This window comes from Coregonus lavaretus, assembly GCF_964263955.1.
Source record: "Coregonus lavaretus genome assembly, contig: HAP1_SCAFFOLD_1339, whole genome shotgun sequence".
NCBI lineage: Eukaryota > Metazoa > Chordata > Actinopteri > Salmoniformes > Salmonidae > Coregonus > Coregonus lavaretus.
Window position 1 is genome coordinate 64911 of NW_028156499.1, and position 68726 is coordinate 133636.

Consider the following 68726-nt stretch of genomic DNA (forward strand, 5'->3'; position numbering starts at 1 on the left):
AAGAATGGTCTCAGGATGCTTTACTGTTGGCATGACACAGGACTGATGGTAGCGCTCACCTTGTCTTCTCCGGACAAGGTGTTTTCCGGATGCCCCAAACAATCGGAAAGGGGATTCATCAGAGAAAATGACTTTACCCCAGTCCTCAGCAGCCCAATCCCTGTACCTTTTGCAGAATATCAGTCTGTCCCTGATGTTTTTCCTGGAGAGAAGTGGCTTCTTTGCTGCCATTCTTGACACCAGGCCATCCTCCAAAAGTCTTCACCTCACTGTGCGTGCAGATGCACTCACACCTGCCTGCAGCCATTCCTGAGCAAGCTCTATACTGGTGGTGCCCCGATCCCGCAGCTGAATCAACTTTAGGAGACGGTCCTGGCGCTTGCTGGACTTTCTTGGGCGCCCTGACGCCTTCTTCACAACAATTGAACCTCTCTCCTTGAAGTTCTTGATGATCCGATAAATGGTTGATTTAGGTGCAATCTTACTAGCAGCAATATCCTTGCCTGTGAAGCCCTTTTGTGCAAAGCAATGATGACGGCACGTGTTTCCTTGCAGGCAACCATGGTTAACAGAGGAAGAACAATGATTTCAAGCACCACCCTCCTTTTAAAGCTTCCAGTCTGTTATTCTAACTCAATCAGCATGACAGAGTGATCTCCAGCCTTGTCCTTGTCAACACTCTCACCTGTGTTAACGAGAGAATCACTGACATGATGGCTGCTGGTCCTTTTGTGGCTGTTAGGCCTACTGCTGCTAGGTAGCTCTCTCTCTGCTCTCTCCCTCCCCTCTGTCTGTCCTTGATTGCAGGAGTGAAGTCTGGTGTGCGGGAGTCAGGGTTCCAGCTGCAGCTCATTCACCATAATCACCTCAGCCTTTAAGACCCGGTCAAACTTACCACTCATCGTCAGATCATAGTCAAGACGACCATGTTAGTCTCGCTGCCGACTCAACCTGTTTGTTTTCGCTCTTTGTGTTTTTGGCCTGTTCTATTTACTTTTCTCCTGTGCCACAGATTATTGGAACCTGACTCCTGCCTCCGCTTCACTCCTGCCACCACCATCCTGCTCTCCACTACCGGACCTCCCTTTTGAACTCACCACGGACACTAGGACATTACGGTACCACACCTGCCCTGACCTGGATCTGTTACCCTCCCTGTAACCTGGACTTGCTCTTCCCCTATTATTGGAAACCTGGACTATTGAACATTGTAAATAAACCTGTTAAACCTTCTCTGGCTTGGTGTACTTGTCTGCATTTGGGTTCTAATCCAGTTAAATCATGACAGTGGCAGGGCTGAAATGCAGTGGAAATGTTTTTGGAGGGATTAAGTTCATTTTCATGGCAAAGAGGGACTTTGCAATTAATTGCAATTCATCTGATCACTCTTCATGACATTCTGGAGTATATGCAAATTGCCATCATCAAAACTGAGGCAGCAGACTTCGTGAAAATTAGTATTTGTGTCATTCTCAAAACGTTTGACCATGACTGTACAAGCCCTTAACCAACAATGCAGTTCAAGAAAGAGTTAAGAAAATATTTACCAAATAAACTAATGTAAAAAATAATCAAAAGTAACACAATAAAATAATCCGGGTGGCCATTTGATTAATTGTTCAGCAGTCTTATGGCTTGGGGTTGGAAGCTGTTAAGGAGCCTTTTGGTCCTAGACTTGGTGCTCCGGTACCGCTTGCCATACGGTAGCAGAGAGAACAGTCTATGACTTGGGTGACTGGAGTCTTTGACAATTTTTTGGGCTTTCCTCTGACACCGCCTAGTATATAGGTCATGGATGGCAGGAAGCTTGGCCCCAGTGATGTACTGGGCCGTACTCACTACCCTCTGTAGCGCCTTACGGTCAGATGCCGAGCAGTTGCCATACCAGGCGGTGATGCAACCGGTCAGGATGCTCTCGATGGTGCAGTGTATAACTTTTTGAGGATCTGGGGACCCATGCCAAATCTTTTCAGTCTCCTGAGGGGGAAAAGGTGTTGTCGTGCCCTCTTCATGACTGTCTTTGTGTGTTTGGACCATGATAGTTGGTGTGGACACCAAGGAACTTGAAACTCTCGACCTGCTCCACTACAGCCCCATCGATGTTAATGGGGCCTGTTCGGCCCGCCTTTTCCTGTAGTCCATGATCAACTCCTTTGTCTTGCTCACACTGAGGGAGAGGCTGTTGTCCTGGCACCACACTGCCAGGTCTCTGACCTCCTCCCTATAGGCTGTCTCATCGTTGTCGGTGATCAGGCCTACCACTGTTGGTCGTCAGCAAACTTCATGATGGTGTTGGAGTCGTGTCCTGCTGGTAGGTGAACAGGGAGTACAGGAGGGGACTAAGTACGCACCCCTGAGGGGCCCCAGTGTTGAGGATCCGAAAATATCCTAAACTTTGAACATCCCACGGAGCACCATGAAATCCATTATTACAAAATTTTAAGAATATGGCACCACAATAAACCTGCCAAGAGAGGGCCGCCCACCAAAACTCAAGGACCAGGCGGAGATTGGAGTATCTGTCCATAGGACCACTTTAAGCCGTACACTCCACAGAGCTGGGCTTTACGGAAGAGTGGCCAGAAAAAAGACATTGCTTAAAGAAAAAAATAAGCAAACATGTTTGGTGTTCGCCAAAAGGCATGTGGGTGACTCCCCAAACATATGGAAGAAGGTACTCTGGTCAGATGAGACTAAAATTGAGCTTTTTGGCCATCAAGGAAAAAGCTATGTCTGGTGCAAACCCAACACCTCTCATCCCCCGAGAACACAATTCCCACAGTGAAGCATAGTGGTGGCAGCATCATGCTGTGGGGATGTTTTTCATCGGCATGGACTGGGAAACTGGTCAGCATTGAAGGAATGATGGATGGCGCTAAATATAGGGAAATTCTTGAGGGAAACCTGTTTCAGTCTTCCAGAGATTTGAGACTGGGACAGAGGTTCACCTTCCAGCAGGACAATGACCTTAAGCATACTGCTAAAGCAACACTTGAGTGGTTTAAGGGGAAACATTTAAATGTCTTGGAATGGCCTAGTCAAAGCCCAGACCTCAATCCAATTGAGAATCTGTGGTATGACTTAAAGATTGCTGTACACCAGCGGTGAATAGTTATGCAAGCTCAAGTTTTCTGTTTCTTTGTCTTATTTCTTGTTTGTTTCACACACAAAAATATTTTGCATCTTCAAAGTGGTAGGCATGTTGTGTAAATCAAATAATACAAACTCCAAATGCCATTGGGGGTGAATACTTTCGCAAGCCACTGTACGTACGGTCACTGTGGGGACGACGTTGTCTATGCACTTATTGATGAAGCTGATGACTGAGATGGTGTACTCCTCAATGCCATTGGATGAATCCCGGAACATATTCCAGTCTGTGCTAGCAAAACAGTCCTGTAGCGTAGCATCTGCGTCATCTGACCACTTCCGTATTGAGCGAGTCACTGATGCTTCCTGCTTTAGTTTTTGCTTGTAAGCAGGAATCAGAAGAATATAATTATGGTCATATTTGCCAAATGGAGGGTTAGAAAGAGCTTTCTATAGGTCTTCATTCATAGGCTAGGTTGTAGCAACCTTATGATGGGTATAGGGAACATTTGAGTATCATATAGTAGCCTAAACCTATCGCTGTTACGTTGAACTTGATAAATGGAATATGAATTACAGTCATCCAATATGCTGTAATAGAAAGAAGGCCATGCCCATTAAAAAAAAAGTGGCCTCCCTCATTTTAAACGGCACGACCGCCACTGGATAAAATGCAATTGTGTTTGTTGTCAGTAGCTTATGCCTGCCCATACCATAACCCCACCGCCACCATGGGGTGCTCTGTTCACAACATTGACATCAGCAAACCGCTCACTAACAGGGAAGCAAACATATTTGTGCTGAGAATTTTAGCAAAATAAGCTTTTTGTGCGCATGGAACAATTCTGGGATATTTTATTTCAGCTCATGAAACATGAGACCAACACTTTATATTTTTCGTTCATATTTTTGTTCAATGTAAAATAGCTATTTTCTTTCCAGTGTGATATTGAGCATAAAGTGATGGCTGGCCACCCGAACACACAGCATACAGTGCATTCGGAAAGTATTCAGACCCCTTGACTTTTTCCACATTTTGTTAGGTTACAGCCTTATTCTAAAATTCATTAAATTGTTTTTTTCCCTCATCAAGCTGTACGGAATACCCCACAATGACAAAGCAAAAACAGGTTTTTAGAAATGTTTGCTAATTTATAAAAAATGTAAAATAAAATGAAATATTACATTTACATAAGTATTCAGACCCTTTACTCAGTGCTATGTTGAAGCACCTTTGGCAGCGATTACAGCCTCGATCTTCTTGGGTATGACGCTACAAGCTTGGCACACCTTTATTTGGGGAGTTTCTCCCATTCTTCTCTGCAGATCCTCTCAAGCTCTGTCAGGTTGAATGGGGAGCTGCACAGCTATTTTCAAGTCTCTCCAGAGATGTTCGATCGGGCTCAAGCCTGGGCTCTGGCTGGGCCGCTCAAGGACATTCAGAAACTTGTCCCGAAGCTACTCCTGCGTTGTCTTGGCTGTGTGCTTAGGGTCATTGTCCTGTTAGAAGGTAAACCTTCGCCCCAGTCTGAGGTCCTGAGCACCCTGGAGCAGGTTTTCATCAAGTATCTCTCTGTACTTTGTTCCGAGTGACCATTGAGTTCTTGGTCACCTCCCTGACCAAGGCCCTTCTCCCCCGATTGCTCAGTTTGGACGGGATGCCAGCTCTAGGAAGAGGGTTGTTGGTTCCAAACTTCTTCCATTTAAGAATGATGGAGGCCACTGTGTTCTTGGGGACCTTCAATGCTGCATAAATGTTTTGGTACCCTTCGCCCAGATCTGTGCCCCGACACAATCCTGTCTCGGAGCTCTACGGACAATTCCTTCGACCTCATGTCTTGGTTTTTGCTCTGACATGCACTGTCAACTGTGGGACCTTATATAGACAGGTGTGTGCCTTTCCAAATCATGTCCAATCAATTGAATTTACCACAGGTGGACTCAAATCAAGTTGTAGAAACATCTCAAGGATGATCAATGGAAACAGGATGCACCTGAGCTCAATTTCGAGTCTCATAGCAAAGGGTCTGAATACTTACGTAAATAAGGTGTTTCTGTTTTTTGTTTTTTTATCAATTTGCAAACATTTCTATAAACCTGTTTTTGCTTTGTCATTATGGGGTATTGTGTGTAGATTGATGAGGATTATATTTTATTTTAATCATTTTTAGAATTGGCTTAACTTAACAAAATGTGGAAAAAGGGAAGGTGTCTGAATACTTTCCGAATGCACTGTATACATGCACTGACCTCACTTTATAACAGAAGCTTTCTTCCTTTACAATAAATCAAGGTTAGTTACAGTGCCTTCAGAAAGTATTCATACCCCTTGACTTATTCCACATTTTGTGTTACAGCCTGAATTCAAAATAGATTAAACCGATTTTTTTTCTCTCACCCATCTACACACAATACCTCATAATGCCAAACTGAAAACATGTTTTTAGAAATGTTCACAAATTCATTGAAATGTAAATACAGAAATATATAATTTACATAAGTATTCACACCCCTGAATCAACACTTTGTAGAAGCACCTTTGACAGCCATTACAGCTGTGAGTCTTTCTGGGTAAATCACTAAGAGCTTTCCACACCTGGGCTGTGCAACATTTACCCATTATTCTTTTCAAAATTCTTCAAGCTCTGTCAAATTGGTTGTTGATCATTGCTTGACAACCATTTTCAGGTCTTGCCATAGATTTTCAAGTAGATTTAAGTAAAAACTGTAACTCGGCCACTCAGGAACATTCACTGTCTTCTTGGTAATCAACTCCAGTGTAGATTAAGGACAAAAAGTGAATTGTTTAACCAATTTTTTTGCAGACTACTTTAGTGCCTAGTTGCAAACATGATGCAAGTTTTCTCCAATCACAGCCATTAAACTCTCTAACTGTTCACTTTGTGAGTTCATGCAACTTATTATGTGACTTGTTAAGCACATTTTTACTCCTGAATTTATTTAGGTTTTCCATAACAAAGGGGTTGAATACAGCTTTCAATTTCAAAAAACATAATCCCACTTTGACATTATGGGGTATTGTGTGTAGGCCAGTGAAAAAAAATCTAAATTTAATCAATTTTAATTTCAGGCTGTAACACAACAGACTTTTGAGAAAGTCAAGGGGTGTGAATACTTTCTGGGCAAATTAATCATAATCTTGTTGTTTTTCCAGGCAGACTAAGAATAGCCCCACTGTCAAAGTACAATAGTGGAGGTTAAACCATGCCAGGGGCAAGGAGAGGCTTCCTAAAGAGAGTCTGTAGGCCAACTCACTGCTGCCACTAACCTCTGGCTGTATAAGGCTGGACTTTGGCTGTTTACATCTTTATAAAGGCAGAACAACCAAGACTGAATATTTATTTGGTTTTGGTTGATTGATTACTTTGTCCACCCGTTGGTTTGCAGATTGATTGATCGATCAACTGAAGGTCGAGAAAACCAGAGGATTTTGAGAGAATCACTCTAGCGAAACAAAAATAATAAATTGTCTTTCTTTGGATGAATAACACAATGTGGAAATGGAAAGGTAACCTTATAGAAGATGATCATTTATATACGGTTCACAATGCTGTTGATAGCTTATTTGTCTTTAGTGTATATGTCAGGCTTGCTTTATAGGACTCATGTGAGGCAGGATGTCCAGACAGAATATCCAGCTGTGAGACACACAACACAGTAACATGCATCTATACCTCCACCAATGGACTGTATGTATGGTATTATTTTAAAGCCTTGAGCTCCCTCTTCTGGTTCAAATCACAGCAGCATCTTGCTCCTAGACCTGTGTTTACATTTACATTTACATTTTAGTCATTTAGCAGACGCTCTTATCCAGAGCGACTTACAGTTAGTGAGTGCATACATTATTATTTTTCATACCCCCCGTGGGAATCGAACCCACAACCCTGGCGTTGCAAACGCCATGCTCTACCAACTGAGCTACATCCCTGCCGGTCATTCCCTTCCCTACCCGGGACGACGCTGGGCCAATTGTGCGCCGCCCCATGGGTCTCCCGGTCGCGGCCGGCTACGACAGAGCCTGGATATGAACCAGGATCTCTAGTGGCACAGCTAGCACTGCGATTCAGTCCCTTAGACCACTGCGCCACTCGGGAAACTCATCCTCCAGTCTATGGACCCGTGCCAGTTTGTGGGATGTTGCTGACAGTTCCCTGAAATGTTTTACTGATACTAAGGGATGGATCGAAATTTACAGAATGGTTACCTGGAGGAAAATGGGGGAGGGTCATACTTTTTCAATTTCAGTCAAGGGGAGGGTTTAGTATTTTTTAAATCTAGTCCAATGGAGGGTCATGTAATTTGTTATTGATGAAATTGCAATATTTTTGTTTTAGAATTTAAAATATGTTTTAGAATTAGTTGCTTATTAGGCTATATATGGATGTGTGCCCTGATGCCGCCCCTCATCTCTGATTCTCCGCTGGGTGCTCAATATCAAGTGAGCCTATAGGCTGTTTAGTGTGGTCTCAATCAAATGATCCATAGCCTATAGGCTATAGGCTACGAAGTGCATGCTCAGAGAAAAACAGAGCAAAGTTATATTTCTAAGATAGCTGCTGGGATGGTGTAGATAAAACTAGGCTTCACTACACACTGCAATGGATATTCCAACCCTGAGCCCCGGCCTGCTCTGCTCTTGCTGATCAAAAACGTGTTAGTGTCCTGCCTGCCAAACCAATGGCTGTGCAGTGCAGGCCTACGGTGGCAGTTCAGGAGGAGAGTCAAAGGCTTCTTCCGAAAATTATTTTTGGTTAGGCCTAGTCTTGTGCGCGGACTAGACTATAGCCTATGTTCTGTTCAGTTTGAGAAGGAGAGCGCGAAGATTAGAAGGAGGACTGGAGGTCAAATTTGTTAGCTTGCTACTACTATAATTGATGTTATTAAAAACAATATGTTTCTTGCCCATGATGTATTTATCAGAGTTATTGACCTCACAATAAGCCACATTTGAGTAACTTACATTGTGGTGCTGAAACTTGAAGCAGCAGCTGCCGCACAATCAATCGAAAATGGACAGCTCATGGTGCTGAAAGAAGGCAAATTCGAGTAGGCATTATTCATTTCAACGTCTTCATTTTAATTAGACTTTACTAACAAGTGGGCTTTGTGTTGGAGCCTATTTCTTCCTATTTAAGAAATAAGAGGTAGGCCTACCTGTTTGACAGACAAAATTAGGTTATAGGCTGCTATATCCATAGATTTGGAGGTCAATTCCTCCACCCACCATGCACTCTTTAAATAGCCTACCTCCGTGTCAGTGAAGGGCTGTTAATTTAAAACCAAGACTCAAGTTTAGGGGGTATAAGAGGGTATGCCTCAGGCCTACCTTTCATGAAAGAAAATGGCAAAAAAAACACAGGCCTATGCTTTGTTAGCTTAAGATTTTTTTTTTTACAATTATATAAAGTGATATATAACAGTGCTTTGGTCAGCGATGCTTTATGCTAGAAACAAGCTGTACAATACCTGGGAAAGACGGGACTCCAATGAATATGGGGATATCATTGTTCTGTTTCTTTGACATTCAGAGGCGAAGCTGCAACCTTCTATAGCCAAGGAGACAAAACATTGTCTTTGCTTGGGAAGTAATCAATTCTGTCACTACCAATTGATTAAGGTATTTACTTTCTGTACAATAGAATATGTTTAAACCCAGACAGCTTTTGGGGAAACCCTTGTGACCTTCTCTCGTTGGGTTAAGCAAAGGAGGAAAAGTAGCCAGCAGTTAGTTAAAGCTTACATTTTTCAGTGTTGGTACGCCTACTCTGTCTGGGGTGGAAAGGTAGGCCTAATTTTTTTTACCATGCTCAGATTCCTAATGCAGTCTGTCTCAGATTTAATTATTTTGCAAACAGGGACAGTTTCATTGCAAACAAGACACATTGATTTGGCATTAGATATATATGATAAGATGAATGCATAGGCCTATCTCTCTGTCCATTCTTATTAGCCTGTAATTTCAGTAATTTGTGTGGTATTAAAAAAGATTCTGATAATATGTACAATTACGTAGAATTGCATGAAATGATTATAAAAGGGAATTTTTTTCTCTGACCTGCAAACACGAATATAGATTCATGCAATGCTTTTACTATAAAGGACATATTTCCACCTGTACTCTTGTCCACAGTGGTCTGCGAATCCACAAACTTTTGACCCGAGCCCTGTGCGCTATAAAATATTCTGCGTTGCCATGTAATGCTTTCAGGACGAATAACAGTTTCTAAGGCTCTGGTCTGTCCAAGAAGTGAGGGTAAATGGTAGGCATGTTCTCTGCTATCTGCTTTATGTTTCAATTACATTACATGAATTACAGTACATGACCAAAAGTATGTGGACACCTGCTCGTCGAACATCTCATTCCAAAGTCAGCTGCATTAATATGGAGTTGGTCCCCCCTTTGCTGCTAAAACAGCCTCCACTCTTCTGGGAAGGCTTTCCAGTAGATGTTGGAACATTGTAGTCGGGCACTGATGTTGGGCGATTAGGCCTGGTCGGCGTTCCAATTCATCCCAAAGATGTTCGATGGGGTTAAGGTCAGTGCTCTGTGCAGGCCAATCAAGTTCTTCCACACTGATCTCGACAAACCATTTCTGTATGGACCTCACTTTGTGCACAGGGGCATTGTCATGCTGAAACAGGAAAGGGCCTTCCCCAAACTGTTGCCACAAAGTTGGAAGCACAGAATCGTCTAGAATGTATGCTCTAGCGCAGCGTTTCCCAAACTCGGTCCTCGGGACCACAAGGGGTGCACGTTTTGGTTGTTGCCTAACGCTACACAGCTGATTCAAATTATCAAAGCTTGATGATTAGTTGATTATTTGAAATCAGCTGTGTAGTGCTAGGGCAAAGCCCAAAATGTGCACCCCTTGGGGTCCCAAGGATAGAGATTGGGAAACGCTGCTCTAGCGTTAAGATTTCCCTTCACTGGAAGTAACCCGAACCATGAAAAACAGCCCCAGACCAATATACCTCCTCCACCAAACTTTACAGTTGCCACTATGCATTGGGGCAGGTAGCGTTCTCCTGGCATCCGCCAAACCCAGATTCGTCCGTCAGACTGCCAGATGGTGAAGTGTGATTCATCACTCCAGAGAACGCGTTTCCACTGCTCCAGAGTCCAATGGCGGCGAGGTTTACACCACTCCAGCCGACGCTTGGCATTGCACATGGTGATCTTAGGCTTGTGTGCGGCTCCTCGGCCATGGATACCCATTTCATGAAGCTCCTGACGAACAGTTATTGTACTGACATTGCTTCCAGTTTGGAACTCGGTAGTGAGTGTTGCAACCGAGGACAGACAATTTTTACATGCTATGTGCTTCAGCACTCTGCGGTCCCATTCTGTGAGCTTGTGTGGCCTACCACTTTCTCCTAGACCTTTCCACTTCACAATAACAGCACTTACAGTTGACCGGGGGAGCTCTAGAAGGGCAGAAATTTGACGAACTGACTTGTTGGAAAAGTGGCATCCTATGACGGTGCCACGTTGAAAGTCACTGAGCTCTTCAGTACGGGCCATTCTACTGCCAATGTTTGTCTATGGAGATTGCATGGCTCTGTGCTCGATTTTATACACCTGTCAGCAATGGGTGTGGCAGGAGGAGCTAGCATGTTGGAGTGAACGGCTGTGTTTGAGAGAGGCTCCCGCAACTTTTTATGAAATTAACTTAACCTACTTTACCGCATTTTTTTACACCATAAGTCTCTTTTTAATACAATATTGTAACTTTTTATGTGAACATGTCGAGTAATAGGCGCCAAAAGGACAATAAATCCTCATCGGAGGCCTCCTCCCCACCAAACTACTGAGGGATACAATGGGATCGGAAGTTTTGGCTTCGGTTCCGCAGCTGGACCGTGCACATCGCGCTCTTGTCCCCCTGTCTGGACCGGGCCAATGTCCTCGCCCAGTAATAATCTGTTGTCACAGGTTCAAGACCAAGGATCTTACATAAAGGACATCCCTTCCGTGTCTATGATGATTACGCGCCCGATGTGGCAAAGCATCGCGCCGGCTCCAGAGATGTCATTACCAAACTCTACAAACTCCATCTCCGCCCAGCCTTGCTCTTCCCTGCCAGACTCAGAATTTCCGCTCCTTCAGGTGAGAAGATTTGGCTCTCATCGGTTTTGGATGCAGATAAGTTTATCTGGGAATATACACCAGTCCCCCGTACGGGTTAGAGCGCCTTGTCATTGTGTATTAGGGTCTGCTCATGGACTCGAATCCATACTGTGCCATAGCGGGTGAAATCTAATTAAACATTTTCAGCAAGGGCTGCCGACTGAAGTTTTATTGTTGCTCCCGGACATGTAAGACGCTGATCCGTCCACTGAAGGGCGATCGGAGCTTTCATTTCACTTTCATTCTGGCTGGAAGACTGACCTGTTGTTGGAGTTAAGAGCAATGCCTGTTTGAGTGGCTTGCCAGGTTTGATCATTGACACTTCCGGATGGATATCCTTATATTCCCCCATTTTTGTTTCGTTATTTATTTCTCAATTATTACTTATAATTATTATTATTATCATACCTTTTATTTATTGTTTGCACGGGACCGGTGGTAATGGTTGGGGCGGGGCAGACGGGGTGGCATCAGACACCTAGAAATCATGTTGGTGTTTTGTGCCGTTCCGCTGGTTCTGCTTCAGTCATTGCCGCGGGCCCGTTCTCCCCATTAGGTTCCCACCAGCCTCCTGTGGTGTTTGTGTATGTATGTATATATGTGTGTGTACATATAATTATTATTTGTACTTTATTTTTTTCTTATTATTTTCTTATTATTATGTATGTGTATATTTTAATTTAGTTTAGATTGTTATTTTTTGGTATAAATGTTTATGTGTGTATATACGTATGTGTATGTGTGTATATGTATGTACAGTTGAAGTCGGAAGTTTACATACACTTAGGTTGGAGTCATTAAAACTCGTTTTTCAACCACTCCACAATTTTCTTGTTAACAAACTATAGTTTTGGCAAGTCGGTTAGGACATCTACTTTGTGCATGACACAAGTAATTTTTCCAACAACTGTTTGCAGACAGATTATTTCACTTATAATTCACTGTATCACAATTCCAGTGGGTCAGAAGTTTACATACACTAAATTGACTGTGCCTTTAAACAGCTTGGAAAATTCCAGAAAATGATGTCATGGCTTTAGAAGCTTCTGATAGGCTAATTGACACCATTTGAGTCAATTGGAGGTGTCCCTGTGGATGTATTTCAAGGCCTACCTTCAAACTCAGTGCCTCTTTGCTTGACATTATGGGAAAATTAAAAGAAATCAGCCAAGATTTCCAAACGCCTGAATGTACCACGTTCATCTGTACAAACAATAGTCGCAAGTATAAACACCATGGGTGCGAAAAGTGCAAATCAATCCCATAACAACAGCAAAGGACCTTGTGAAGATGCTAGAGGAAACAGGTACAAAAGTATCTATATCTACAGTAAAACGAGTCCTATACCGATATAACCTGAAAGGCCGCTCAGCAAGGAAGAAGCCACTGCTCCAAAACCGCCATCAAAAAGCCAGACTATGGTTTGCAACTGCACATGGGGACAAAGATTGTACTTTTTGGAGAAATGTCCTCTGGTCTGATGAAACAAAAATAGAACTGTTTGGCCATAATGACCATCGTTATGTTTGGAGGAAAAAGGGGGTTGCTTGCAAGCCGAAGAACACCATCCCAACCGTGAAGCACAGGGGTGGCAGCATCATGCTGTGGGGGTGCTTTGCTGCAGGAGGGACTGGTGCACTTCACAAAATAGATGGCATCATGAGGAAGGAAAATTATGTGGAAATATTGAAGCAACATCTCAAGACATCAGTCAGGAAGTTAAAGCTTGGTCGCAAATGGGTCTTCCAAATGAACAATGAGCCCAAGCATACTTCCAAAGTTGTGGCAAAATGGCTTAAGGACAACAAAGTCAAGGTATTGGAGTGGCCATCACAAAGCCCTGACCTCAATCCTATAGAAACTTTGTGGGCAGAACTGAAAAAGCGTGTGCGAGCAAGGAGGCCTACAAACCTGACTCAGTTACACCAGCTCTGTCAGGAGGAATGGGCCAAAATTCACCCAACTTATTGTGGGAAGCTTGTGGAAGGCTACCAAAAACGTTTGACCCAAGTTAAACAATTTAAAAGCAATGCTACCAAATACTAATTGAGTGTATGTAAACTTCTGAACCCCTCGGAATGTGATGAAAGAAATAAAAGCTGAAATGAATCATTCTCTCTACTATTATTCTGACATTTCACATTCTTAAAATAAAGTGGTGAACCTAACTGACCTAAGGCAGGGCATTTTTAATAGGATTAAATGTCAGGAATTGTGAAAAACTGAGTTTAAATGTATTTGGCTAATGTGTATCTAAACTTCCGACTTCAACTGTATGTATATGTGTGTATATGTATGTATGTATGTATATATATGTATGTGTGTGTGTATGTATAAATAATTGTAGTTTATATTTATTATTATAATTTGTAACGTGTTTTTTTTTGTTGATTGGGGGTACGTTTAATTTAGCAAGATCCTTGTTCCGATCTCCCAACCTACAATATGTAAACGTATGCTGTCTATATCGGTTGCTGATGGTTTATGTTTAGACCGGCATTGCTCAGCAATATAACCTTGAGCTGTTATATCTTGCTTATCTCATGAGTCGATCCAGGATGGCACTTAAGTGCGTAATATGTTCACTTTGCAACTTATTCTGTTTTGGTTTATTAGATGCTAAATGAACACTTGATTTGCGGGAGCCTCCTCAGTTCATATGTTAGTAGACGTTCTAGGATAGTGAGAGGTGAACGTATATTTGGGATTTTATTTTTGTTTTACCTCTCGTTCGAGGTTGCGCCGTGCATTTTTGGCATCGGCCAGACAGTGTTTTTTATTTTTATTTTGTATAATTTTTTTCTATTTGTATATACACTGCTCATAAAAATAAAGGGAACACTAAAATAACACATCCTAGATCTGAATGAATGAAATAATCTTATTAAATACTTTTTTCTTTACATAGTTGAATGTGCTGACAACAAAATCACACAAAAATTATCAATGGAAATCAAATGTATCAACCCATGGAGGTCTGGATTTGGAGTCACCCTCAAAATTAAAGTGGAAAACCACACTACAGGCTGATCCAACTTTGATGTAATGTCCTTAAAACAAGTCAAAATGAGGCTCAGTAGTGTGTGTGGGCTCCACGTGCCTGTATGACCTCCCTACAATGCCTGGGCATGCTCCTGATGAGGTGGCGGATGGTCTCCTGAGGGATCTCCTCCCAGACCTGGACTAAAGCATCCGCCAACTCCTGGACAGTCTGTGGTGCAACGTGGCGTTGGTGGATGGAGCGAGACATGATGTCCCAGATGTGCTCAATTGGATTCAGGTCTGGGGAATGGGCGGTCCATAGCATCAATGCCTTCCTCTTGCAGGAACTGCTGACACACTCCAGCCACATGAGGTCTAGCATTGTCTTGCATTAGGAGGAACCCAGGGCCAACCGCACCAGCATATGGTCTCACAAGGGGTCTGAGGATCTCATCTCGGTACCTAATGGCAGTCAGGCTACCTCTGGCGAGCACATGGAGGGCTGTGCGGCCCCCCAAAGAAATGCCACCCCACACCATGACTGACCCACCACCAAACCGGTCATGCTGGAGGATGTTGCAGGCAGCAGAACGTTCTCCACGGCGTCTCCAGACTCTGTCACGTCTGTCACGTGTGCTCAGTGTGAACCTGCTTTCATCTGTGAAGAGCACAGGGCGCCAGTGGCGAATTTGCCAATCTTGGTGTTCTCTGGCAAATGCCAAACGTCCTGCACGGTGTTGGGCTGTAAGCACAACCCCCACCTGTGGACGTCGGGCCCTCATACCACCCTCATGGAGTCTGTTTCTGACCGTTTGAGCAGACACATGCACATTTGTGGCCTGCTGGAGGTCATTTTGCAGGGGTCTGGCAGTGCTCCTCCTGCTCCTCCTTGCACAAAGGTGGAGGTAGCAGTCCTGCTGCTGGGTTGTTGCCCTCCTATGGCCTCCTCCACGTCTCCTGATGTACTGGCCTGTCTCCTGGTAGCGCCTCCATGCTCTGGACACTACGCTGACAGACACAGCAAACCTTCTTGCCACAGCTTGCATTGATGTGCCATCCTGGATGAGCTGCACTACCTGAGTCACTTGTGTGGGTTGTAGACTCCGTCTCATGCTACCACTGGAGTGAAAGCACCGCCAGCATTCAAAAGTGACCAAAACATCAGCCAGGAAGCATAGGAACTGAGAAGTGGTCTGTGGTCACCACCTGCAAAACCAGTCCTTTATTGGGGGGTGTCTTGCTAATTGCCTATAATTTCCACCTGTTGTCTATTCCATTTGCACAACAGCATGTGACATTTATTGTCAATCAGTGTTGCTTCCTAAGTGGACAGTTTGATTTCACAGAAGTGTGATTGACTTGGAGTTCCATTGTGTTGTTTAAGTGTTCCCTTAATTTTTTTGAGCAGTGTACTTGTTAAAGGTTGGTTGAGGGGGGAGGTTGGTGGACAGGGTGGAGAGTAAGGGTGCTTGCTGGGGGGGAGGGATCGGTTGGATACTGCTCGAGTCTAGATGCTACATATGCTGCTCTTGATAGTTTGGTGCACTTTCATACCTTTTTATTGAGTTACACGTTATGCAGGCCACCATAGGAACTACAAACGAGAGGAGGGCGGGGTTTACATTTACTTCCTGGAATGTCAAGGGATTAAACGAACCAATTAAGAGAGGCAAGGTCCTAGCCCACTTGAAATCACTCTCGTCTGATATTATATTTTTGCAAGAAATCCATCTGAAAAATAATTCTCATAGCACACTTAAATGTAGGTGGGTAGGTCAAGTGCATCATTCTAACTTCTCCGCCAAAACGAGAGGCACAGCGATTCTGGTACGGAAAGGAATTCCCTTTCTACATAAAAACACTATTCCGGATAAAGAGGGTCGCTATGTGATCATAATAGGAGAGATCCATTCTACTTCTGTAACTCTACTGAATATCTATGGGCAAACATTGATAACCCCACATTTTTCAAAAGAGTAATTGCCCTGATTCCAGATATCTCCCATACTAACCTGGTCATTGGAGGGGACCTTACTTATTTGATATTTGGAGGATCTCCAACCCAACGGGTAGGGAATACCTTTTACTCTCATGTTCAATGTTTATACCCGAATTGACTACTTTTTGGTTGATGCAAAATTACTCTCTTATACCTGTAATGTGAGGTATCATGATATTATAATCTCTGACCACAGTCCACTGACCTTTTCCCTGAGATTGGATGACATCGTATCAAACGAGAGGGTCTGGAGGTTGAATCCTCAGCTCCTCACAGAACCAACATTTTGTGAACATCTTCAAGACCAAATTACATGTTTCTTTGATACCAACGACAACACAGAGACTTGTGGGAAACACTGAAGACTTATTTTAGAGGCTGTCTCATCTCCTTTGAGTAGGCAAAGCAGAGAAAAATTAATAGAATTGGAGGGACACATTCACTTGGAGTAGGCAAAGCAGAGAAAAATTAGTAGAATTGGAGGGACAAATTCACTTACTGGATAGGGAGAATGCTAGTCATCCATCTATGGAGAAACATGAAAAAATAACCGCTTTAACATTTGAATATAATCAGATTCTCCCAGCTAAAATTGCCAAATCTTTTCTCTATGCCAAGCAAAAATATTTTGAGTTTAGTGACAAACCACACAAATTACTTGCCAGACAACTTCGAAAAACTGAGATTGACCGAATGATTCACAAAGTTAAATCTGCAACTGGGGAATTACTCTCTTCCCCCAAGGACATCAATGACAGATTCCGTCAGTTATACAAGACTCTATATGCATCTAAAGCAGATCCTAACCACTTAATTATGCAAAACTTTTTGGAGGACAATAATCTCCATGCCCTGAACCAGGACGATTCTAACTTCCTGAATAAGGAAATATCTCTTGGAGAAATTCGAGAAACCATTAAATCTCTAAAGAGTGGCAAGACCCTGGGCCCAGATCGGTTCCCTGGTGAATTCTATAAAACATTCAGCAACATGCTCTCTCCCTACCTGCACAAAATGTTGGTTCAGGCCAATGAGGATGGAGCTCTCCCACCTACTTTGGATGAGGCGTTTATTACAGTTATACATAAAAAGAGTAAAGATCCGGAAGAGGTAGGGTCATACAGACCAATATCTCTCCTCAATACAGACCAAAAGATTTTAGCAAAAACTCTGGCTAACAGGCTTAGCACCTTAGTGGGCAAAGTGGACCAGCCCAGCTTTATCCCTAACAGAAACTAATTCTTCAATCTCAGGCGCCTCTTCAACATTATGTACTGTATTCTCAGAGGTTACCCAACGTGGACCTTGCCATTATATCTCTTGATGCCAAAAAGGCCTTTGAACAAGTTGAGTGGTCCTATCTACTTAAGGTCCCACAGAAATGTCATATTGGAGATGGGTTCATAAAATGGATCCAGCTTTTATATAGGAACCCTCACCCTTTATACAGAGAATACTCACTAACCAATCATTATCGCCCCGATTTAACCTTTATAGAGGGACAAGGCAGGGTTGTGCGCTGTCACCTCTGCTTTTTGCTCTAGCCATTGAACCTCTCGCTCAGGCGATCAGATCTCATGCAGCAATACACTGCTATAATACTAAAGATTCTCTAAATAAGATTTCTCTATACGGGATACAGAATAAATTGGAACAAGAGCGAATTAATGCCCATACAGTTGCAAAACCCCTCTTGGTTAGAACTTCTTCCATTTAAGTTATCTTCACATACATTTTCCTATCTAGGAATTGTAGTTACCAAACAATACTCCTCTCTATTTAAAGAGAATTTCCCCCCTCTGATGCAAAAACTCAAGGCAAACATATAATTTTGGAGAACTCTCCCAATTTCCCTGCTCTGAAGAATGAATGCCATTAAAATGGTCTTCCTCCCACAACTGCTTTACCTATTTCAGAACATCCCAGTATTCATACCTAAGTCCTTCCATAAACAACTGGACTCAATTATCAATCCATTCATCTGGGATTATAAAACACACAGGATAGGTTAAAAAAAACACCTCTGTAAATCCAAGATGGAAGGAGGATTGTCTCTCCCAAATGTTATATTTTACTATTGGGCCGTTAACCTCCGTGATGTTACGTTTTGGCTGGATGACGTACTTCCGTCACCCAGCTGGCTTAGTATGGAGCATGAGGATTGCCACCCCTTCTCTATTGGTGCCGTGATTTTGTCCACTTTATAGTAACAATCCTATTATACATAGCACAGTCCGAATCTGGAAGCAAATTAAGGTCCACTTTGACCTTAGACCAATATCATTCCTGCTCCCTATTGCGAGGAATCCCTCCTTTGCCCCCTCTAACCATGATAACACCTTTGAGCGATGGGGAGAGCTAGGGATAAATACCATAGGGGATCTATATATAGAAGGGACCTTTTGCCTCCTTTGATTTGCTGAGGGAAACCTATAATCTTCCCAGAAGTAACTTTTTCAGATACCTATAGATTAGAGACTATTTTAGAAAACATCTTCTGGCATTTGGAAAAGCTAAACCTTTCATGTTTGACGGATGCATAAAAATATGTCCCACCTCAGGCAAACTGATATCTCGTCTAAATGAGGCTTTTCAATCTGTTAGCACACCTTCTACAGATGCCATTAAGGCAAAATGGGAGGAAGAGCTAGGGACTGACATTTCTGTGGCAGACTGGGAAGATAGCTTGGAGTATATCCACACCTGCTCCATTAACTCCAGACATTGTCTCATACAATTCAAGGTATTACACAGATTACACTACTCCAAAACTAAGCTGCGTAGGATATTTCCTGATAACTCCCTTATGTGTGATACATGTCATGCTGCGGAGGGTACACTACTCCACTGCTTTGCCCTATGCTCTAAATTGTCTGGTTATTGGTGTGGAATTTTTTGGATCCTCTCTGAAGTTCTCAAGACTTCAATTGACCCAGACCCGCTTATGATCATCCTGGGAGTGTCAGAAACCCTGAACAGATTAACCAACCCCCCAAAACAACTCATCTCTTAGTCTCATTGCGGCTAAAAAATTAATCTTGTTGTTTTAGATAAGAAGGAAGCTCCCTCTACCAAATTATGGCTCAGCGATTTGGCAAACAATTATATATATTCTGAGCAATAAATTATCAACATTTGATCAGATCTGGCAGCCTCTCTTACTTGGACCATCCGGCGCTGTGAATTTTTACATTTTAACGCACTCTCACTTGTAATATTTTAATCTACCCTTAGGCAGCGTGTGTTTGCCCCGGCACCCGAGCAGTGGGGGGGGGGGGGGACGGACATACGGACGGACGGACGGACGGACGGACGGACGACTATGACGACATCTGCCCTCTTTCTCTTTGTATGTCCTAATTCTGTAGGTCTTATTTTGTATTATTTATTTTGTACCTAGAACTCTGGGTATTTTTGTATCTGTCTGCTCTTTTATGTTTATATAAGAATTGCATACTTGTCTTTTCTACAAAATACCTAAACACAATTATTGTGTGTGTTCAATAAAAAATATTTGAACGAGCAATGGGTGTGGCTGAAATAGCCAAATCCATTCATTTGAAGGGGTGTCCACATACTTTTGAGTATAGGGGAGGGTCACTTGTTTTTTTTTCAAGAGTTCATGGGAGGGTTTAGGTAAAATATGGGATGTCCATCCATTTTCATTTCAGAGAGGTCCGTTTTTCCAATCCTTATTACAGATAACGTTCACTCCCTAATTTAGTCAGTTATACAGTGCTAGGTTCAATATTGGAGGAAAAGCCATAGCTTGCCGGTCCCAGACACACAACGGACAGCATTGCCAGTCCCTGGAACGAACAAAGTTGAGAATCACATACTGTTCTAGATGATGAGAGTTGAAACAAAAGTCAATACAATACAATCTTGCCACTATGCATTCAACAAACAACATGGCGGGTTAGATCCACTGGGTCAGAGACAAATGGCGTGTTCAAAACAACTGGGAGCTCGGAACTTGGAAATCTCCGACTTCAGTGTGTTCACAACAACTGGGAACTCGGGGGAAAAAACGAGTTCAATGGTCATCCAACTCGGGAAGTCGGGCCTCTTTCTAGAGCTCCGACTTTCTGACTTGAAGATCACTGACGTCATGATTTGACCTTGTTTTTTTTTTCCGAGTTCCCAGTTGTTTTGAACGCGGCAATAGATAGCCTATGATACAGCCTAACCTACAGTTTATCCTCAGCTGTTGATTTTTTTGGGTGCGCATTGTCCCCCCTTCACTTTATGAGTCCTCAGATCCTCAAAAAATTATACAGCTGCACCATCGAGAGCATCCTGACTGGTTGCATCACCGCCTGGTATGGCAACTGCTTGGCCTCCGACCGCAAGGCACTACAGAGGGTAGTGCGTACGGCCCAGTACATCACTGGGGCCAAGCTTCCTGCCATCCAGGACCTCTATACCAGGCGGTGTCAGAGGAAGGCCCTCAAAATTGTCAAAGACTCCAGCCACCCTAGTCATAGACTGTTCTCCCTGCTACCGCACGGCAAGCGGTACCGGAGTGCCAAGTCTAGGTCCAAAAGATTTCTCAACAGCTTTTACCCCCAAGCCATAAGACTCCTGAACAGCTAATCATGGCTACCCGGACTATTTGCACTGCCCCCCCACCCCATCCTTTTTACGCTGCTGCTACTCTGTTAATTATTTATGCATAGTCACTTTAACTCTACCCACATGTACATATTACTTCAACTATCTCAACTAGCCGGTGCCCCCGCACATTGACTCTGCACCGGTACCCCCCCTGTATATATAGCCTCCCTACTGTTATTTTATTTTACTTCTGCTCTTTTTTTCTCAACACTTTTTTTGTTGTTGTTTTATTTTTACTTTTTTGTTAAAATAAATGCACTGTTGGTTAAGGGCTGTAAGTAAGCATTTCACTGTAATGTCTGCACCTGTTGTATTCGGCGCATGTGACCAATACATTTTGATTTGATTTGATTTGATCTAGTTATGCATCTTTACGTCATCTTAAAGCTTTTACTTGAGCCCTGTATTTACTTCAATGGCAGATCCAAGACCAAAGGAATTGGTTAATCTAACGTATGCTTCTAACTAGCTTTACTACATTGATCCAAATCACACGTTGCTGTTGATTTAATCCTTGAAGAAAAAAAATCACATTTATGAATCTGGCGTTACCTCTGCAGAGCAGACGTGCTGTGTGACGTGGCAGAATGGGCGGAAGGGGTTGTTTGTGTTTTGGTTCGAGTAAAGGGGAAGTTGCGAGAAGAAAGAAAAAGGAGGAGACGTGATCGGGGTTGTTGAAATTATTCGTATGTTCAACAATACGTATCTGTCCGCACTGCGACCTTTATTTTGTGTATAGACTCTTGTGTGGTATTCTGTGTTCGTAAACCGCCTGGCTCTCAGGTATAGTAAGCGAAATGGTGTGAGAAGTTGTACATTTCAGCTCGTTAGTTGTCATTAGGCTAGCTTAGCTAGCTTGAAATGCTAACATTGACGTCTGGTGAGAAATGAAAAAAATAGGCCGTGGCCCCGACTTGGGAAGAGCCCTAACATCGGTTTTGTCATTTCATCGTTCCGACTCAAACCGTGTTCATGATGTTATTTATTGGTTGTGTTGATCATGTGTGGATATGGGTTCGTCATCTGATTCTGCTTGCTAGTTAGCTTATTGAAAATGTAGTTAGCCAGCCAGCTCCATCATCACATTCGCAATCTGACATGTTTTTCTAACGTTAGCTTCCACCCAGTCACCTAGCTAGCTGCTTAACAATACGGTCAGTAATCAGGGAGTAGGTAGGTAGCACACGTTAGCAATTCAGATTTTGATGTAGATAGTTAGCTGGCTAGTTACCTGGCTTGCTAATAACCTAGCTAGCAAGCTAACGTTAATTGGGTTAGCATTTGCGTCTATTTGGAAAATGGCGTGCTCTCAATTTCCTAGCTAGCTACTCTAGCTTCGAAAATAAAGCGAAGAGTAGCTCACGTTAGCTATGCTAATTTAGTACATTGTTGGAAGTTTGAACAATCCATGCTAGCACTGCAGAGATTCATAACAGTGCTGGTTGAGTCACTTCCCACCTCGAAAGCAACAGCCAGTACAGGCCGTTGGCATTGCTGTTAGCCTATTGCGCATGTTTACTTTATACTTTTTTGCTATTATATTCGCTAGATGTAGGCAAACATATTTACATTGGAAGGCACTCTTTAAACAACACTGCAACGCCTTGCCCGTAGGCTTGAATGCGATTGTAAATATTTGTCAGTCCTTGCTCAGTAGTGTTTTCCTCTATGGCAAATTGTGTGTGTTTTGGAAAGGTTGAGGGGTACAATTTCAGCTCCGAGAGAGGATGTTACTTTGTGTACCGACAGTTTGCATGGTTTTGACTGTAAATGCATATGGGAAGTCCAGATCAGAGCCATATTATTCAGTATTTTTATATATTTCCAAAGTCTACAGATTAGGCACACCCAACTCTCTGTCAGTTGCAATGTATGGTGTATTTGAACAAGGAAAATATATTTTAGTGAGCTTACATATCCAGCCATCTCTGTGGTACCATGCACTCTGAGATTGTACAGGGCTGAGTCATAGTCAATACACAAAATGGGTGAAAACAGTTTAAAACAGGGATATACGATCTGCTTGTCCAATAAGAAACGCTTGTATTCGTTTTCTGTTGCACAGTCTTTTGCTATGGTGTGCCCTTATTAATATGCCCCAGCTGTACAGCCAGGTTTGACTGGCACCAGCCATATTTATTTTGACAACTTGTTTTCAGGGCAGTCTGACACTCTCAATGGTCTTCAGTAGACAGAGGAGCATCTATTCAGAGGACGGAGGGAAAGACCGTGTCCAGTTCATTGTGTAGCTCATTCATTCCATCCCAACACTTCACCATATATTTTAGAGCTAAGTTGATCTCCTCTTTATCAGGAGAGTCTGGACACGGATATCAAGGTTTCTTCCTTTTTCTCTTTCGAGAAGCATGTCCACTTCCATACTGTCACCTTGACTCACTTATGGAGGATATAGGCCAGGGTTAAATTACATGTGTCAAAACAACTTCATGAAAACATCCTTATCTCTACTTTAAAACCCTCTTATCTTTACCACACCTGACATAACCCTAGCTAAAAACATCATCAGAGTCACGTGAATAATTTTTCATTTTTTCCTCCTCTCTACCGCCGCCTCCAGCTGAAGCCCTGACAGCGTAGTCAGACGTGCGGGACAGACACTGACCGGGGGATCTGACTAGGCCATGGCCAACAGGGGAGGAGCTACAAGACCCAACGGGTCTAACGCTGGTAACAAGATCTGCCAGTTCAAGCTAGTGCTTCTGGGGGAGTCGGCGGTGGGCAAGTCCAGCCTGGTGCTCCGCTTCGTCAAGGGCCAGTTCCACGAGTTCCAGGAGAGCACCATAGGAGGTGACCATCACTCATTTATGCACTTAGGCCGGGAACAGAAAATGATCTCTAGCCTCTTCTGCAAGTCCCTATCCCTTCAGTGTTATAAGATCTGAAAGAACCGGTTATGGAAGGAACCTCAGACTTGCAGACAATGGAGCAATAGGGACTATGGGTTGTTGTTGGGTGTGGGCTGTAGTTATCTATTTATCCCTTCATTCATATTGTTGAATGTGTTTAGTGAGGTGTCCTGCTCTAATGCTTTTTAAAGTTCACGTCAATTATGTATTTGACAACTCTCGCTCTTCTCTCCTCCCCAGCGGCCTTCCTGACCCAGACAGTGTGTCTAGATGACACGACGGTGAAGTTTGAGATCTGGGACACGGCTGGACAGGAGCGCTACCACAGCCTGGCGCCCATGTACTACAGAGGGGCGCAGGCCGCCATTGTGGTCTACGACATCACAAATGAGGCAAGTAGCATCATTACTTGCCCTTATGGTCAGAATCAATTATCCTTCGTCAAAATGATAATTGATCTCACATGTTTGGATATGTGGTCAAACTTGGGATCTCTTCACGCTGGATTATTCACATATGTTGGAAATTGGCCTAGGGCTCCGTTCCATTGAAGAAAAGGGATTCCAAATCGAAAGTGAAGTGTTTTTAACATCACCATTTCTATAATATGACTCTTGTCTCCAGGAGTCATTTGCGCGGGCCAGGAACTGGGTGAAGGAGCTGCAGAGACAAGCCAGCCCCAACATTGTCATCGCTCTGTCAGGCAACAAGGCTGACCTAGCCAGCAAGAGAGCCGTGGACTTCCAGGTGAGCCCTCCAAACACCTGTACCTGTCTGGTGTCACCAGAACACACCAGTGTGGTGTGTGTCTGCGTTTGACAGGCAGTGACTGTCTCTGACATGGTTGTTTTTCCCAGGATGCCCAGTCATATGCAGACGACAACAGCTTGCTCTTCATGGAGACGTCGGCCAAGACGTCTATGAATGTGAACGAGATATTCATGGCTATTGGTAGGTTCCTCTCACCCCGTGACACGCATCACTTACTGATATGTAATTGAATAGGGCCGTGCACACTGAAATACTCTAATACATACTTAGACAAGTATCAAGAAAATGTGAACTAGCAGGATGTTTTAATCCAGCGCTCCTCACCAGTAACTGGCTTTTTATGTTTTTTGTTTGTTTTTCTTCCGCCCCCCAGCGAAAAGATTGCCCAAGAGCGAGCCCGCGGCCGCCAGCGTTAACAGCGGGCGTAACAGGGGCGTCGACCTAACGGAAGCCGCCCAGCCAACCAAGGCCCCCTGCTGCAGTACCTAAAGCGAAGCCCCCCCCCACCCACCCCCACACTGCAGTAACTAATGTGATGTCCAACCCCCCACCCCCCCACACTGCAGTAACTAATGTGATGTCCACCCCCCCCCCCCCCCCACCCCCACACTGCAGTAACTAATGTGATGTCCAACCCCCCCCCCCCCCCAAAAAAAATTACTCTGATCTGCAGCAACAAAAAAATATGCCCTTTGAACCCCCCTCCCATCCTACCCTTCCCCTCTCTGCAGTAACTAATGCAAAGCAACGCCCTCATCTATAGTTCTCTCAATGACGCCCGCCCGCCCCTCCCTCTCCCCTACTGGTTCTGCTGTTACTAATTGAGACTCCTCCCACCTTCCTCCTTCTTTTCTGAAATTAGTGCCCGCCTTCCCTACCTCATTCTTCCTGACTATTGGCAAGCAGCAGGACTAAGGGGCGGGGCAACTCTGATGGTGGTCTCTTCTCCTGGGATAGCTACAGACTATCGCTCTGTGTTTCTAACACAATCTCTGTCCTTTTTGTTTGTTTGTTTTTTTGTTTAGTTGTTTTTTTTATAGTGGGAATTATGGATGCATGTATCACTACAAGGCCTAACATGATGATGAAAAAAATTTGATGTGTTAACTTTATTCAGCGGCACAAAAACATATATTCGCGAGAGAGGCTCCAAAGGTTTTCTAGGGCTAATTCATGACAAGTCTAAAGAAAAGACTGTTTAGCAGTGGATGGGTCCCTGCTAGTTTCTCTCTGTTGATCCATCTGTCTGTCTGCCCTCATCTTTATCTTGAGTAACGTATTCACACGCTATCCCCACTAAACCTTTAGTAGCACTATTGTAGAGTTGCTCCCTTCTGTCTCTCTTGGCCCCATCCCAGGACCTTGCCTGCTTCTAATGCTCAGTCCCAAATCAAACCCTAACCACTTAGGTACTTCATGTAGGTCTGAGAGGATTTGAGGTCTAAACAATCGGGTGAACATTCCACCAAGCCTATCATAGGATAAGGTGGAGCGATCCTCATAATGCTCACACCTATTCGATTCTCTCAGATCTACTTAAGGGGTTAGAGGGCAATTTGGGATTGGGCATAGCTGTCCTAGTGGCATCGTGCAATGGTTCACAGTATTGGCTCTGTGATTTCTTCAGTGTCTGCAAGGATCTTCACACTGCAAAGCAAAGCAACCTGCCACCAACCCTACCTGCTATCACACCCTTACCCTCCCAACCCTACCTGCTATCACACACACACTTACCCTCCCCCACCCCACCAACCCCATCTGCTATCACCCCCTTACCCCCCCCACCAAACCCTACCTGCTATCACACCCTTACCCTCCCAACCCTACCTGCTATCACACACACACTTACCCTCCCCCACCCCACCAACCCCATCTGCTATCACCCCCTTACCCCCCCCACCAAACCCTACCTGCTATCACCACCTTACCCCCCAACCCACCAACCCCATCTGCTATCACCCCCTTACCCCCCCCACCAAACCCTACCTGCTATCACCACCTTACCCCCCAACCCACCAACCCCATCTGCTATCAACCCCTTACCCCACCAACCCCATCTGCTATCACCACAGTATGGCATCGGGGCCTCTGAGACTTGTTCACTAGTGACCCCCCGCCCCCTGAATACCAAGCCTCCAGACCCCTCTCCCTCCTGACCTGATGGTCTCTGTCCGAGGGAGGGGTTAGATCCTGATCTATACGGGTTACAATGTCAGCTGATGTTCATTACGTCTCAACATGTAATGGATGAGATTAGGTCATGGTTCAGATTATGAGGCCTGTCCAGGTGTAAACAAGATGCTGGCTGGAAGGCAGCTGTTTTCCACCTGGAGAGACAGGGGAGCATGGTGAGGTGACCTCTAGGTGTTGAGAGAGGGGAGCATGGTGAGGTGAACTCTAGGTGTTGAGAGAGGGGAGCATAGTGAGGTGACCTCTAGGTGTTGAGAGAGGGGAGCATGGTGAGGTGACCTCTAGGTGTTGAGAGTGGGGAGCATGGTGAGGTGACCTCTAGGTGTTGAGAGAGGGGAGCATGGTGAGGTGACCTCTAGGTGTTGAGAGTGGGGAGCATGGTGAGGTGACCTCTAGGTGTTGAGAGTGGGGAGCATGGTGAGGTGACCTCTAGGGGTTGAGAGAGGGGAGCATGGTGAGGTGACCTCTAGGTGTTGAGAGTGGGGAGCATGGTGAGGTGACCTCTAGGTGTTGAGAGAGGGGAGCATGGTGAGATGACCTCTAGGTGTTGAGAGAGGGGAGCATGATGAGGTGACCTCTAGGTTTTGAGAGAGGGGAGCATGGTGAGGTGACCTCTAGGTGTTGAGAGTGGGGAGCATGGTGAGGTGACCTCTAGGTGTTGAGAGGAGCATGGTGAGATTACCTCTAGGTGTTGAGAGGAGCATGGTGAGATGACCTCTAGGTGTTGAGAGGAGCATGGTGAGATTACCTCTAGGTGTTGAGAGGAGCATGGTGAGATTACTTCTAGGTGTTGAGAGAGGGGAGCATGGTGAGGTGACCTCTAGGTGTTGAGAGAGGGGAGCATGGTGAGGTGACCTCTAGGTGTTGAGAGAGGGGAGCATGGTGAGATGACCTCTATGTGTTGAGAGAGGAGCATGGTGAGGTGACCTCTAGGTGTTGAGAGAGGGGAGCATGATGAGATGACCTCTAGGTGTTGAGAGAGGAGCATGGTGAGGTGACCTCTAGGTGTTGAGAGAGGGGAGCATGATGAGATGACCTCTAGGTGTTGAGAGAGGAGCATGGTGAGGTGACCTCTAGGTGTTGAGAGAGGGGAGCATGGTGAGGTGACCTCTAGGTGTTGAGAGAGGGGAGCATGGTGAGGTGACCTCTAGGTGTTGAGAGAGGAGCATGGTGAGGTGACCTCTAGGTGTTGAGAGAGGGGAGCATGATGAGATGACCTCTAGGTGTTGAGAGAGGAGCATGGTGAGGTGACCTCTAGGTGTTGAGAGAGGGGAGCATGATGAGATGACCTCTAGGTGTTGAGAGAGGAGCATGGTGAGGTGACCTCTACGTGTTGAGTGAGGGGAGCATGATGAGCATGGTGAGATGACCTCTGTAGGTGTTGAGTTTCTTCATTAGGAATCAGCTGACTCTGGCCCTGGATGGGTCCAAAATGTCACACTGTTCCCCAAATAGTGTACTGCTTTTGACCAGAGCCCTGCTCAAAAGTAGTGCACTATTTAAGGAAACGGGTGCCAATCAGGATGTCTCTCTCTTTGTCATGGTCACTATTCATCCCCTGTTCTTTAGTGCTTTAGACACTGTGTGTTTACGTACACAGGGAGACTGGGCTGTTTGGTGATAAAACATCCTCATAGAGACAACAAATACACAGTCAGACGCAGGTTTATTTATCTCCAAACCCTCCCAGACCTAAATACTGTAATAACACACACAAGCTAAAACACGGCTCGCTCACAGACATACACTTTAGTGTTATTTTTAAACCCTGGACCTGTTATATATATACACACTCACACACACAACCTGTTCTGGTCAATAACTCTCTCCAGGTCTCTCTTCCTCATGCCTTGCACTAATGATTCTCATGAATAAATCTTGTCATAATTACAGCCAGTGTGATATAAATATATATATATATATATAAATAATATACTGTAAATAGGGTGTTGCAATGTAGTCTACTTTTTCGATTTACAATTGAGAAGACTAATGCTTGCTAGGGAGTTGTCTAGATCATCAATAAAAAACTGTACAGTTAGCAGAAAACAGCTTTGGTGTGGGTTTGGAGTTGTTGTTTTTTTCACAGAAATTGTCAAATTATAATCGATGGTGGTCTTTATAAATGTATGTAGTGTTATTAACAAAAAAATGAACTTGCATTTCTTTAGTGGTCTGTCTTTAAACTTTATTTCTCAAGAAAAACAGTGTTTTTTTTGTTTTGTTTTTACATTCTCTAACGCATTTCACTCATTTGTTAGTGATCTTAAGTAAGGATGCCCTGTCCAATACTCCTCATCCTACTAGAACTGAACACACACAATACACCGTCTGGGTGTAGAATCCCTGCTGGAGCAAAGCAGAAAGCAGATCGGATTTGACAAAACTAACCGTCCGCTTGTCTTATAAAGTCGCTGTAAGAATGTAACAACCTTAGTAGGAGAAGAAAGTCTGGTCTGTTCTACTGTTGGGGTATTAGCTGGTGGATCATGATGATGATGATTAACTCATAGGGATGTACATTGTATACATTTTTGTTGTTGCTGTGGACACTTACTTGCAGCTGGAAAAAAATTAACAAATGCAAGCATTTTACAGTACTGTTAAATAATGACCAAATAAATACATCAATAAAATGGATGATTTATATTGTATGGAGGTTGTAGTGTGTGTGGAGTAGGATCTTTGGATTAGCTAAGAGGAGGAGGGTGGTTCCTATGTTCTATGATCTCTAGAACGTATATGGTTCTAAGATTGTTTTCAGTGGTTCTAGATGTTTTCTTACTCTACTGTACTCTGTGTGGTGTAAAGAACCCCAACCACTACGCCGGAGATCTCCAGTGACATCCTGTTCTTTTTATCTGACATTTGACCCCTCAGCTTTGCCTATTGAGGTCACAGCGACTAAGGTACTGGTGGTCTTGTCAGACCTGTCCTCACCCTGGCTCTGAATATCGAGTCAGAATAACAAAACTATATTATAAGATGTAATAATGGGCCTATAATAGGAAACATTTTATTACATATGTATTGATGTGTAATTACAAGGCCTAGTACATTATTGTGGTATTTCTAAGGCGGACATCATCGCCAGCATCTTTTGTCTGCTTTTCCCATGTCTTATTATTATTTGCCTATGACGGTATGTCACACTCCATTTGTCCCAGGTCGTTACATTTGACCTTGAAATTCTCACTACAAATGGTAACATTTTTTGTGACCTCTACCCTGAATCATAGCCTACTCCATTGTTTCCCAAACTAGGGGTTTGAAAACAGGGTTGCAAGAGAAACTCTGAAATAAAATGACTTAAGTAACCTCCGATAGCCGCTAGATGCAGTTGTAATAAACAGAGTGGTTTCTGTTTTCTTCATACAAATGTAGTTCTATCTTTTGAACAGTTTAAGCTCAATATTATGACCCATCACTGAAAGATAAGACTGAGGAACACATATGTTTCTTCTGTATCCCTCTACGTTTTGATAACTGTGAAAATCTCTCTAGGACAAGAAGTACTTGTATTAATATATTCGCCTGAATTTACCACCCCCCCCCCCCCCCCCCAAAAAAAAAGAAATAAAGGAAATAAATGCTAATTGGCTGCTAAAGTGGCTATCATAAAGAACTACAAATGCCATGATGATCTGGACGATACTGCCTAATCGAGGCAAAGGTAAGAATCTCTGGATGAACTATCTAATGTTATCTAAATGTAGTAATGAATCAATTGGCTACATTTCTTTAAATGGACAATTCTGTGAACTGTCTTGTGCAAGTTTTAAATTGAAACAATACCTGTTAGCAAAAGTGTCAGCTAGAGATGACGTGCAGGAGCTTGCAGGGATTTGTAGTTTTGCATGATGTCTACTTTTTATGGAAGTTAGCATTTTTAAATCTGAGAGTAAATAGAGCCGAATGTATTGGTAAGTAACCTTGTCCAAGAGAGATTGGCATGCTTATCAAAACGTCACACCAGGGTAAGCCTACACAAACACAGCCCTTATTTTAAGTGTTTCTAAAATCCCCTATAGTAAAAATGAATGGTGAAAAGACTATTGGAACCATTTCTCTGTTCGACCACTATATTTTATGGTTATTATGACACGTCCACTTTGGGGCTCTATGCACACAAGCCTGTGTAGGACTCATTATAACATATAGTGGATAAGAACAGGCACTAAATCAGACGGGGGGAAAGAACATCATCAATGTTCTTTCCTACACAGAAAATCATACAAAACTATTCCCTGATGATCTTCTGAACTTCCTAATACCTTTCTTATGCATTTCAGTCACCTCAAACCATACTTCCTTCAGATTGACCTACTGTCAAAAGTGCTGTAAAACTGATTTATAATTGACTGTCAAAGCCCCAATTAATATAAATTGATATCAAAAAAAGTCTGGGAACCCCTGGCCATGCATACTCTCTGGAATACCCATTTTGTCTCCCCTAGTGGAGGAAAAACGGACCTACAATGACAAATAAAAAATAAGGATCAGCGCATTGAGCTATTACAAAAAAACGGATCAGCGCCATGTCTGATTCTCCAGTTGTGGAATAGAGAACAGGACACCTAAACAATTTAATTCCAGGGTCGGGGATCCCGTTCGGTCTCGAGGATGTCCGGGAGCGCAGGGATTCAGCAGGGCTCCCCGGCCATCGGTGCAGCGGGATCGGCGCCTGCGGCTCCGGGAGCCGGGGGAACGGAGGGTTCGGGCGCCACGGTAGGTTCGGCACGAATCGCCGTGAAGAAGGCGCAGCTCCGCTCCTCCCCGCGCCCGAAAAAACTGGAGAAGCTCGGAGTTTATTCATCTTGCAAGGTAGTTTTAAGTCGTCCATTATTACATTATTTAGCAATTCTACATTTTGTAATGTTTTGCAAGTGGATTGTGTATCAGATGCTTATTGGTTTGCAGTGCTACCAAAATGCAAGCGCAGCAAAGGAAGCCATTGCTGCGCTTGCATTTTTTCATATCCCTCATGCTCTAGTTATGCAAAATGATCCTATTGGAAATAAACATCAGGAAAAAAACGGCTAAATGATCAGTCTGGCGCTCCTATATTTACTATTACAATGTAAAAATATTTATTTCTAGGCGGGAGTGGACTGTAAACATTCTCTTGGCTCTTTGACAAATTCAGGTTAGCGAGCATAATGCCTTGGTGAGTAATGCCTCAAGCAAGGGGAGTGTACGGGGCGTAATTCACCCCACTGGAATAGTGACAGTGTATTTTTGCGGTCTGTCAGCGCACCGTGGTAAATAGAAAGTATTTATTGCAGTTATATATCATCTGCAGGGAGAGAGAGTGTCTTTGTTTTGACAGGGTGACAGCTGCTGGGTGCAGAGTTTGTTGTTGTGCCTTGGCTCATGTCCCTGTGCACAGCTCGGCTCCAGCTAAGAGTTGTAGTGAGAGAGAGGGCAGTCCCACCAGGCATTGCCTAGCTATGCCACTTTGTAGCCAAGCTGTCTGTCTTTGTCAACTTGTGCATATATCAGAGAAGTTCAATGGGATTTTTCCTATTACATTATGTTTCTAAACATGTGTGTGTGTATGTGTGTTTCTAACCCTTGCAACCCTGTGCTGTAGGCTGAGGGGGCCTGTAAGTGTAACAGCTGGAAGAGCCAGAACCCCCCTCCCACACCACCCAGTACGGACCAGCAGCCCAACACTGTCAACCTTCAGGAGCCCTGCCGTAGCTGCTCTCACACACTGGGTAAGACTACGGGGAGAGAGGGTTGAGGGGGAGGGTTGAGAGAGGAGACGTTAGGAGGGGTTGCCCTGTGTACCTGAGGGGGAGAGAGGGTCAGAGGGGGGACATGGGGATGCGGTGCCACTGCCACGTGTACCAGAGGAAGAGGGGGGGGGGGGGACAGAGAGCATGCAGTGTGCCCTGAAGGCAGGCAGGCAGGCAGGAGAGTGAGATGTGGGTGTAAGGGCATGATATAGGCAGGTGGAATGTTCTAGAAATCCAGGTAATAAGGAGGTAACAGGTTTTCAGGGGCACATTGGTCATCAAAACAAAAGTCTGCCTTCTCTCTCTCGCTCTCTCTTTCTCTCACTGTCTCTCCTTTTCAGGTGATCATGTGACCCACCTGGAGAACGTCTCAGAGGAGGAGATGAACAGGCTTCTGGGTATTGCCCTGGACGTGGAGTATCTGAACACATGTGTCCACAAAGAGGAGGACGCTGACACCAAACAAGTCTACTTCTCCCTCTTCAAGGTAGGCCACAGCTCAACATGTCAACAACACATTACTTTCAGTGCATCAATTTCCTTCTTCTTCTTCTTCTTCTTCTTCTTCTTCTTCTTCTTCTTCTTCTTCTTCTTCTTCTTCTTCTTCTTCTTCTTCAGCTGTTGAGGAAATGCATCCTACAGATGGGCAAACCTGTGGTGGAGGCACAGGAGAGTCCTCCGTTTGAGAAACCTAGCATCGAACAGGCAAGTGTACACACACAAGCCTAGCAGAAAAATAAAAATTCAGATCACACTTACACAAGATGTACACATTATATTTTGCTTACATGATCTCTGTGTCACTTCAACAGGGGGTGAATAACTTTGTCCAGTACAAGTTCAGCCATCTTCCCTCCAAGGAGCGTCAGACCATCGTGGAGCTGGCCAAGATGTTCCTCAACCAGATCAACTACTGGCAGCTGGAGACACCCTCACAGAGACGACAGCGGGCGCCTGCTGATGATGCCGCCGGGTACAAAGTCAACTACACCAGGTAGCAGGAGCCCTTTGATGATACGATTGCAACTTCTGGCAGGCGCGCTTTGATGATGCGTTCACAGTAATGACATGTTTATTCCTAATGCACTGACCACACTGTGGGCTGGCTTAAAGTTCTTAATGCTTACATGCTGACTACACCAGGCACGCCATCCAACACATGTAGATTTTGTCCATCCACACCAGACGTGATCAGGACACTCAGGTTTAAATATCAAAACGAACCAACTATATTAATTTGGGGAAAGGTCGAAACAGATATGAAAGATTCATGGACATTTAGCTAGCTAGCTTGCTGTTGCTAGGTAATTTGTCCTGGGATATAAACATTGTGTTGTTGTTTTATCTAAAATGTACTAGGTCCTTTTTTTTCTGGATCTTTGTAGAATTTTGACCCATTTTGAGTCACACAAAATTATGTGTTCACTACTTTGACAATTAGTCCACAGATAAAAGGGGAAACCTAGTTTGTTTCTAGTAATCTCTTCTTCTCCTTCTTCTGTGGATTTTATATGGTGGTTGGCAACCAATTTTAAGGGGCATTAACGCAACCAACTGGACTGGAGTGTGGACCTAGTTCATCTTTCAATCACCAACGTGGGTATATGCACCTAAAAACCAATGACGAGATGGGAGAGGTGGGACTTGAAGCGCGTCAAGCATCTAAAATAGAACCAAGTTCAACAGATTCTATTTTAGCGCCTGGCTACGCAGATGCTCGTTGACGCGCGCAAGCAGTTTGGATTAAATTATTGAATAATATGTATGTATACATTTATTTAGCAACGCTCGCACACGCAACGCAGGTGGTGTGGTCAGCATGTTATGGGGGGTGCCCAGTGTTTTCTCAAACACTTAAACATAGGGTAGCCATAACTTGGTACCAACAGATACACTGTCCTCCTAGAGTTGATGAATTTTCTCTTCATACCAATAGATGATGCGTACATTTCATGCAAATTCTATCACCATTATATAACCTAGAATCAAACCCACATTTTTGTGGTATGTTTTCCCCCAGATGGCTGTGCTACTGCAACGTCCCCCAGTTCTGTGACAGTCTGCCGCGGTACGAGACGACCCAGATCTTTGGTCGGACCCTGCTGCGCTCCGTCTTCACTGTAATGAGGAAACAGCTGCTAGAGCAGGCCAGGCAGGAGAAGGATAAGCTACCCCCAGAGAAACGCACTCTCATCCTCACACACTTCCCCAAGTAAGACACACATTCTTCACACACACACACACACGTACACACGCATGAGGTAGAGGAGGATTCCTAGTCTGTGTCTACAGTAGGTGTGATGATGATATCTGTGTGCCATAGATTCCTGTCCATGTTAGAGGAAGAGGTGTACAGTCACAGCTCTCCCATCTGGAGTGAAGACTTCCTGGCTGGATCCTCAGGAGGACCGATCCCCATCCATACAGGTAAAACACACCTGACCTTTAGCCAGCTTGTCCAACACAATCTCACTTTGAGTTTTACCTTGCTTCAAAAAGTTGAAGTTGGGAAAGTTGTGATGTGATTAATATGATGAGTGCTACTCTCCATTGCTAAAGTAATCTGATGAGCTCACCTGTGTATAATGACAGTGATCAGTGCGCCCCCGGTGGCCAGGCCTCTGTACTACAGCACCAGCCCAGTAGCAGTGGACCCATCCAGCTGTGGCAGTGTCAGTCCTGCCAGGAAGACCGCCTCTGCTCTGGAACCCAGTCCAGGTAAACACAACAGGTTCTACGCACAGATCTAGGATCAGCTTAGCCTCCACAAATTTTAATCTTAACCATTAGGGGTCAAATCTCTCTTTAGATCAGTTTCTAGGGGCAACTTGACATATGATAAACCTGTGTAGGTGGGCAGAAGCGGAAGCCATCAGAGCCCCTCCCCCATGAGGAGACTAAGAAGCTCAGGATTGTCGGGGACATCCCCATGGAACTCATCAACGAAGTCATGGCAACCATCACCGACCCTGCCTCCATGCTGGGACCAGAGGTAACATCAAACTCTATTCAATCAGATCCGCTTTAGCTGACATCCTTATAGCGGTTGTTTTGGCGGTGTCTGAGGAGAACTGTGTTAGAGCTGTCAAATCCACAGGTGGCTCCTAGCATTATACCTAAAGCAGACATTGCCATTGGCTGCACGGAGTCGCATTAAGAGAAATCCCATGTAGCCTTGTTTACAAGTTTGACCACTGGAATGCACAAGAGGCTGCTGAGGGGAGGACAGCTCATAATAATGTCCAGAACAGAGCAAATGGAATGGCATCAAACACCTGGAAACCATGTGTTTGATGTATTTAATACCATTCCACAAATTCCACTCCAGTTATTACCACGAGCCCGTTCTCCCCAATTAAGGTGCCACCAACCTTCTGTGCTGGAATGTGAGATGTAATATACACCTGATTAGGATGATTGAAATCCTAATAATTTTGTTTAATGATTTTTCAATTTGAGCGTAATTATTTCTATATAGCCTACACTTTCTCGTTCTGAACTTCTAACTCGAGTGGGGTGGGTGTGGCTTTGTGACAATGATCGCAAGAGCAGCTGCTCACTGATATGACGGCTCCAACGCAGTTTCACCTCCAACACCACCAAAACATCCGCTATGCGGCTGTCTGTTATCACCGGTTAACACTTGATCTGATTGTATCTAGGCCTCAATCAGTCCAATATGTAGTCATCAATACTTCCATCACTTGAGTCCAACACATATCATCAATACTTCCTTTACTTCAGTCCAACACTTAGTCAACAATACTTTCATCACTTAACACTCTCTATTCCATCTCAGTTAAAAATCAGTTAGTGGATATTAGATTGTATGTTTGACTTGCAGTTTAGAACCCCCCAGTAAGTCAATGTTTTAGAGGCAGTATTGAGGTTTGAAGGTGATGATGATGGTGAAGCTACTGCTGCTGCTGACGATAATGATGATGATGGGACAAATATAAGGACACTGCTAAATCAAAATGAGTGCTGTAATAGGACTTGATGATGATGATGAGGAAGGCTGACGTCATCCCCCTCCCCCTCCCCACCCCCAGACCAGTCTGCTGTCGGCCCACTCAGCCCGTGATGAGGCGGCCCGCCTGGAGGAGAGGAGGGGGGTGATAGAGTTCCATGTCATTGGGAACTCCCTCAACCAGAAGCCCAACAAGAGGATCCTCATGTGGCTGGTGGGCCTCCAGAATGTCTTCTCTCACCAGCTGCCTCGCATGCCCAAAGAGTACATCACACGCCTCGTCTTCGACCCGTGAGTGTTACCATAGAGTTCTACCCTGACTGACTGACCACCATAGAGAAAAATATTCCCAACTTTGTAGCACAAATGAGTAGGTGTGTCCAAACTTTTGACTGTCAAAAGTTTGGACACACCTACTCATTCCAGGGTTTTTCTTTATTTTTACTATTTTCTACATTGTAGAATAATAGTGAAGACATCAAAACTATGAAATAACACATGGAATCATGTCGTAACCAAAAAAGTGTTTAACAAATCTAAATATTTTATATTTGAGATTCTTCAAAGTAGCCATCCTTTGCCTTGAAGACAGCTTTTCACACTCTTGGCATTCTCTCAACCAGCTTCATGAGGTAGTCACCTGGAATGCATTTCAATTATTAGGTGTGCCTTGTTAAAAATTAATTTGTGGAATTTCTTTCCTCCTTAATGCGTTTGAGCCAATCAGTTGTGTTGTGACAAGGTAGGGGGGGTATACAGAAGATAGCCCTATTTGGTAAAAGACCAAGTCCATATTATGGCAAGACAGCTCAAATAAGCAAAGAGAAACGACAGTCCATCATTACTTTAAGACATGTGGGTCAGTCAATCTGGAAAATGTCAAGAACTTTGAAAGTTTCTTCAAGCGCAGTCGCAAAAACCATCAAGCGCTATGATGAAACTGGCTCTCATGAGGGCCACCACAGGAAAGGAAGAGTTACCTCTGCTGCAGAGGATAAGTTCATTAGAGTTAACTGCACCTCAGATTGCAGCCCAAATAAATGCTTCACAGAGTTCAAGTAACAGACACATCTCAACATCAACTGTTCAGAGGAGACTGTGTGAATCAGGCCTTCATGGTTGAATTGCTGCATAGAAACCACTACTAAATGACACCAATAATAAGAAGAGACCTGCTTGGACCAAGAAAAATGAGCAATGGACATTAGACCGGTGGAAATCTGTCCTTTGGTCTGGAGTCCAAATTGGAGATTTTTGGTTCCAACCGCCGTGTCTTTGTGAGACGCAGAGTAGGTGAACGTATAATCTCCGCATGTGTGTTTCCCACCCTGAAGCATGGAGGAGGAGGTGTGATGGTGTGGGGGTGCTTTGCTGGTGACACTGTCAGTGATTTATTTAGAATTCAAGGCACACTTAACCAGCATGGCTACCGCAGCATTCTGCAGCAATACGCCATCCCATCTGGTTTGCGCTTAGTGGGAATTTTATTAGTTTTTCAACAGGACAATGACCCAAAACACACCTCCAGGCTGTATAAGGGCTATTTGACCAAGAAGGAGAGTGATGGAGTGCTGCATCAGATGACCTGGCCTCCACAAACTCCCAACCTTTTAAAAAATAATAATTGTTAATTTCACCTTTATTTAACCAGGTAAGCCAGTTGAGAACAAGTTCTCATTTATAACTGCGACCTGGCCAAGATAAAGCTAAGCAGTGCGATAAAAACAACAACAACACAGAGTTACATATGGGATAAACAAACATACAGTCAAAAACACAATAGAGAAACACAATAGAAAATCTATATACAGTGTGTGCAAATGTAGTAAGTTATGGAGGTAAGGCAATAAATAGGCCATAGTGCAAAATAATAACAATTTAGTATTAACACTGGAGTGATAGATGTGCAGAAGATGATGTGCAAATAGAGATACTGGGGTGCAAATGAGCAAAATAAATAACAATATGGGGATGATGTAGTTGGATGGGCTAATTACAGATGGGCTTTGTACAGGTGCAGTGATCGGTAAGCTGCTCTGACAACTGATGCTTAAAGTTAGTGAGGGAGATAAGAGTCTCCAGCTTCAGAGGTTTTTGCATTTCGTTCCAGTCTTTGGCAGCAGAGAACTGGAAGGAATGGCGGCCAAAGGAGGTGTTGGCTTTGGGGATGACTAGTGCGATATACCTGCTGGAACGCATACTACGGGTGGGTGTTGCTATGGTGACCAATGAGCTAAGATAAGGCGGGGATTTGCCTAGCAGTGATTTATAGATGACCTGGAGCCAGTGGGTTTGGCGACGAATATGTAGTGAGGGCCAGCCAACGAGAGTGTACAGGTCACAATGGTGGGTAGTATATGGGGCTTTGGTGACAAAACTGATGGAACTGTGATAGACTACATCCAATTTGCTGAGTAGAGTGTTGGAGGCTATTTTGTAAATGACATCGCCGAAGTCAAGGATCGGTAGGATAGTCAGTTTTACGAGGGCATGTTTGGCAGCATGAGTGAAGGAGGCTTTGTTGCGAAATTGAAAGCCAATTCTAGATTTAACTTTGGATTGGAGATGCTTAATGTGAGTCTGGAAGGAGAGTTTACGGTCTAACCAGACACCTAGGTATTTGTAGTTGTCCACATATCCTAAGTCAGACCCGCCGAGTGTAGTGATTCTTGTCGGGCGGGCGGGTGCAAGCAGTGTTCGATTGAAGAACATGGATTTAGTTTTACTAGCATTTAAGAGCAGTTGGAGGCTACAGAAGGAGTGTTGTATGGCATTGAAGCTCGTTTGGAGGTTTGTTAACACAGTGTCCAATGAAGATGTATACAAAATGGTGTCGTCTGCGTAGAGGTGGATCTGAGAGTCACCAGCAGCAAGAGCGACATCATTGATATACACAGAGAATAGAGTCGGCCCGAGAATTGAACCCTGTGGCACCCCCATAGAGACTGCCAGAGGTCCAGACAACAGGCCCTCCGATTTGACACATTGAACTCTATCTGAGAAGTAGTTGGTGATCCAGGCGAGGCAGTCATTTGAGAAACCAAGGCTATTTAGTCTGCCAATAAGAATGTGGTGGTTGACAGAGTCGAAAGCCTTGGCCAGGTTGATGAAGACGGCTACACAGTACTGTCTTTTATCGATCGCGGTTATAATATCGTTTAGGACCTTGAGCGTAGCTGAGGTGCACCCATGACCAGCTCGGAAACCAGATTGCATAGCAGAGAAGGTACGGTGGGATTCGAAATAGTCGGTGATCTGTTTGTTAACTTGGCTTTCAAATACTTTCAAAAGGTAGGGCAGGATGGATATAGGTTTCAGACGATTCGAAAGAGAGGTTGAAAAGGCTAGTAATAGGGGTTGCGACAATTTCGGCGGCTAATTTTAGAAAGAAAGGGTCCAGATTGTCTAGCCCAGCTGATTTATAGGGGTCCAGATTTTGCAGCTCTTTCAGAACATCAGTTGTCTGAATTTGGGTGAAGGAGAAGCGGGGGGACATGGACAAGTTGCAGCAGAGGGTGCAGAGCTGGTGGCCGGGGTAGGGGTAGCCAGGTGGAAAGCATGGCCAGCCGTAGCAAAATGCTTGTTGAAAATCTCGATTATCGTAGATTTATCGGTGGTGACAGTGTTTCCTAGCCTCAGTGCAGTGGGCAGCTGGGAGGAGGTGCTCTTATTCTCCATGGACTTGAGTGTCCCAAAACTTTTTGGAGTTAGTGCTACAGGATGCACATTTCTGCTTGAAAAAGCTAGCCTTTGCTTTCCTAACTGATTGTGTATATTGGTTCCTGACTTCCCTGAAAAGTTGCATATCGCAGGGGCTGTTCGATGCTAATGCAGTACGCCACAGGATGTTTTTGTGCTGGTCAAGGGCAGTCAAGTCTGGGGTGAACCAGGGGGTATATCTGTTCTTAGTTCTGAATTTTTTTAATGGGGCATGCTTATTTAAGATGGAGAGGAAAGCACTTTTAAAGAACAACCAGGCATCCTCTACTGACGGAATGAGGTCAATATCCATCCAGGATACCCAGGCCAGGTCAATTAGAAAGGTCTGCTCGCTAAAGTGTTTTAGGGAGCGTTATTTAGTGGGTAAATTAGTCAGGATGATATCTATGAGGGTGCCCATGTTTACGGATTTAGGGTTGTACCTGGTAGGTTCCTTGATAAATTGTGTGAGATTGAGGGCATCTAGTTTAGATTGTAGGACGGACGGGGTGTTAAGCATATCCCAGTTTAGGTCACCAAGCAGTACGAACTCTGAGGATAGACGGGGGGCAATCAATTCACATATGGTGTCCAGGGCACAGCTGGGGGCTGAGGGCGGTCTGTAGCAAGCGGCAACAGTGAGAGACTTATTTCTGGAAAGGTGGATTTTTTGAAGTAGAAGCTCAAACTGTTTGGGCACAGACCTGGATAGTATGATAGATCTCTACAGTAGATTGCAACTCCGCCCCCTTTGGCAGTTCTATCTAGACGGAAAATGTTGTAGTTGGGGATGGACATTTCTGAATTTTTGGTGGCCTTCCTAAGGCAGGATTCAGACACTGCTAGAACATCAGGGTTGGCGAAGTGTGCTAACGCAGTGAATAACTCAAACTTAGGGAGGAGGCTTCTGATGTTAACATGCAAGAAACCAATTGACCTCAACCCAATTGAGATGGTTTGGGATGAGTTGGACCACAGAGTGAAGTAAAAGCAGCCAACAAGTGCTCAGCATAAGTGGGAACTCCTTCAAGACATAATTTTGATGTCTTCACTATTATTCCACAATGTCGAAAATAGTAAAAATAAAGAAAAAGTTTGGACACACCTACTCATTCAAGGGTTTTTCTTTATTTATTTTTTGACTATTTTCTACATTGTAGAATAATAGTTAAGACATCAAGTGATGCAGCGAGTGGCGCAGCGGTCTAAGGCACTGCATCTCAGTGCTTGAGGCGTCACTACAGACCCCCTGGTTCGATTCCAGGCTGTATCACAACCGGCCGTGATTGGGAGTCCCATAGGGCAGCGCACAATTGGCCCAGCGTCGTCCGGGTTTGGCCGGTGTAGGCCGTCATTGTAAATAATAATTTGTTCTTAACTGACTTGCCTAGTTAAATAAAGGTTAAATAAAAATAAATAAAAACATATGCTGAGCACTTGTTGGCTGCTTTTCCTTCACTCTGCCGTCCGACTCATCCCAAACCATCTCAATTGGGTTGAGGTTGGGGTATTGTGGAGGCCAGGTCATCTGATGCAGCACTCCATCGCTCTCCTTCTTGGTAAAATAGCCCTTACACAACCTGGAGGTGTGTTTGGTCATTGTCCTGTTGAAAAAGAAATGATAGGCCCACTAAGCCCAAACCAGATCGGATGGTGTATCGTTGCAGAATGCTGTGGTAACCATGCTGGTTAAGTGTGCCTTGAATTCTAAATAAATCACAGACAGTGTCACCAGCAAAGCACCCCCACACCATAACACCTCCTTCTCCATGCTTTACGGTGGGAAATACACATGCAGAGATTATCCATTCACCCACACCACGTTTCACAAAGACACAGTGGTTGGAACCAAAAATCTCAAATTTGGACTCCAGACTGGTAACTCTATTGAACTTAACTCTGGGTCTTCCATTGCTGTGTCGATCCTCATGAGAGCCAGTTTCATCATAGCGCTTGATAGTTTTTGCGACTGCACTTGAAGAAACCTTTAAAGTTCTTGACATTTTCCAGATTGACTGACCTTCATGTCTTAAAGTATTGATGGACTGTCGTTTCTCTTTGCTTATTTGAGCTGTTCTTGCCATAATATGGACTTGGTCTTTTACCAAATAGGGCTATCTCCTGTATACCCCTCTACCTTGTCACAACACAACTGATTGGCTCAAATGCATTAAGAAGGAAAGAAATTCCACAAATTAACTTTTAAGAAGGCACACCTGTTACTTGAAATGCATTCCAGGTGACTACCTCATGAAGCTGGTTGAGAGAATGCCAAGCGTGTGCAAAGCTATCATCAAGGCACAGGATGGCTATTTGAAGAATCTCAAATATAAAATATATTTTGATTTGTATAACACTTTTTTGGTTACTACATGATTCCATATGTGTTATTTCATAGTTTTGATGTCTTCACTATTATTCTACAATGTAAAAAATACAGAAAAACCCTTGAATGAGTAGGTGTGTCCAAACCTTTGACTGGTAGTATATACAGTGGGGAAAAAAAGTATTTAGTCAGCCACCAATTGTGCAAGTTCTCCCACTTAAAAAGATGAGAGAGGCCTGTAATTTTCATCATAGGTACACGTCAACTATGACAGACAAATTGAGAATTTTTTTTCCAGAAAATCACATTGTAGGATTTGTAATGAATTTATTTGCAAATTATGGTGGAAAATAAGTATTTGGTCACCTACAAACAAGCAAGATTTCTGGCTCTCACAGACCTGTAACTTCTTCTTTAAGAGGCTCCTCTGTCCTCCACTCGTTACCTGTATTAATGGCACCTGTTTGAACTTGTTATCAGTATAAAAGACACCTGTCCACAACCTCAAACAGTCACACTCCAAACTCCACTATGGCCAAGACCAAAGAGCTGTCAAAGGACACCAGAAACAAAATTGTAGACCTGCACCAGGCTGGGAAGACTGAATCTGCAATAGGTAAGCAGCTTGGTTTGAAGAAATCAACTGTGGGAGCAATTATTAGGAAATGGAAGACATACAAGACCACTGATAATCTCCCTCGATCTGGGGCTCCACGCAAGATCTCACCCCGTGGGGTCAAAATGATCACAAGAACGGTGCAGAACCACACGGGGGGACCTAGTGAATGACCTGCAGAGAGCTGGGACCAAAGTAACAAAGCCAACCATCAGTAACACACTATGCCGCCAGGGACTCAAATCCTGCAGTGCCAGACGTGTCCCCCTGCTTAAGCCAGTACATGTCCAGGCCCGTCTGAAGTTTGCTAGAGTGCATTTGGATGATCCAGAAGAGGATTGGGAGAATGTCATATGGTCAGATGAAACCAAAATAGAACTTTTTGGTAAAAACTCAACTCGTCGTGTTTGGAGGACAAAGAATGCTGAGTTGCATCCAAAGAACACCATACCTACTGTGAAGCATGGGGGTGGAAACATCATGCTTTGGGGCTGTTTTTCTGCAAAGGGACCAGGACGACTGATCCGTGTAAAGGAAAGAATGAATGGGGCCATGTATCGTGAGATTTTGAGTGAAAACCTCCTTCCATCAGCAAGGGCATTGAAGATGAAACGTGGCTGGGTCTTTCAGCATGACAATGATCCCAAACACACCGCCCGGGCAACGAAGGAGTGGCTTCGTAAGAAGCATTTCAAGGTCCTGGAGTGGCCTAGCCAGTCTCCAGATCTCAACCCCATAGAAAATCTTTGGAGGGAGTTGAAAGTCCGTGTTGCCCAGCAACAGCCCCAAAACATCACTGCTCTAGAGGAGATCTGCATGGAGGAATGGGCCAAAATACCAGCAACAGTGTGTGAAAACCTTGTGAAGACTTACAGAAAACGTTTGACCTGTGTCATTGCCAACAAAGGGTATATAACAAAGTATTGAGAAACTTTTGTTATTGACCAAATACTTATTTTCCACCATAATTTGCAAATAAATTCATAAAAAATCCTACAATGTGATTTTCTGGATTTTTTTTCTCATTTTGTCTGTCATAGTTGACGTGTACCTATGATGAAAATTACAGGCCTCTCTCATCTTTTTAAGTGGGAGAACTTGCACAATTGGTGGCTGACTAAATACTTTTTTTCTCCACTGTATATACACACACACACATCTTAAAAAATATATTTTCCTTTATTATTTTCCCCTAACTCTACCACCCCTCCACTAATTGGAGTAAACTAGTGAACAACAACACTTAGGCTTCTACTTCCAGCTTATACATACTATATACATTTTACGGACACAATCTATTTTACAATAGTTATCTTTTGTTTGTTTTCAAGCCTATCTTTCCGCTACCCGTAACCCCTCCAATCTATTTCTGAAGACCATCCAGTTTGATTTCTATTTTCCATATATTTTTAACTATGACATCAATGTTGAGGTGAATGAGAAAATTGGAACTGTTCACTTCCTTTCCAAACAGGAAGCACAAGACTCTGTCGCTGATCAAAGATGGCCGTGTGATCGGAGGGATCTGCTTCAGGATGTTCCCCTCGCAGGGCTTCACAGAGATCGTGTTCTGTGCCGTCACCTCCAACGAGCAGGTCAAGGTATGAGTCTGCAGCTCTTCTAGCCTGGTCCCAGATCTGTTTGTGCTGTCTTTCCAACTCCTATGGTCATGTTTGACATGACAGTGACCATAGGACTTGGCTATACACAAACAGACAAACAGTTCTGGGACCAGGCTACAGTTCCTTTTCTGGTCACGTTTCTGTTGGTATTAACTGATATGACTGATATTTATTGTACTGCCATTGGGCTCAGTGCCTCACGCTTCTTGATTGGTCAGTTTTGACCTTTGACCCCTACCTATTGTTTAAAGGGATACGGCACTCACCTGATGAACCATCTGAAGGAGTACCACATCAAGCATGACATCCTCAACTTCCTCACCTACGCAGACGAGTACGCCATTGGCTACTTCAAAAAGCAGGTCAGTACATGATTGGCTTCTTAAAAAGATCAGAAAATGGCATTGGTTATCTTGCAATGTATTGTGAAACATCAAGAAACTGGGGGTCTTTGCAAAAATTGACCATTCTTACATCTCTCTCTTTCTCTGTCTCTCTCTCTCCATCTATCTCTCTGTGTCTCAGGGCTTCTCTAAAGACATCAAGGTTCCCAAGGCCAAGTATCTGGGCTACATCAAAGACTATGAGGGAGCGACGCTGATGGGCTGTGAGCTCAACCCCAGCATCCCTTACACTGAGTTTTCTGTCATTATCAAGAAGCAGAAGGAGGTGTGTGTGTGTGCCTACAACGTCTATTTGTATAATAAATTGAGTTACCTAAGTTCTCTCTCTCTCTTTCTGTCTCTCTCCCTTCCGCTATCGCTCCCTCTCTCTCCCTCCCTCCCTCTTTCAGATCATAAAGAAACTGATAGAGAGAAAGCAGGCTCAGATCAGAAAGGTCTACCCAGGACTTTCCTGTTTTAAGGAAGGAGTTCGACAGATTCCCATCGAGAGCATTCCTGGAATACGTACGTTTCTCCTCCTCTCATTATATAAGTCTACCTTCAGCATAGGTTCAAAGGATGCGTCCCAAATGGCACCCTATTCCCTACATACAGTGGGGGAAAAAAGTATTTAGTCAGCCACCAATTGTGCAAGTTCCCCCACTTAAAAAGATGAGAGAGGCCTGTAATTTTCATCATAGGTACACGTCAACTATGACAGACAAAATGAGAAGAAAAATCCAGAAAATCACATTGTAGGATTTTTAATGAATTTATTTGCAAATTATGGTGGAAAATAAGTATTTGGTCAATAACAAAAGTTTCTCAATACTTTGTTATATACCCTTTGTTGGCAATGACACAGGTCAAACGTTTTCCGTAAGTCTTCACAAGGTTTTCACACACTGTTGCTGGTATTTTGGCCCATTCCTACATGCAGATCTCCTCTAGAGCAGTGATGTTTTGGGGCTGTCGCTGGGCAACACGGACTTTCAACTCCCTCCAAAGATTTTCTATGGGGTTGAGATCTGGAGACTGGCTAGGCCACTCCAGGACCTTGAAATGCTTCTTACGAAGCCACTCCTTCGTTGCCCGGGCGGTGTGTTTGGGATCATTGTCATGCTGAAAGTCCCAGCCACGTTTCATCTTCAATACCCTTGCTGATGGAAGGAGGTTTTCACTCAAAATCTCACGATACATGGCCCCATTCATTCTTTCCTTTACACGGATCAGTCGTCCAGGTCCCTTTGCAGAAAAACAGCCCCAAAGCATGATGTTTCCACCCCCATGCTTCACAGTAGGTATGGTGTTCTTTGGATGCAACTCAGCATTCTTTGTCCTCCAAACACGACGAGTTGAGTTTTTACCAAAAAGTTATATTTTGGTTTCATCTGACCATATGACATTCTCCCAATCCTCTTCTGGATCATCCAAATGCACTCTAGCAAACTTCAGACGGGCCTGGACATGTACTGGTTTAAGCAGGGGGACACGTCTGGCGCTGCAGGATTTGAGTCCCTGGCGGCGTAGTGTGTTACTGATGGTAGGCTTTGTTACTTTGGTCCCAGCTCTCTGCAGGTCATTCACTAGGTCCCCCCGTGTGGTTCTGGGATTTTTGCTCACCGTTCTTGTGATCATTTTGACCCCACGGGGTGAGATCTTGCGTGGAGCCCCAGATCGAGGGAGATTATCAGTGGTCTTGTATGTCTTCCATTTCCTAATAATTGCTCCCACAGTTGATTTCTTCAAACCAAGCTGCTTACCTATTGCAGATTCAGTCTTCCCAGCCTGGTGCAGGTCTACAATTTTGTTTATGGTGTCCTTTGACAGCTCTTTGGTCTTGGACATAGTGGAGTTTGGAGTGTGACTGTTTGAGGTTGTGGACAGGTGTCTTTTATACTGATAACAAGTTCAAACAGGTGCCATTAATACAGGTAACGAGTGGAGGACAGAGGAGCCTCTTAAAGAAGAAGTTACAGGTCTGTGAGAGCCAGAAATCTTGCTTGTTTGTAGGTGACCAAATACTTATTTTCCACCATAATTTGCAAATAAATTCATTCAAAATCCTACAATGTGATTTTCTGGATTTTTTTTTCTCAATTTGTCTGTCATAGTTGACGTGTACCTATGATGGAAATTACAGGCCTCTCTCATATTTTTAAGTGGGAGAACTTGCACAATTGGTGGCTGACTAAATACTTTTTTTCCCCACTGTATGGGCCCTGGTCAAACGTAGGGCACTATATAGGGAATATGGTGCCATTTGGGACACAGTTAAAGGCACATCTCCAAAGAGGTAGCAGTGAAGTGGGGTAGTAAAGAAGTGTGTGGACAGTGTCTCTAGTTTAACTCAACTCTTTTTTGTCACCAGGAGAAACTGGATGGAAACCGGTGGGCAAAGGGTGAGTGATTCTTTCAGTAAAACAAATGTAAGGGCTTTTAAGTTTTCCTTCGAAAGCTTGGCCAGTGAGCTACCACTGTCATCGTCATGGTAACTCTGACAGAAAATGAGGTGATATCAACGTCCTGTTTCCTGTTGTGATCCCAGGAAAGAGCTGAAGGATCCAGATCAGCTGTACAGCACCCTGAAGACCATCCTACAACACGTTAAGGTGAGGGACACGCACATACACATGCATGCAAACTCACTCTCTCTCGCTCACACGCACGCACACATGCATGCAATCACCCACTCACTCACTCTCAAATGCACACACACCAACTCGTAGCCCCACACACACAGGTTTCTCACTATGTGTTATGTGTTATAGAGTCACCAGAATGCCTGGCCGTTCATGGAACCAGTGAAGAAGACTGAGGCTCCTGGCTACTACCAAGTCATCCGCTTCCCCATGGGTATGTATGGCATTACGTATGGAACACATCTGTGGATGGGTCAACTCTTCAGGGGAAGGAATATAGCCATACATAACTTGTAAGCAAACAAATATGGATGGTTGAATTGAGTCAGATACAATGTCTTCAGAAAGTATTCATACCGCTTGACTTGTTCCACATTTTGTTGTGTTACAGCCTGAATTCAAAATGGATTCAATATATTTTTTTCTCACCCATCTACACACAATACCCCATAATGACAAAGTGTTTGCTAATTTATTGAAGAATATAATAATAATAATATGCCATTTAGCAGACGCTTTTATCCAAAGCGACTTACAGTCATGCGTGCATACATTTTTGTGTATGGGTGGTCCCGGGGATCGAACCCACTACCCTGGCGTTACAAGTGCCGTGCTCTACCAGCTGAGCTACAGAGGACCACAAGAAGGCCATTGAAGGCCGAAACGTCAATCTTTTAAACTTGTCTAATAAAACTACACATTTTTTATGGTGAGCGAGCATTGCACCTTTTCCTGTCCATTGAAAATGACATATAGAAATATCTCATTTACATAAGTATTCACACCCCTGAATCAATCCTTATAGAAGCACCTTTGGCAGTGATTACAGCTGTGAGTATTTCTGGGTAAATCTCTTAGAGCTTTCCACACCTGGATTATGCAACATTTTCCCATTATTCTTAAAACAATTCTTCAAGCTCTGTCAAATTGGTTGTTGATCATTGCTTGACAACCATTTTCAGGTCGGCCACTCAGGAACATTCACTGTCTTCTTGGTAAGCAACTCCAGTGTAGATTTGGCCTTGTGTTTTAGGTTATTGTCCTGCTGAAAGGTGAATTCATCTCCTAGTGTCTGGTAGAAAGCAGACTGAACCAGGTTTCCACTAGGATTTTGCCTGTGGTTAGCTCCAGTCCGTATATACAGTGGGGGAAAAAAGTATTTAGTCAGCCACCAATTGTGCAAGTTCTCCCACTTAAAAAGATGAGAGAGGCCTGTAATTTTCATCATAGGTACACGTCAACTATGACAGACAAAATGAGATTTTTTTTCTCCAGAAAATCACATTGTATGATTTTTTATGAATTTATTTGCAAATTATGGTGGAAAATAAGTATTTGGTCAATAACAAAAGTTTCTCAATACTTTGTTATATACCCTTTGTTGGCAATGACACAGGTCAAACGTTTTCTGTAAGTCTTCACAAGGTTTTCACACACTGTTGCTGGTATTTTGGCCCATTTCTCCATGCAGATCTCCTCTAGAGCAGTAATGTTTTGGGGCTGTCGCTGGGCAACACGGACTTTCAACTCCCTCCAAAGATTTTCTATGGGGTTGAGATCTGGAGACTGGCTAGGCCACTCCAGGACCTTGAAATGCTTCTTACGAAGCCACTCCTTCGTTGCCCGGGCGGGGTGTTTGGGATCATTGTCATGCTGAAAGACCCAGCCACGTTTCATCTTCAATGCCCTTGCTGATGGAAGGAGGTTTTCACTCGAAATCTCACGATACATGGCGCCATTCATTCTTTCCTTTACACGGATCAGTCGTCCTGGTCCCTTTGCAGAAAAACAGCCCCAAAGCATGATGTTTCCACCCCCATGCTTCACAGTAGGTATGGTGTTCTTTGGATGCAACTCAGCATTCTTTGTCCTCCAAACACGACGAGTTGAGTTTTTACCAAAAAGTTCTATTTTGGTTTCATCTGACCATATGACATTCTCCCAATCCTCTTCTGGATCATCCAAATGCACTCTAGCAAACTTCAGACGGGCCTGGACATGTACTGGTTTAAGCAGGGGGACACGTCTGGCGCTGCAGGATTTGAGTCCCTGGCGGCGTAGTGTGTTACTGATGGTAGGCTTTGTTACTTTGGTCCCAGCTCTCTGCAGGTCATTCACTAGGTCCCCCCGTGTGGTTCTGGGATTTTTGCTCACCGTTCTTGTGATCATTTTGACCCCACGGGGTGAGATCTTGCGTGGAGCCCCAGATCGAGGGAGATTATCAGTGGTCTTGTATGTCTTCCATTTCCTAATAATTGCTCCCACAGTTGATTTCTTCAAACCAAGCTGCTTACCTATTGCAGATTCAGTCTTCCCAGCCTGGTGCAGGTCTACAATTTTGTTTCTGGTGTCCTTTGACAGCTCTTTGGTCTTGGCCATAGTGGAGTTTGGAGTGTGACTGTTTGAGGTTGTGGACAGGTGTCTTTTATACTGATAACAAGTTCAAACAGGTGCCATTAATACAGGTAACGAGTGGAGGACAGAGGAGCCTCTTAAAGAAGAAGTTACAGGTCTGTGAGAGCCAGAAATCTTGCTTGTTTGTAGGTGACCAAATACTTATTTTCCACCATAATTTGCAAATAAATTCATTAAAAATCCTACAATGTGATTTTCTGGATTTTTTCCCCTCAATTTGTCTGTCATAGTTGACGTGTACCTATGATGAAAATTACAGGCCTCTCTCATCTTTTTAAGTGGGAGAACTTGCACAATTGGTGACTGACTAAATACTTTTTTTCCCCACTGTATATTTTTTCCTGAAAAACTCCCCAGTCCGTAACGATAACAAGCATACACATGCTTGAAAATATGGAGTGTGGTACTCAGTAATGTGTTGTATTGGATTTGCCCCAAACGTAACACTTTGTATTCAGGACAAAAAGTTAATTGCTTTGCCACATTTTTTGCAGTATTACTTCAGTGCCTTGTTGCAAACAGGATGCATGTTTTGGAATATTTGTATTCTGTACAGGCTTCCTTATTTTAACTCTGTCAATTAGGTTAGTATTGTAGAGTAACTACAAAGTTGTTGATCCATCCTCAGTTTTCTCCTATCACAGACGTTAAACTCTAACTGTTTTAAAGTCACCATTGGCCTCATGGTGAATTCCCTGAGCAGTTTCCATCCTCTCCGGCAACGGAGTTAGGAAAGACACCTGTATATTTGTAGTGACTGGGTGTATTGATACACCATCCAAAGTTTAATTAATAACTTCACCATGCTCAAAGGGATATTCAATTTTTACCGATCTACCAATAGGTTCCCTTCTTTGCGAGGCATTGGAAAACTTCCCTGGTCTTTGTGGTTGAATCTGTGTCTGAAATTCACTGCTCGGCTGAGGGACCTTGCAGGTAATTGTATGTGTAGGGTACAGAGATGAGGTAGTCATTCAAAAGTCATGTTAAACACTATTGTTATTAGTTCATGCAACTTATTATGTGACTTGTTGAGAAATATTTTACTCCTGAACTTATTTAGGCTTGCCATACCAAAGGGGTTGAATACTTATTGACGCAAGACATTTCAGCTTTTCATTTTTTATTAATTTGTAAACATTTCTAAAAACATAATTCCACTTTGACATTATGGGGTATTGTGTCCAGTTACACAACAAAATGTGAAAAGTCAAGAGGTGTGAATACTTTCCATCCTAACAATGGGATTCCTTGTCCAGAGCGGAACAGCGGGCTGTCAAGCTCCCACCTATTCCTCTATTTATATGAATACTTTTTAAAATATTCAATGAGGGGTGTTGACGTCAATGTCTGTATTCAACGGAGAGTGAGATGCTACGCTGAATATGCATAGAGCGTCTTATTTATTTGATTTGATTTTGGGCGGAGTAAACCCTCTTGCTTCGCCTCTTCCTCTCTGGGATAGTTACCTACATGTTGTGCTGTGTGATTATCTCCAGACCTGAAGACGATGTCGGAGCGTCTGAAGAGCAGGTACTACACCACGCGGAAGCTCTTCATGGCCGACATGCAGCGCATCTTCACCAACTGTCGCGAGTACAATCCGCCAGAGAGCGAGTACTACAAGTGTGCCAACCTGCTAGAGAAGTTCTTCTACACCAAGATCAAGGAGGCAGGCCTCATTGAGAAGTGAAGAGATGGGAGGGGCTTCAAGGGAAATGGGAGGGGCTTCAAGAAAGAGGGAGCAATGGCTTAAGTCTAATGATTTCAAAAGGTACCAGTCAAAAGTTTGGACACACCTACTCATTCCAGGGTTTTTCTTTATTTTTACTATTTTCTACATTGTAGAATAATAGTGAAGACATCAAAACTATGAAATAACACATATGGAATCATGTAGTAACCAAAAAAGTGTTAAAGAAATCAAAATATATTTTATATTCCTCAAAGTAGCCACCCTTTGCCTTGATGACAGCTTTGTACACACTTGGCATTCTCTCAACCAGCTTCATGAGGTAGTCACCTGGAATGCATTTCAATTAACAGGTATGCATTCTTAATAGATAATTTGTGGAATTTCTTTCCTTCTTAATGCATTTGAGCCAATCAGTTGTGTTGTGACATGGTGGGGGGGGGGTATACAGAAGATAGCCCTATTTGGTAAAAGACCAAGTCTATATTATGGCAAGAACAGCTCAAATAAGCAAAGAGAAACGACAGGCCATCTTTACTTTAAAGACATGAAGGTCAGTCAATCTGGAAAATTGCAAGAGCTTTGAAAGTTTCTTCACGTGCAGTCACAAAAACCATTAAGTGCTATGATTAAACTGGCTCTCATGAGGACCGCCACAGGAAAGGAAGACCCAGAGTTACCTCTGCTGCAAAGGATAAGTTCATTAGAGTTAACTGCACCTCAGATTGCAGCCCAAATAAATGCTCCACTGTATTTAGGTGTCCAAACCTTTGACTGGTACTGTATTCTTAATTTTTCTACTGTGTTCAACCAGAAAAAGATATCCAGTAGGGAGGATGATTTTAGGTTCATCAGTATACTCTCTTTTCTCTGATATACTCTCCCTTGCCCCACTCAGGAAAACAGATGTCCTACATAGAAACTCCATCTGTTCAGCTAATCTAACCCTACATCTGTTTAGCTAACCTAACCCTACATCTGTTTAGCTAACCTAACCCTACATCTGTTCAGCTAACCTAACCGTACATCTGTTCAGCTAACCTAACCCTACATCTGTTCAACTAACCTAACCCTACATATGTTCAACTAACCTAACCCTACATATGTTCAACTAACCTAATCCTACATCTGTTCAGCTAAACTAACCCTACATCTGTTCAGCTAACCTAACCCTACATCTGTTCAGCTAACCTAACCCTACATCTGTTCAACTAACCTAACTCTACATCTGTTCAGCTAAACTAACCCTACATCTGTTCAGCTAACCTAACCCTACATCTGTTAAACTAACCTAACCCTACATCTGTTTAGCTAACCTAACCCTACATCTGTTCAACTAACCTAACCCTACATCTGTTCAACTAACCTAACCCTACATCTGTTCGGAGTCATACTACATGTAAGACATCACATCTGTGAAGAACTAGACTGTCTGAGAGATTTGGGGATGGATAGTCAGTCTATCAGTCAGTCAGTTACTCAGCAATTCAGTCTGTCTCAATATTGGTGGTACTGGGTCGTAATGGTGTAGGGTGAAAAGCCCCTAGATGCTGATTTTGGGTCAGTTTTGCACTTTCCCCACTAATGGTAAAGGTTAGGATTAGGGGAGGGGAAGCTGATCCTAGATCTGTACCTAGGGGAAACCTCCCCCCTGTAACCATAGTAATCTGACTAGTTCTATTTGTATGTGTGTGTTACCCAACACGCATGTGATGTGTACGCATGACTTCAGATGAGGTCTGTCCCAGCATTTATGAGGGCAAAGTTTGTGTGTATGTTACTAGAGTTCATCCTGCCAAAAAATGAAAATATTTTTTTTAATCTGTATGAATCTTAACTATTTTAAACCTCTAATTACTCCATGTATATTTTCAATGTGCTGTATATTCTTCCTGGTTTGTTTTTAAACTGAAAGGAGGGGAAGCCTCTTTTCTTGAAGTTACCCTTCATGCTGGTCCATGTAAAAAGTCCCATAGGGCAAAAGGTGACCATGGAAATGCACTTATTTATTTTTTAAGCAGCTATTCAGCATCACATGGTGAATAAGAGCTTTTTTGTTTTCCATCGAGATGTTCTATGTTTTTAGAGAAATGCACGCTATGAACTAATGGCTAATTTAAGTATGTAGAGTTTATCCTTATTTATGTGCTGTAATTTTAAAAGAATAATGATTAATAAAATGTAATTAATTTATTCTGTTTTATTATTTGTCTCTAGCCGATTGATACCTTTGTACTTTGAAGATAAAATAAAAAAGATTGTGCAATACTATGTAGTTTTGCTGTTTTGTATAAAGATGTTTGTACTTTTCAAAATTTTAGGAGAAACCTGGATTTTGTAATATGTCTGTAAGTTATTACATGGCCTTTGTACTATTGGTTTGAATGACAGCCTATTTTATAGACTGATTAAAATAGAAGTGAATCTAATGGATTGGAGTTGTTTTTCCTGATACAAATGACACTGACTCGGACGTTCCCACTCAAATCCCACTTTGCACATCGATATAAAACAAAATAATGGAATTTCTTTCTTTCTTAATGTGTTTGAGCCAATCAGATGTGTTGTGACAAGGTAGGGGGGGTATACAGAAGATAGCCCTATTTGGTAAAAGACCGTCCATATTATGGCAAGAACAGCTCAAATAAACAAAGAGAAACAACAGCCCATCATTACTTTAAGACATGAAGGTCAGTCAATACGGAACATTTCAAGAACTTTGAAAGTTTCTTCAAGTGCAGTCGCAAAAACCATCAAGCGCTATGATGAAACTGGCTCTCATGAGGACCACCACAAGAATGGAAGACCCAGAGTTACCTCTGCTGCAGAGGATAAATTCATTAGAGTTACCAGCCTCAAAAATTGCAGCCCAAATAAATGCTTCATATAATTCAAGTAACAGATACATCTCAACATCAACTGTTCAGAGGAGACTGTGTGAATCAGGCCTTCATGGTCGAATTGCTGCAAAGAAACCACTACTAAAGAACACCAATAAGAAGAAGAGACTTGCTTGGGCCAAGAAACACAAGCAATGGACATTAGACCGGTGGAAATGTGTCCTTTGGTCTGGTCTCCAAATTTGAGATTTTTGGTTCCAACCGCCGTGGCTTTGTGAGACGCGGTGTGGGTGAACGGATGATCTCTGCATGTGTATTTCCCACCGTAAAAGCATGGAGGAGGTGTTATGGTGTGGGGGTGCTTTGCTGGTGACACAGTCTGTGATTTATTTACAATTCAAGGCACACTTAACCTGCATGGCTACCACATAATTATGCAGTGATACACCATCCCATCTGGTTTGGGCTTAGTGGGACTATCATTTGTTTTTCAACAGGACAATGACCAAACACACCTTCAGGCTGTGTAAGGCCTATTTTACCAAGAAAGAGAGTGATGGAGTGCTGCATCAGATGACCTGGCCTCCACAATCCCCCGACCTCAACCCAATTGAGATGGTTTGGGATGAGTTGGACAGCAGTGTGAAGGAAAAGCAGCCAACAAGTGCTCAGCATATGTGGGAACTCCTTCAAGACCGTTGGAAAACCATTCCAGGTGAAGCCAGTTGAGAGAATGCCAAGAGTGTGCAAAGCTGTCATCAAGGGTGGCTATTTGAAGAATCTCAAATATAAAATTATTTGTTTAACACTTTTATGGTTTATGGTTAATACATGATTCCATATGTGTTATTTCATAGTTTTGATGTCTTCACTATTATTCAACAATGTAGAAAATAGTAAAAATAAAGAAAAACCCTGGAATGAGTAGAAGTGTCCAACCCTTTGACTGGTACTGTCTATATTTCTTAATTCCATTATTTTACTTTTAGATTTGTGTGTATTGTTGTGAAATGTTAGATACTACTGCACTGTTGGAGCTAGGAACAAAAACATTTTGCTACAGCCACAATAACATCTGCTAAATATGTGTATGTGACCAATAAAATGCGATTTGAGGAGTGATCTTGTTATTAGTCCCACCCTTCAGCTCCATTCAACCCCTCCCATCTATCTCTTAACACCATCTCTATTGGAATTTCTTTTTGCCATATATTTTTCAACCGTGCTGTGATGTTTCACAAAAGTTCTGAACCTTTCTATTCTCATCGTTTCTACAGATTGTAAATGAAAGATAAAAACATTTTTGCTAAAAGTATTATTATATTATTGATCGATTGACTATGACTTTTCAAATCACCCAGTAGTGCTATCTGCAGAGTTAAATCCAGGTAAATGTCGCAATTCTTTAGCCATTCCTGGGGCCTTAATAGGTAAGGGGGCTGGTGTACGTGCCCAAGGAATAATTACTTCAGCAGCATTGCCCGCTGGGAATGTCGTGCTTGTAATTACTACATCATATTGTTTATCTAGGTCTTGGGCTGTTACTCTTATGTCTATGGTCCACCTGTCTCCTTATTTTATTATCTTGATATCACAGTTACCCCCCGTGGTTCCACCCACACCAATAATCATCTGACCCTTGTTCCTTAATAGCGATCCCTTTCTGTACTTATGTCATGGTTCTTGTTTGTGCAGGAATGGACATGCTAATCCTGTCTGTTTCTCTTCTTTGTCTTGTTCCTGTGCTTTTCACTATTTCCAGTATTCCATTTTCCTTATCCAGCTGTTTTGGTTTCCAATTTCTGTTAGGGGGACCAGCCCAAGGCAGAGAAATCAATGGTGGGGAGGTCTGGTGAGTCTTGGAGGTCTGGAAGGTCTTGGAGGTCTGGGATGTCTGGAATGTCTTGGAGGTCTGTCCCTCTACTGAGGGAATCAGCCAGAGTATGTAGCTCATCAACAGCATTCCTACTGCCCTCCTCCGCCATCCCCTGATCCTGGCCACCTCCAGAACAGAGTGGTGATTTTGCTGGAGCTTCCATCCACTCTCCTTCTTCTTCTGTTCCTGTTTCCTCTTCTTCAATATTGGGTGTTTCAGCATCCTCAGCTTCCTCATCTCTAGGTCGTTGGTTTCTGTGTGGTACTCTGGTGCAGTGGTTTAGGTGATACCAGGTCGAGCTCCCCTCTATCCGTATGGCCATTGGTGTAGCCTGGGTGACGATGTATGGTCCCTCACGTCTCGGTTCGTTCCACTTACTTCTGAAGACCCGGACGTAGACCTTGTCCCCTGGCTCTACTGGTCGTGGTGGATTCACTTCTGGTTCTGGAACCCTGCTTTTCTCATGTAGGTAGATAACTTCATGTATAGCAGTTAGTTGCCTGATATACTCTGCTAATTCCCTTTCCAACTGTTCTAGAGATGGACCCTCATATGGTCCCCTAAGAACTGGCACTGGCATGGGTCGACCCGCAAACATTTCATGCGGTGTTAGGTGCGTTATTCTGTTAGCTTGCATGCGATAACTCATTAGTGCCAAAGGTAAGGCATCTACCCAGTTCAACTTTGTTTTCTCACAGATTTTTCTAATCTTCGCTTTTATGGTTCCATTTACTCTTTCCACCATTCCCTGAGACTGGGGGTGGTATACACATCCAAATCTTTGTTTTATGCGCAACTGCTGCATCACTAGTTTGACCATTTTCTGTATAAATGCTGAACCATTGTCTGAACTGATTTCTGTCGGAATTCCAAATCGTGGCATCACTTCTCTTGTTAAAAATGTTATTACTGTTCCTGCCCCTTGCATTTTGAATGGAACTGCTTCCGCCCATCTACTAAATCTGTCAATTACTACTAGCATGTACCTTTTTCCATTAACTGGTTTTATCATATCCACATAGTCTATTACTAAATGTTTAAATGGTCCCTCTGGTACTGGAATATGTCCAATTGGCGCCGTTACTCCTTTTCTAATATTATTTTGTGCATATGTTTCGCATTCTGCTAATCTTGAATCTACTGTTGCTTGCATATATGGAGACCAGAAAACTTGTTTTCTAATTTTCCTTATTACTTCCCCCCTTGCATTTGTAATAAGTACGTTCAGAAGTGTTGTAGGAGCCACTATTTGTCCATCATATGTTATCCATAATCTAGTCATGTCTCTTGTCACTCCTCTTTTTTCCCCACATAGTATGCTCATTTATGCTGGCTTTATCTTGTATTCTTATTATGTAATTTATTTCTGGGGCCGCTTCTATCAAAATAAGTGGGGTCTGTATTGCCACTTTAGACTTAGATGCTATTTTGGCCGCCTCATCTGCCGCATTATTTCCTCTGGTAACATATTCCTTTCCTTTCTTGTGTGCTTGACATTTAACAATTGCTATTTGTTTTGGCCTCATTAATGCAGCCATTAGTTATTGTATTTGTTCAAAATGCAGAATTGGGCTTCCATCTGTTTTCCTAAAACCTCTCTGTTTCCAGACTGCTCCAAACAGGTGGCATACTCCATGTGCATATGCTGAATCAGTGTAAATATTTACTATTTTATCCCTTCCTTGGTTACATGCTGCTGTCAGTGCTCTTAGTTCAGCTAGTTGGGCAGAACATGGTTGGTCACAACTTTCACTTTCTATGGTGTAGAATTGGTTGTCTAATCCTTTCCTTACTACTGCGTAACCGGCATGATTGCCTTCATAATCTCTAAAGCAAGACCCATCCACAAACAATTATTCCGTAGCTCCTAGGATTGGAATTGATAATAAATCAGGTCTCAATTTAGTGAACGTCAAGGATTCTGCTACACAGTCATGTGGGTCACCTTCAGTTTCTATTGGTATCCTCTCTGCTGGGTTAACTGTAGTAAATCCTTTTATGGTTACGTCTGGATTTACATTTACGTAATTTAGCAGACGCTCTTATCCAGAGCGACTTACAAATAGGTGCATTCACCATATAGCCAGTGGGATAACCACTTTACAATTATTTTATTTTATTTAATTTTTTTATTTCTTTTTTTGGGTGGGGGGGGGGGGGGGGGGGTGGAGTAAAGGGGAGGGGGGTGGGGGGGTAGAAGGATTACTTTATCCTATCCCAGGTATTCCTTAAAGAGGTGGGGTTTCAAATGTCTCCGGAAGGTGGTGAGTGACTCCGCTGTCCTGGCGTCGTGAGGGAGCTTGTTCCACCATTGGGGTGCCAGAGCAGCGAACAGTTTTGACTGGGCTGAGCGGGAACTATGCTTCCGCAGAGGTAGGGGAGCCAGCAGGCCAGAGGTGGATGAACGCAGTGCCCTCGTTTGGGTGTAGGGACTGATCAGAGCCTGAAGGTACGGAGGTGCCTTCACAGCTCCGTAGGCAAGCACCATGGTCTTGTAGCAGATGCGAGCTTCAACTGGAAGCCAGTGGAGTGTGCGGAGGAGCGGGGTGACGTGAGAGAACTTGGGAAGGTTGAACACCAGACGGGCTGCGGCATTCTGGATGAGTTGTAGGGGTTTAATGGCACAGGCAGGGAGCCCAGCCAACAGCGAGTTGCAGTAATCCAGACGGGAGATGACAAGTGCCTGGATTAGGACCTGTGCCGCTTCGTGTGTAAGGCAGGGTCGTACTCTCCGAATGTTGTAGAGCATGAACCTACAGGATCGGGTCACCACCTTGATGTTAGCGGAGAACGACAGGGTGTTGTCCAGGGTCACGCCAAGGCTCTTCGCACTCTGGGAGGAGGACACAACGGAGTTGTCAACTGTGATGGCGAGATCATGGAACGGGCAGTCCTTCCCCGGGAGGAAGAGCAGCTCCGTCTTGCCGAGGTTCAGCTTGAGGTGGTGATCCGTCATCCATACTGATATGTCTGCCAGACATGCAGAGATGCGATTCGCCACCTGGTTATCAGAAGGGGGAAAGGAGAAGATTAGTTGTGTGTCGTCAGCGTAGCAATGATAGGAGAGGCCATGTGAGGATATGACAGAGCCAAGTGACTTGGTGTATAGCGAGAATAGGAGAGGGCCTAGAACTGAGCCCTGGGGGACACCAGTGGTGAGAGCACGTGGTGCGGAGACATCTTCTCGCCACGCCACTTGGTAGGAGCGACCGGTCAGGTAGGACGCAATCCAAGAGTGAGCCGCGCCGGAGATGCCCAGCTCGGAGAGGGTGGAGAGGAGGATCTGATGGTTCACAGTATCAAAGGCAGCAGACAGGTCTAGAAGGACAAGAGCAGAGGAGAGAGAGTTAGCTTTAGCAGTGCGGAGAGCCTCTGTGACACAGAGAAGAGCAGTCTCAGTTGAATGACCAGTCTTGAAACCTGACTGGTTTGGATCAAGAAGGTCATTCTGAGAGAGATAGCAAGAGAGTTGGCTAAAGACGGCACGCTCAATAGTTTTGGAGAGAAAAGAAAGAAGGGATACTGGTCTGTAGTTGTTGACATCAGAGGGATCGAGTGTTGGTTTTTTGAGAAGGGGTGCAACTCTCGCTCTCTTGAAGACGGAAGGGACATAGCCAGCGGTCAAGGATGAGTTGATCAGCGAGGTGAGGTAAGGGAGAAGGTCACCGGAGATGGTCTGGAGAAGAGAGGAGGGGATAGGGTCAAGCGGGCAGGTTGTTGGGCGGCCTGCTGTCACAAGTCGCAAGATTTTATCTGGAGAGAGAGGGGATAAAGAAGTCAAAGCATAGGGTAGGGCAGTGTGAGCAGGACCAGCAGTGTCATTTGACTTAACAAACGAGGATCGGATGTCGTCAACCTTCTTTTCAAAATGGTTGACGAAGTCATCCACAGAGAGGGAGGGGGGGGGGGATTCAGCAGGGAGGAGAATGTGGCAAAGAGCTTCCTAGGGTTAGAGGCGGATGCTTGGAATTTAGAGTGGTAGAAAGTGGCCTTAGCAGCAGAAACAGATGAAGAAAATGTAGAGAGGAGGGAGTGAAAAGATGCCAGGTCTGCAGGGAGTCTAGTTTTCTTCCATTCCCGCTCAGCTGCCCGGAGCTCTGTTCTGTGAGCTCGCAATGAGTCATCAAGCCACGGAGCTGGAGGGGAGGACCGAGCCTGCCGGGAGGATAGGGGACATAGAGAGTCAAAGGATGCAGAAAGGGAGGAGAGGAGGGTTGAGGAGGCAGAATCAGGAGATTGGAGGGAGAAGGATTGAGCAGAGGGAAGAGATGATAGGATGGAAGAGGAGAGAGTAGCGGGAGAGAGAGAGCGAAGGTTGCGACGGCGCATTACCATCTGTGTAGGGGCAGAGTGAGTAGTGTTGGAGGAGAGGGAGAGAGAAAAGGATACAAAGTAGTGGTCGGAGACTTGGAGGGGAGTTGCAGTGAGATTAGTAGAAGAACAGCATCTAGTAAAGATGAGGTCAAGCGTATTGCCTGCCTTGTGAGTAGGGGGGGACGGTGAGAGGGTGAGGTCAAAAGAGGAGAGGAGTGGAAAGAAGGAGGCAGAGAGAAATGAGTCAAATGTAGACATAGGGAGGTTGAAATCCCCCAGAACTGTGAGGGGTGAGCCATCCTCAGGAAAGGAACTTATCAAGGCGTCAAGCTCATTGATGAACTCTCCAAGGGAACCTGGATGGCGATAGATGACAAGGATATTAAGCTTAAATGGGCTAGTGACTGTGACAGCATGGAATTCAAATGAGGAGACAGACAGATGGGTCAGGGGAAAAATTTAGAATGTCCACTTGGGAGAGATGAGGATTCCTGTGCCACCACCGCGCTGACCAGATGCTCTCGGGGTATGCGAGAACACATGGTCAGACGAGGAGAGAGCAGCAGGAGTAGCAGTGTTTTCAGTGGTAATCCATGTTTCCGTCAGCGCAAAGAAGTCGAGGGACTGGAGGGACGCATAGGTTGGGATGAAGTCTGCCTTGTTGGCAGCAGAACGGCAGTTCCAGAGGCTGCCTGAGACCTGGAACTCCACGTGGGTCGTGCGTGCAGGGACCACCAGGTTAGAGAGGCAGCAGCCACGCGGTGTGAGGCGTTTGTGTAGCCTGTGCGGAGAGGAGAGAACAGGGATAGGCAGAGGCATAGTTGACAGGCTGCAGCAGATGGCTACAATAATGCAGAGGAGATCGGAATAAAATGAACTAAACATCTGGGAAAGGAGAGAGCGGGGCCTCCCTCACCACAACTCCCAAATATAACTCTCCCAACTTCCACCTCAGAAATTTTTAGACGTATACACTGAAACGTACGTCTAAACACTGAAACGGTGACTGAGTTTATCAGGAAGTGTATAGGTGATGTTGTGCCCACTATGACTATTAAAACCTACCCTAACCAGAAACCGTGGATAGACGGCAACATTCGCGCAAATCTGAAAGCGTGAACCACCGCATTCAACCATGGCAAGGTGACTGGGAATATGGCAGAATACAAACAGTGTAGCTACTCACTCCACAAGGCAATTAAACTGGCAAAACATCAGTATAGAGGCAAAGTGGAGTCGCAATTCAACGGCTCAGACACGAGACGTATGTGGCAGGGTCTACAGACAATCACGGACTACAAAAAGAAAACCAGCCACGTCGCCAACACCGACGTCTCGCTTCCAGACAAGCTAAACACCTTCTTCGCCCACTTTGAGGATAACACAGTGCCACTGTTGAGGCCCACTACCAAGGACTGTAGCCTCTCCTTCTCCATGGCCGACGTGATTAAGACATTTAAGCATGTTAACCCTCGCAAGGCTGCCGGCCCAGACGGCATCCCTAGTCGCGTCCTCAGAGCATGCGCAGACCAGCTGGCTGGTGTTTATGGACATATTAAATCTCTCCCTTTCCCAGTCTGCTGTTCCCACATGCTTCAACATGGCCACCATTGTTCCTGTACCCAAGAAAGCAAAGGTAACTGAACTAAATGACTATCGCCCTGTAGCACTCACCTCTGTCATCATGAAGTGCTTTGAGAGACTAGTCAAGGATCATATCACCTCTACGTTACCTGTCACCCTAGACCCACTTCAATTTGCTTACCGCCCCAATAGATCCACAGACGATGCAATCGCCATCACACTGCACACTTCCTTATCCCATCTGGACAAGAGGAATACCTATGTAAGAATGCTGTTCATTGACTATAGCTCAGCATTCAACACAGTAGCTCATCATTAAGCTCAAGGCCCTGGGTCTGAACCCCGCCCTGTGCAACTGGGTCCTGGATTTCCTGACGGGCTGCCCCCAGGTGGTGAAGGTAGGAAACAACATCTCCACTTCGCTGATCCTCAACACTGGGGCCCCACAAGGGTGCGTGCTCAGCCCCCTCCAGTACTCCCTGTTCACCCATGACTGCGTGGCCAAGCACGCCTCCAACTCAATCATCAAGTTTGCAGACGACACAACAGTAGTAGGCTTGATTACCAAAAATGACGAGACCGCCTACAAGGAGGAGGTGAGGGCTCTGGGAGTGTGGTGCCAGGAAAATAACCTCTCACTCAACTTCAACAAAACAAAGGAGATGATCGTGGACTTCAGGAAACAGCAGAGGGTGCACCACCCTATCCACATCGACGGGAACGCAGTGGAGAAGGTGGAAAGCTTCAAGTTCCTTGGCGTACACATCACCGACAAACTGAAATGGTCCACCCACGCAGACAATGTGGTGAAGAAGGTGCAACAGAGCTTCTTCAACCTCAGGAGGCTGAAGAAATTTGGCTTAGCACCTAAAACCCTCACAAACCTTTACAGATGCACAATTGAGAGTATCCTGTCGGGCTGTATCACCGCCTGGTACGGCAACTGCACCGCCCACAACCGCAGGGCTCTCCAGAACGCATTCTTCAATTTAGCCAGCTAACTAATAATGTATCTACTGTATGTGATTATGGAGAGTGAATTAAATTGTTTATTTGTCATCTTGCTAGCTAGTTGTCTAGCTATGGCCATCTGGCTAGTATCAACAAGGGCAACACGGACATGCATTGCCAAACAACGCTACTGCCACCTTCAAGTTTAGAGTATTTTAACAAGGATGAGTGGCTGACGACTTCAAGGTCTTTGCTGTGTGAACACAAAAGAGATTGACTGCTGACACTGTTCAGAGGTGCTAAGTGTGTCTGAGCTTTAATGCCTCCTGTGGCCTCCACTCCTGCGACGCCGGGACACCCTGGGGCGGTGGCGCCTGTGGACAGGGTGGCTGGTGGATGCTCTGCAACGTCTGGGCATTGTCATTGATAGGTAAGACTATGAATTACTTTTAGACGGGCAAAGGGTCCCTTTTATAGGGTTGGAGGGGGGAGCAAAATGTCATAATGGCATTGGAAATTACGCAATAATAACATTGCCGTTCCAAACAAAAACAGGGAAAACAAAACAAAAAGTAGCCTACCGGATGTAAGAGGACGACGCACTTATTTTGAGCGTATAATGAAGAAAATCGGCCCAAACATGTAGTAGACCCTCCCGCAGCTTAGAATACTTTGCGTATTATATACTACAACAATATATAAAACGCAACATGTAAAGGTGTTGGTCCCATGTTTCATGAGCTGAAATAAAAGATCCCAGAAATCTTCCATGCTCACAAAAAGCTTATTTTGCTCACATTTTTGGCACAAATTTGTTTCCATCGCTGTTCGTGAGCATTTCTCCTTTGCCAAGATAATTCATCCACCTGACAGGTGTGGCATATAAAGAAGCTGATTAAACAGCATGATCATTACACCATGTGCTGGGGACAATAAAAGGCCACTCTAAATTGTGCAGTTTTGTAACACAACACAATGCCACAGATGACTCAAGTTGAGGCAGCGTGCAATTGGCATGCTGACTGCAGGAATGTCCACACACTGCCCCATGGCGGTGGGGTTATGGTATGGGCAGGCATAAGCTACCGACAACGAACACAATTGCATTTTATCTACAGCAATTTCAAAGCACAGAAATACCGTGACGAGATCCTGAGGCCCATTGTCGTGCCATTCATCCGCCGCCATCACCTCATGTTTCACCATGATAAATGCACGGCACCATGTTGCAAGGATCTGTACACAATTCCTGGAAGCTGAAAATGTCCCAGTTCTTCCATAGCCTGCATACTCACCAGACATGTCACCCATTGGGATGCTCTGGATCGACATGTATGTCAGCGTGTTCCAGTTCCCACCAATATCCAGCAACTTTGCACAGCCGTTGAAGAGGAGAGGGCCAACATTCCACAATCAACAGCTAGATAAACTCTATGCAAAGGAGATGTGTCGTGCTGCATGAGGCAAATGGTGGTCACACCAGATAATGACTGGTTCTGATCCACGCCCCTACCTTTTTTAAAAAGGTATCTGTGACCAACATGTGAAATCAATAGATTAGGGCCTAATTAATTTATTTCAATTGACTGATTTCCTTATGTGAACTGTAACTCAGTCAAATCTTTAAAATTGTTGCATGTTGCGTTTATATTTTTGTTCAGTGTAATATAGATACAAGCATAGCTACGTCCAGTTGACCAGAATTGAGGTTGTTATCATGATGAGTAAGTTAACATTATCATCTTCAACTAATCTGACTAATCAGGCTGCTATACACAATTAATTGGTATATACAGCCTGAGACATTTGTGTGCAAAATCGTGTATATGTTCCTTACAAGCCAGTACGTTGAATAAAATTACATTTAAACTTACCTATTGTCCTTCAGCGGCTCGAAATTTGAAACAAAATACCCACAGGAAAGTATTGTTTACCCAACTTTTTAGAGAGCCGGTAGATATAGCTGGGTTAGCTGACAACGTCACAAAAATGATGTGAGTGCTTCCATGGGGCAGAAGTCGGCATTTTGTTGTGATTCTGGATGGCCAGATTGCTAGCAAGAATGACAAGAAACTGCCATGTGGGGAATCGTAAGTGGCTACTTTCAGCTCGTTTCATCTTGTTCTTGATACCATGTCTTGTTTTGAGGTGTATTGACTGATTTCATTTATGGCAAAAATGTGCTAGCTAGCTAACCAACAACTGTAACGATGTAATTGAGAGACAAGTGCTTATTGTGGAAATGTATTTATGTTTTCAATAAACATTGGAGATGAAAAATAGCTTACATGTTGTCAACAATCTAAGCCAACACCATCTGTTTTGCCCCATAGTTGCACACGCCTCGGTTTTATTACTGAACAACCAACCTGTCTATATCGGTCAGTAAAAAAAAAACACATTCAAATTTTACAAATGAAAATTCACACATAAAAGGTGTGGATTGTTCTCCATCCACCCCTGATTCAGAAAATGTCATTGGCATGACATGCTTGGTTCAATTGCTATTGACTAGAGAAAACCGAATATCCAATATAAAACTAACTTTACCTAGGTGTTGAGCCGAACCGTTACCTAAAGGCTCTCTAAAAAGTCAGGTAAACCATACTTTCCTATGGATATTTTGTCTCAAGTTTCGAGCAGCTTAAGGACAAACAGCACAGACAACAGGTAGAGTAAGTTTAACTGTAATTCTATTCAACATTCTGGCTTGTAAGGAACATTTATACGATTTTGCACACACTGCTCAGGCTGTATATAACAATTAATTGTGTATTAAAGCCTGATTAATCAGACTAATCTGATACTGGCTAGCATATTATGGGAATCTCTCACCACTGGTGTTGCTTATCCTTTTGGACCGTCCTCTGTTGGCTGCAGAGGCACTTGCTAATCTTTTCCCTGATGTCACCCAGGCTTTGCTGGAAATACTTATTCTGCCCCCGTTCCCTCACCATGGTTCAATGTAAATGGTAGGATCACTAGAAGGCGAGAGATCATGAACATTTGTCCAGCATCGCGTTATAGCCCCTCAGGGTTGAATGTTGTTGTTGATCTGCTACACTAGCACTGCTAGCTAATCCGCATTGCTAATAGGCGGAATAAACTAAGTAATATAACATATACCGACGTTTTAAAGGCTGACTTACCTCCTCGGTTATAAACAGTACAGTGCAATTCAATTACAATATGTGTATTTCACAAGCAATTCTCATAACGTGGTCAAATAGCTAGCCACAACTCCGTTCTCTGCTGGCCTGGTTGACTTTTGAATTCTGCGCTGCGATTGATGATTGGTAGGGAAGACTCTGTCACAACGTTATTTCCTCTCATCGGAAATGCATAACTTTCCACTAGGTGGCACCAGTCTCTCAATTCAATTCAATTCAATTTAAGGGATTATTGCCATGGTAAACATTTGTTTACATTGCCAAAGCAAGTCAAATAGATAATAAACAAAAGTGAAATAAACTATAAAAAATGAACATTAAACATTACACTCACAAAAGTTCCAAAAGAGTAACGACATTTAAAATGTCATATTATGTCTATATACAGTGTTGCAACAAAGTGCAAATAGTTAAAGTACAAAAGGGAAAATAAATCAACATAAATATGGGTTGTATTTACAATGGTGTTTGTTCTTCACTGGTTGCCCTTTTCTTGTGGCAACAGGTCACAAATCTTGCTGCTGTGATTGCACACTGTGGTATTTCACCCAATAGATATGGGAGTTTATCAAAATTGGATTTGTTTTCGAATTCTTTGTGGGTCTGTGTAATCTGAGGGAAATATGTGTCTCTAATATGGTCATACATTTGGCAGGAGGTTAGGAAGTGCAGCTCAGTTTCCACCTCATTTTGTGGGCAGTGAGCACATATCCTGTCTTCTCTTGAGACAGTCACAGTGGTCAGGTATTCAGTCACAGTGGTCAGGTATTCTGCCACTATGTAATCTCTGTTTAGGGCCATATATCATTTCAATTTGCTCTGTTTTTTGTTGTTGATTCTTTCCAGTGTGTCAAATAGTTATATTTTTCTCATAATTTGGTTGGGTCTAATTGTGTTGCTGGCCTGCGGCTCTGTGGTGTCTGTTTGTGTTTGTGAACAGAGCCCCAGAACCAGCTGGCTGAGGGGACTCATCTCTAGGTTAATCTCTCTGTAGGTGAGGGCTTTGTGGGGGAATGTGTGGGCATTACTTCCTTTTAGGTGGTTGTAGAATTTAACAGCTCTTCTCTGGATTTTGATAACTAGCGGGTAAAATTCTGCATGCATTGTTTATGGTTTTGCATTGTACACAAATTATATTTTGGCAGAATTCTGCATGCAGAGTCTCAATTGGATGTTTGTCCCATTTTGTGAATTCTTGGTTGGTGAGTGGACCCCAGACCTCACAACCATTGAGGGCAATGGGTTCTATAACTGAATGAATTATTTTTAGCCAGATCTTAATTGCGATGTCGAGTCTGATGTTTTTATGGCATAGAAGGCCCTTCTTGCCTTGTCTCTTAGATTGTTCACAGCCTTGTGGAAGTTATAATATAATATATGCCATTTAGTAGACGCTTTTATCCAAAGCGACTTACAGTCATGTGTACATACATTTTACATAGGGACAGTCCCAGGAATCGAACCCACTACTCCGGCGTTACAAGCACCATGCTCTAACAACAAAGCTATAAAGGACCATGTTACCTGTGGTGTTGATGTTTAGGCCGAGCTAAGTATAATTATTTGTGTGCTCTAGGGCAACAGTGTCTAGATATAATTTGTATTTGTTGTCCTGGCAACTGGATCTTTTTTGGAACACCATTATTTTTGCCTTACTGAGATTCACTGTCAGGGCCCAAGTCTGACAGAATCTGTGCAGAAGATCTAGGTGCTGCCATAGGCCCTCGTTGGTTCGGGACAGAAGCAACAGATCATCAGCAAACAATAGACATTTGATTTCCAAGTCTCTCTTGAGTCTGTCCTTTCCTACCGCTCTCCTTTCTCTTTTTCTGTGTGTATCAGTGGAGGCTGGTGGGAGGAGCTATAGGAGGACGGGCTCATTGTAATGGCTGGAATGGAATTAAACAGGGTTTCCATATGTTTGATGTGTTTGATACCGTTCCATTAATTCCATTCCAGCCATTACAATGAGCCCACCCTCCTATAGTTCCTCCCACCAGCCTCCTCTGGTGTGTATGTATGTTTGTGGGGGCTTGTGTCTGTGCCTGTGTCTGTATCTGTGTCGTGTCTGTGTCTGTGTCTGTGGTGTTTGTATAGAGGAAGAAGGGAAAATAACTGATGGAAAATATTTATATTTTGTTCACATCATCAAGGCTTGAAAAATATACAATGGAGGCTAATTCAAGAGCACCACAATGACTCTGAAAGTCAACATC

At 43.8% G+C, this 68726-nt stretch overlaps 2 protein-coding genes across 3 annotated transcripts; both read left to right on the forward strand.

The window, feature by feature from the left end:
* Positions 1 to 21451: 21451 nt before the first annotated feature.
* On the forward strand, positions 21452 to 24977 carry LOC311126287 (ras-related protein Rab-5A-like). Of its 2 annotated transcripts, none has more exons than XM_084200298.1 (6): positions 21452 to 21526; positions 23419 to 23648; positions 23948 to 24099; positions 24332 to 24454; positions 24565 to 24658; positions 24852 to 24977. In XM_084200298.1, exons 2-6 carry the CDS (start codon positions 23483 to 23485, stop codon positions 24965 to 24967), a joined length of 651 nt encoding a protein of 216 aa, XP_084056424.1. In that variant the 5' UTR covers positions 21452 to 21526; positions 23419 to 23482; the 3' UTR covers positions 24968 to 24977. The 2 variants fall into 2 exon arrangements, with proteins under 2 accessions (XP_084056424.1, XP_084056423.1); XM_084200297.1 differs by having other exon boundaries at positions 21487 to 21623.
* A 6195-nt stretch (positions 24978 to 31172) lies between these two features.
* On the forward strand, positions 31173 to 53572 carry LOC311126286 (histone acetyltransferase KAT2B). The gene is made up of 18 exons (XM_084200296.1): positions 31173 to 31492; positions 32262 to 32388; positions 32751 to 32896; positions 33028 to 33114; positions 33222 to 33403; positions 34430 to 34621; positions 34733 to 34836; positions 35002 to 35127; positions 35262 to 35401; positions 36462 to 36670; positions 44495 to 44621; positions 44894 to 45004; positions 45168 to 45311; positions 45436 to 45550; positions 47397 to 47427; positions 47574 to 47637; positions 47797 to 47881; positions 51582 to 53572. The coding sequence occupies exons 1-18, from the start codon at positions 31292 to 31294 to the stop codon at positions 51773 to 51775; spliced, it is 2385 nt and encodes a 794-aa protein (XP_084056422.1). The 5' UTR covers positions 31173 to 31291; the 3' UTR covers positions 51776 to 53572.
* The last annotated feature ends 15154 nt before the right edge of the window (positions 53573 to 68726 follow it).

Coding starts and splice junctions, on each gene's coding strand:
- LOC311126287 (XM_084200298.1), top strand. CDS start 23,483: ATGGCCAACAGGGGAGGAGCTACAAGACCCAACGGGTCTAACGCTGGT. Junction 24,100..24,331: donor TCTACGACATCACAAATGAG/GCAAGTAGCATC, acceptor TCTTGTCTCCAG/GAGTCATTTGCGCGGGCCAG. Junction 24,455..24,564: donor AGAGAGCCGTGGACTTCCAG/GTGAGCCCTCCA, acceptor TGTTTTTCCCAG/GATGCCCAGTCATATGCAGA.
- LOC311126286 (XM_084200296.1), top strand. CDS start 31,292: ATGTCCGGGAGCGCAGGGATTCAGCAGGGCTCCCCGGCCATCGGTGCA. Junction 32,389..32,750: donor TAGCTGCTCTCACACACTGG/GTAAGACTACGG, acceptor TCTCCTTTTCAG/GTGATCATGTGACCCACCTG. Junction 33,404..34,429: donor TACAAAGTCAACTACACCAG/GTAGCAGGAGCC, acceptor GTTTTCCCCCAG/ATGGCTGTGCTACTGCAACG.